Genomic DNA, 72089 nt, shown 5'->3' with positions numbered 1-72089 from the left:
TCCTATTTATAGAGACGTATGGGCATCGGTCATTTCGAATTTCGAAATAATCGTTGGAGGGAAACGGCTTCCTATCGTTGTCATCCTGACTTGCTCAGAGCTCTCGGCCAATCAGATTTGTGTATCTTCTGTCCTCGGTCAGCTCAGCAGACTGTCTCTCCTTTTATGGTAAAGTCAACTAGACAGCATACCGTGTCGTCTGAACTTTACCCAAAGTAGAAATACTTTGTCTGGAAGTTTTCCTTAGCCAGCTGCTGTCTTGTACGCTTTGTCGAGTCTACTCAGCAGCTTCATCTTGAAGTTGTTCCCGAAGGTCTTCTAGATCCTTCTCTTGCTGAGTTGCGTTTTGTCCAAAGCGACAACGTTTTAACAAACGCGGGCCGAGTTGTACTGAGTTGTTTGACTTGGGCCTTGACTTCCGTATTGGGCTTGGGCCTTTTAATTCTTGTGTCTTATAAACAATTTTAACTCAACATTGAACAAACACATTAGTAGAATAAATCAAAGCATTTAAACTTAGTGTGTTTAGAATATGTATTTCAATTATACTTAAACAATTTTGTCAAATCAAAATTATGTGGAAAGGTGTTTCAACAACCGAAAGATCAGCTAAAGTTTCATTGTCAAGAATTACGGTAACACTTAAGTTACATAAAATTGATTTGAGGGATAAGATAGATTTTTACATCTCATTAAAATTATAAGAGCTTATACGACCTCCTTATACCAGTCCCCTTAGGTACAAGATTTGAGTGATAAGACTCTTAGCTCTCAATTATCTCCCCACCATATCTCTAAAACAAACATGTGATAAATGAACTTTGGATTTTTTTATCCCAATTCCACCCCATTTATCCCTCATAACAAACACCCCTAAGGTTTAGAAGTTGGATCAATTTCTTTGTCATTATTAACGAACTACTCTACACAGTCACAAATCCTATTAACCCCACTTCACATGTGCGTCATGTTATCATTCATCAATAACATATTAAAAACACATATATACACATGGAATTTTGTTTTATTTTTTTTAACATAATTATCTCGTATTCTGCACTAAATAAACAATTGTATATACAATATATTTTTTTGGACTTTTTTTTTCTCCATATGTGTACATGTATTTTTGATATATCACTAATGGTGATAATAAGATTCATGACACACAAGTAAAGTGAAAATAACGAGATTCATGATTCGGTAGATTATAATTGTAGTTAAGGATAAAATTGATCAAACTTGCAAACATTAGAGGTATAATTGTATAATTTATGAGTTAGAAGTAAAATTACTCTTGACTACCAACATTGAGGGTATTTTTACACTTTATCCTAAAAATCTATAAAACATGTGTTTATTAGCATGGAATAGTAGAACAATGAAAAGTGAAAATTTCAATATATATTCTTTGAATTTGTACTTTAAAGAAAAAAAATTATGACATGATATATCATACGAATAATATCAGGATGCATGCGTTCTTATCTCAAGCCAATAGGAATATCCGGAGCAAGAAAGACAGTCAAATCAAACTAAATAAGAATAAATATCTTTAAAGACACGTGGCCAAATGTGATACACTCCGAATCCTCTTCATATCAGGACTTCTAATTCACACATTGGATTAAAGAATCTCAAATCTGGTATATTGTTAACTACCTAAAATACGTCCACATATCCTCTAAGGAATCTAGGATGAATATCATCATCGGCTACCGGCTTTACCACTGGCTCTTTATATATGAAATGCAACTTCATAGTCAATGTACATACGCCCATCTGTTGTAATTTACTTTCAATTGCCTACTGCTCCCATCCAAAATGATGTTGACTTATGCATAAGAGTGAGGTCTTCAAATAACAACCTCACATTGATCCTTTTTCTGTCTTAGATGAGGCATCAAAAGAAGTTCTCACCGGTGCGGAGAACTATCACACAGGTTCAGTCGTATCAAAATGGTGTGGCGAGAGTGGATAGAACAAACAAGAGATCGTGACTCATTAAGAAAACTTAACAGACATGTCATCATCGTGATGTACCTAGAAACTTGTAACACTAGTCGATGCTAGTGGTAATTCACTGGGCCTCCTCCCAATCTCCTTTGACCTTGATAAACGTATCGAGAAGTTCTTGAGATCCCTTTATCCTCCTAGCATGGAATCTATGGACCCTATCACTAAACAAATCATCTACAATGTTAACACCATGTAATAGGCCACTAAGAAGAACACAACATTAATGGTCGAATTACAAGAAAAGTTAGACGATGTTGAGGAAGCCATTAGCCTGTAAAAAAGATGAGACTGCATTGCATGTGTTACTAGGCAACACATTGGTTGAGATAGTCCTCAGAGGAGGAATGTGTTTCTAAAATACCGACAATAAGACATACGAAGGAGGGCTAGAGAGAGGAAGCAAAGACCAAAACAATCACTCATGTTCGCTCTCTTCCTCCTATAGTGAGAGTAGTTGGAAAATTGTATTTTAGCATATTATAATAACATATCAGAAGCAAAAAAACTCAGAAAACCAAACATATGATCCATGCGTTTAATTAAATTGAAAGGAAAGATAGGATTACCAACCTTAATAAAAGTGCAGATTTGAGTCTATAAGTCAGAGATATGATTAGATCTAGTGCTTCCTTCAGGACAAACAAACACTCTTTACTGGTAACCACACGAATGAAACTGACGTACAAGTAGCATGTTAGTATTACGCCGAATGTCAATAAGAGCCCCCAAATTCGAATTGCATACTAGGATTTCTGAATTTTGTTGTATTAAGAAAGATGTGATTGTCTGTCCTAGTTGCCCACTTAATGTGTGTATTTATAGGCCACATTAATTAGGGTTGAATATCGGTTTGGTTCAGTTACTAATGGAACTGAACGGTCGGTTAACCAAACTAATATTTGTGTTATTTTAAAAACCGAATCTTACCAAATAATTAAAATAACCAAATTCGACCGAAAGGAAAATTTTCGGTTTCGTTACCAACCAAATAATCGAAATTTTTATATTTTTAATTTAACTGTTTAAAATGTTATAAATTATGAAATTTGAGCTTTATTGAATTGGAATTTGCAATTTTAAAACCAAATAATCAAATACCTCACATATTATAAATTAATTTAATAATATTTAAAACTAAAATCTTGAGCTTTCTTTTACAAATTGAAGTATGAAGAATATATAATATAAGTAAAGATATTTTTTTATTTAAATATAAATTCGGTTTGGTTTTTGATTAAACAATTTTTTTAAATAACTGAACTAATAACTGAATATCAAAGGAAAAATTAACAACCGAACCGAACCAGATTATTAAAATAACCGTACAAACAAAAAAATTTGGTTCGGTAATTGGTTTTGGAATTTTTGCTCACCCTTAAAATTAATCATATTTAAATATTAAATATTTAATAATTATTATTTCAAAAAATTCAAATTGAAATAGTTAATTATAATTAAATATAAAATATTTAATTATTATTACTTCGAAATTCAAATATGAATAGAGTTTGTTTAAATTCAAACGATATTCATCGAATCTGATCACAATTTAAATATTATGAATATGAACTTTTTCCGCACATTTTAATTCATTCTTTATGTGTGGCTATATAAGTTTATATAATATTAACAGTAAGACAAATACTATTTTGTCCTACACGTCATAAGCGGTCTCTAGCAAGACATTATGACTATCCAATTTATATAAAGGAGATAATCCAATATAATATATTTGATAGTTTATATCATAATTCCTTTATCTAATGATATCTAGATTGAACATAAGGCAAGATCATTGTCATCTTTATCTTATTCAATTATATAATTTCTCGATCTCTAAGTAAACTGTAAAACAAATTAATTGACATCCTTATCAATTTATTTGAGTAGTGCTATGCATTTCTAATCTCACTTATCAAGGGTCTCATTGATATTACTCTTATCTCGAGAGGGACAAATCTCATATCCGTCACTCATCTTCCTCTGCATGAAATGTACTATGTCTACTCACAACCTTTATAATTGTCATGTTAAGAACAATATTTGATTGTGTAAAAATATATTACTCTTTACATAGAAATTTGTGGCGACCTCAGGTCTAAGGATTCAATGGAACTACTATAAGTGAGATTACTTATGACATTAACCTATGTAATGATATTATAGCGGGTCAGTCCATAGTACTATGTTCCGCAACATAAGCTTGTGAGTTTGATTTGTATCTTCATACACAATATGTTCATCTCATGGATATTATTATAAAGCTAACATACAAACACTTATAATAATTTATAATATTTATTAGATTAAACCAACCAATATGACACAATCCATTATTAGCACATGACACAATTTCTAATAGTAGCCCATTGGCATTAAGGCCAATCATTAGTGGTGGAAATTATCAGATTCGTGTCGTGTTAATTTCGAGTTGTGTCAAAATGAGTCAATCTTAACCCACCCAAATTTTTTTTATGTCATAATCGTGTTAACCTAATCAGGTTAGTATCGGTTGTCTGTCATATTTTTGGATCATATATAATTTTACTATGTACATACATTAATGGTGACTTTTTAAAATATAAGAGGATATGATACTATTTTTAAATATTTTATGTCATTTTTGGATTATTATGTTCACACTAACTATCCTAAAGTTCGATAATATCATGTGTGTGTGTGTGTGGGGGGGGGGGGGGGGGGGGGGGGGGATTGGAGTCATATTTTCAAGTAATAATTATAATTTTATTACCTTTATTAATAAAGGTGATATGTAAAAATATGAGAAAATATAATAATTTGATTTTTTTGTGTCATTTTCGGGTTAGCACGTCAACCTTAATCTAACTAAAAAATTTGCGTGTCAATTTCACGTTTACCCAAAAATGACACATTACCTACTAAGTTAAACCTAGACACTAAAATTACGCATCGATTTAGTGTCGTGTAATCGGATCCTAGTGTCGCAAGCCCTAACAGGCTTAAACTATCACCAATGGTCTAGATGCGTGAAAGTCGCCCTGATGTCCAAGAACAAGTTCGGCTTCGTTGATGGAAGCATTACCGCACCTGGCGCAGATGATACCATGTAAAACCAGTGGGAGCGTTGCAACAACATGGTCATATCATGGATTCACCATGCTCTATCCCCTTCAATAGCCAGGAGCATCATGTGGATAGCCAAAGCAAACCTGGTTTGGGAAGATCTAAAGGAAAGGTATTCTCAAATAGATTCCTTGAGAATACTAGAGCTAAGAAGAGAGATCCATAGCTACAAACAAGGAACCGGTAGTGTTACAGAGTATCACACAAATCTCAAAATCTTCTATGATGAACCGATGAACCTACATCCCATTCCAAAGTGTACTTACAGGTGTACCTGTAGCTGTGATGCATTCAAAAGGATAAGAGATTTACAAGATGCAGACCAAGTCATGAACTTTTTACAGGGTCTAAACGAGAATTACTCAACTATATGCTCACAAATGTTATTGATGGAGCCTTTTCCCTCTCTCAATAAGGTGTTTAGTCTCACACTACAATATGAGAGATATTTGGGGTTCTCAACAAGCAGGAACATTGATAGGCAGGAAGGAACACCTTTTGTAGGATTCACAAACACACAGAACAAGGGAAATACCAGCAACAATAATGCAAAAGGGCAGACTCGGAGGACAAACAACAAAAATTAATCACTGTGCACTTACTGTGGCAATATAGGACATACAGAAGACATACGTTACAAGAAGTATGGGTGTCCCCCAAGCTATGGCAACCGAGGCAAGAACAACAACAACATGCAATATAGGGCCAGGGCAAACAACACACAAAGCAAGGATAGAGGGGAGATAGATTCGGGAGATGAGGAAGTCACTCACACAAATGGAGAAAGTTTTACTCTTACCAGAGACCAATACCAGAGGCTGATCTCACTCTTGCCTCAAGACCAGCAATCAAAACCTTCATCTTCTGGAAACAGAGTCAATACTTTCATTAAGAACGACACCTCTGGTAAAATTCTAAGCTTCTCTTTACATAAACCTGCAAAACCATATTAGATAATCGACTCAGGGACCACAGACCATATAATATGTGATACAAGATACTATAATACCTATTCTAAGATAGAGAATTGCAGTGTTAGTTTACCAAATGGTGAAATAGTGAAGGTGGAATACATGGGAACAGTGGTTCTAAGTCCCCACCTTGCTTTGCATAGGGTTTTATGCATACATAAGTTTGAATATAATTTGATCTCCACCAGTAAGTTGTTAAGCTCGAGCCAGATTTGCATTTTAATAACTAGGTCACACTGTATCCTACAGGACACTACAAGATGGGAGAAGATTGGCTCGGCTAGAGAGCATGAAGGGCTATACTATTTGAAGTTTCCATTACATGCTTTAGAAAGTAAGATGCCTGTTTTTGCCCTTTCAATAAAAGCCAATGTTTGGCACTCTAGGTCTGGTCATCCCTCATATGAGAGATTAAAGGGTCTGGGTTTGCCTTGTAATGACTATCATTTACTTAATGGAATGCTCTGTGATATTTGTTTAAGAGCTAAACAAAAGAAATTACCTTTTTCACAAAGTGATAACATTGCAAAGCATATCTTTGATATAATACATATCGACATTTGGGGCCCCATCCATGAATCATACTCAGACAAACACTATTTCCTAACCATCCTAGATGACCACAACAGATACACATGGATTTCCCTAATGTATAGTAAAGCAGACACCAGACCCATGCTGCAACAATTTTGCAAATATGTTAGCAAGCAATTTGATAAAAATGTGAAGGTCATTAGATCAGACAATGGGCCAGAGTTCTTGATGAGACAACTTTATGCAAGTGAGGGGATTTTACACTAGACATCTTGTCCTGAAACCCCTCAACAAAACGGTAGAGTAGAACGAAAACATTTGGACATCATGAACACTACTAGGGCCCTAATGTTCCAATGTGCTCTGCCAAAAGTTTATTGGCCTAAAGTAGTCACACATGCCGTATTCCTAATAAATAGGTTACCATCCACATTTATTAGGAAGCAAACTCCGTATGAAAGGCTGTATGGGAAGGCTTATGATGCAACCCAATTGAGGGTTTTTGGGTGCTTAGCATACGCATCTACCCTAAACAGAACTAGAAACAAATTCACTGACAGAGCAGTGCAATGTGTTTTCGTGGGGGTACAAAACTAGTGTAAAGGGTTTTAAACTACTCAATTTGAGCACTAATGTGATTTTTGTCTCCAGGAATGTGAAGTTCTTTGAAGATTCTTTTCCATTCAGTACAACACCGCAGACACCAGATATGGCACAATGCAGTGAGGAAGAGTTGGAGACCTTACATAAAGTGATGGCAGAAGATACAGATGAAGTTGAGGAGCAGCAAGAGAATGTTGATGAAGACACACAACTGATCGCACCAACAGGGGACGTGGATCAGGAACCACTCAATGAAGAAATGCTGGAAGAAGTACCTGTCATAGACAATGTTCAACCGATGCAACCTGTCAGGAGATCCACAAGACCCAAAAACACACCCACATACTTGAGAGATTATCACATAGCACTTCTACAAGGATCAACACTACCAAAACCGGAAATATCCCCACATACTCTTGACAGACACCTATCCTACTCACATCTTTCACAAACCAAAAGAATTTTCTCCATCAATATAACATGCCACATAGAACCTACAACCTTCAAACAAGCACAACAGGACCCAAACTGGCAACAAGCTATGAATGAGGAGCTGTTGGCTTTAGAATCCAACCAGACATGGGAATTGACAAGTTTACCTGCAGGAAAAAGGCCCATAGGATGCAAATGGGTGTTTAAACTCAAGTATAAAACAGATGGGAGTGTAGCTCGCTTCAAAGCGAGGTTGGTGGCCAAAGGATTCACGCAGCAAGAGGGGGTGGATTTCACCTCTACTTTGTTGGTCCCTGATAATTAGTTCCAAGGGGGGGGGGTTAGGAACTAATATAACTTTTTGCGTTTTAATTAAGCTGACTGGAAGTTATTTTGAGAGTTTATTAACTCAGCTTTTGGTCAGCTTGGTGAGATATGTGTTGAAACACCTTTCCACATAATTTTGATTTGACAAAATTGTTTAAGTATAATTGAAATACATATTCTAAACACACTAAGTTTAAATGCTTTGATTTATTATACTAATGTGTTTGTTCAATGTTGAGTTAAAACTGTTTATAAGACACAAGAATCAAAAGGCCCAAGCCCAATACAAGTGTTAAAGCCCAAGTCAAACAACTCAGTACAACTCGGCCCGCGTTTGTCACAACGTTGCCGTTTTGGACAAAACGCAACTCAGCAAGAGAAGGATCTAGAAGACCTTCGGGAACAACTTCAAGATGAAGCTGCTGAGTAGTATCGACAAAGCGTACAAGACAGCAGCTGACTAATGAAAACTTCCAGACAAAGTATTTCTACTTTGGGTAAAGTTCAGACGACACAGTATGCTGTCCAGTTGACTTTACCATAAAAGGAGAGATAGTCTGCTGAGCTGACCGAGGACAGAAGATACACAATTCTGATTGGCCGAGAGCTCTGAGCAAGTCAGGATGACAACGACAAGTAGCCGTTTCCCTCCAACGGTTATTTCGAAATTCGAAATGACCGATGCCCAGACGTCTCTATAAATAGTGCCATCAGAAGCTTCATTCAACACAGAACTTGATCAAGCCATTACGCTGAACAAATTTCTACACAAGTTCTGCAAGCAAAGAAGCAAAGCAAATCTTACACTACAATTCTTATATCTGTGTAAAAGTCTAGAGTGATTATTTCAATCGTCTAAAGTGTCTTAGCAAATCTTTGTATAGGACAAAACACTTATCATTTCTAGAGATTAGAAAGGAGAGGCTGAGTACTCGGTTATAGTACTCAACGAGAGATTAGGACTGAGTAGAGGTATAGAGGAAGGTACTCTTGTTATACTCAGTTGCTAAGATTGTAAAAGGTTTGAGGCTCTACCTTTAAAGAGCTCAGTAGAGGATTCGAAATCTCGGAACGTGTTCCAGGGACAGGACGTAGGCTTAAAAGAAGCCGAACCTGGATAAATCTGCTGAGTAAAGTATTTCTTACCTTTAACTCCTTATTTATATTGCTTGCTTAAAATAACCAAAAACTGACCAAGTAAAGAGGTCAAGTTTGAGTTGTGCGCGTTAAACGTCTGAGCTCAGGAATAGACTCTAAGTGCTATCTCCTGACTCAAGCTAAGAAACTGACCTAGTCACCAGTTGACTAAGCCAGTATCTTGCTGTTTACTCAGCGCCGCTGTTAAAACCTTTTTCCTTAGAAAAATAAGTCTGCCCTAATTGCAAAAAGTTTAAATAGTTCCTAACCCCCATTGGAACTATACTTACAACCTTACAAGGGACCAACAATATGTTTCAAGACAGCTTTAGTCAAATGTTGACTAAAGTTGTTTTCTTGTGAGTTAAGACTTGACACTCTTGGAGGTCAGCTTCTAACTCAGCACCACTTATTTACTCAAGGTCAGCTTAGACAATTTATATACTGAGTAAATATAGCAAACAACACATACAATATAAGAGAGAGTTCAGAGATTACTCAATATCACTTATCCTGGTTCGGCCTCTCTGCCTACGTCCAGTCCCCAGAGTCCTCCGGGCTTTTTGAATCCAATACTGAGCTCTTTAACGGTAGAGCACAAACCAATTACAAGGCAGTTGAATATGCAAGAGTACCTTCCTCTATTCGTCTACTCAACTCCTACTAAGTGCTACAACCCAGCACCTAGATTTCTCTACCACTGAATGCTTACAACCAGGCACTCAGCTTAACACTCTCAATATTCCTATTGATCACGAACTTGTTCTTTTTAAACTAAAGAACACTTTAGATGATTACACAATAATCAATCTAGCATTTACACAGAGAATAGAAAAATTGGTGCAAGATCTTTTTGTATTTGAGTGCTTTCAAGATTTTCTCTCTTTGTATTTTTCTCTTGATACTTCAGTGATAATCCAAAGTTCTTCATTGTCCTTTTATAGAAGGAGATTGTAGATTTGGATCGTTTGAATTGTTGTTACCGTTAACACCAAAACGGCTCTTTTGGGGAACAATTTCTGGTCAGCTTCGGACTGCTCCGCCATTCCCTTTCTCTGTTTTCTTCAAGCGCCAGGTTTGTCTTCTTGCGTTTGGCTTGTCTTTTTGTGCCAGTTGTCTTTTACCAATAATCCATTGACCCATGTCTCTTGGAATTGGTCTTTTGTGTGTCTTTGAGGTTCCAATTATTGGTGCAGAAGATTGGCAGACTTTGTCCTTTAGTGAACGGATCCTTCATGCTGTCCTGACTGTCACTCAGCTTTATTTGTTATCTTTGGATGTTCAACTTCTGAGCTGAGTTCCTTCTTGGTCAGCTGATGCGGTTTCTCGCGAAACCTCACTAAGGGATAAGTGTACCACGTCGTTATCAAGTAATAAATTTCTGGTTTAAGTCCAGGTTATCGTCCACAGGATTTATTTCTGCAAGTATCAAGCTACTCGATCTCGGATGTTATCTAGGCTTAGGGGGTTTTGAGTTTTGTTTTGTTAAATTAATCTACTCCTAGGTTGAATTGTGCTAATCCTAGCTAAATTATCTAATTCTAACTAAGTTATCTAATTCTAGCTAAGTTATTCTAAGCCTAACTAAATTACTCTACCCCTAATTGATCTTTCATTAATGAAACTATTCGAAGGAACATGGAATGATCGATAATAATTAAGATAGATTATCAAGTCTATTGAGTAAAACCTAATCCAAGTCACTTGTATTCAAGGCGATTAACCCTACTTACCCTTCTGAGGTTCCTAGCGCGTGATTTCCTAAGGCCGAAACTAGGTCTAAGGCTCAGTAAATTGGCGCTTAATCAACTAAGAGGTCGTCAATCTCCTAGGCTCTGACTAGGTCAGATTCAGCTCGCAATATGTGCCTACTAGATTTTGGGTCTTTTGAATGAGTTAAACCAATTGAATAAAGCGTAAGACAAGAATTAGACAATAAACATAGAACAAAACAAGAGCTAAATTATTATTAAAGGCGAGATGATTGTCACAAGATACAATAAGACAAGTTCGGCAACTGTATCAAAGAGTACAAACATAGAAAGATGAAAGAAGATACAAAAATCCCTTTCAGGGAACCTGTTTACTCTGTCGCCGGCGACTTGATCTTAAGGACGGACCTTGATAATTCCTCGGTAGAAAGCTTTGAAGGAGCTTCAATGGAGTTTGAGGAAGATGGAGAAGATGGAGAGGAATTACAAGGGGAAAGCTTAAATAATTTACCAAAAACGAAAGATTCCTAATTTACAATTGGAAATTCCTATTTATAGACGCGTCTCGGGCCTCGTTTTGACCTAATTTCGTGTCCTTGTTGGTGTAGGAAGACGTGGGGCCGAACGTGGCTTTATGGGGGCGGAATTGGTCTTTTTGACCAATTACCGCAGGTCTGCTCGCCGAGCAGGAAAGGCTGCTCGCCGAGCAGAATTGCGACGAGCAGCCCCTGCTCGCCGAGCAGAAATGGCTCGGGGGGCCCTGCTCGCCGAGCGTTTTCGCCCGAAGCGCGCTCGATCCGTGTCGGATGACTTCCAAACCCTTTTTCGTCCAAACTTACACCTGCACACGCATAAAAACTCCAGAAAACATTAGTCCAAAAGCCGAATTGATCCGTCAATCGCTTATTTTGAGCAAACGCTTCGTTTGGTGCGACTTTTGACGGACCAATTAGCTTCAAAAGATAACAGAATTCTAATATGCGTGTTATTTCGGCCGTATTTGCCTAAATTGATCACAAAACGAGCCTAAACGACGAAAAGTAAATAGAATGCTTCCAATTTCTAACCAACTCACACAAAAGCATTTAAATGCAAGAATTGCTCGCTTATTAGCCAAATAAACCTAAAAACCGTCCTAAAACCGTACCCAAAGATAGGGGTTTTTGACCCCTATCAAACCTCCTCGCACTTAAAACTTTACTTGTCCCCAAGTAAACTAAAAAAACTAAACCCGCCATCACAAGCAAGCTAGAAAACTTCCCAGTTTGACTAGGTGCTTTGACACAATTTCGAGCATCTGTAATTACATGCATTCGGAAATACAAAGTATAGACACGATATCCAAAAGCCGCATTTCAATTACAATAGGTCATAGTTTTAAGTAAAAGGACACATGTTCAATTGAACGAGCTTGAGGGGATCGCTAAGTAAAACACCTCACCATAGGTAGTTCACTCATTCACACAACTTTGGTGGCTAAAGTGTTTACTCTCGGCTTATATTCTTGCTTAGGATTACGTTGATTTTGAACGTTCATCCGAGTTCCTCTACTATGCTATATGACTCCGATGATATAAAAAACAGCCTCTAATTGGGGTTGTAATGTGGTTAGAGGGTTAAAGGTACAACAAAGGTTAAGTGTTCTAGTGCTACAACAACAAAGTTTAAATGGCTTTAGCAAATATGAAGTGATTGAGCTTTTTATTCGTCCCTTATTATTTTCTTTTTGGGATGTTTTCTTTGAGACGTTTTTGATTTTTCTAAGAACTAGGGAATGGAGTTCTTCCCTTTTGTTCGTCTCTTTTCTTTTCTTTTTATTTTTCTGTTTTTCTTCTTCTTTTTTTTTTTCTTTTGGGATAGTGATGCTCATTCACTTCTTAGCCTTTTGGCTTGCTACTATAATGCCATAAACAACGATAAAGCGCTAGAGAAAAACAAAGGCTCAATTTGAGCTTTGCAAAAACAAAGGTTAAGTAGCGAACTAAGTTGTGGTTCGCAAAAACGGGTTAGAACGAAAGAAAAATCTACAAACTACAAAAATGTCGGCTCAAAGGGGCTTCCTAGAGTGGATGAAAAAGAAAAACAAGGTAAAGAAAAGGTTAATTCTAATGAGGCTGATTCATCGTTTATCATCTCAAATCATTGCATGTAGGTTCAACACAGTATTAGGTGCAAAATCTGTAATCTTCCACAAGTCAAAGCATTCACACAAAAATGTCAAGAAAAAGAGCTTTTTGATGTTCGCTCTTAGGCTCAAATTCAGCTCACAATTCTTTGGGTTTCAATTTGTGTTTACTAGTTTTCCCCAAACTCAAGTTTAATATCACATGCCTTCAATTCTTAAGTTATCTACCTAAGTAATGATTTTAGCATTTCTTCAAAAGTAGGGTCTAAATGCAAACTGTAGCTCATGCTTTTACAGATACAAGAGTTGTGTCCTACGCCTAAACTAGTTGTCATGCAATTTTAGATTCGGTTTTCAGTCCTTAAATACAAATAACGAAGTTTAGATTCGAAGGAGGTTCACGGTTTTAGGTCCTAAACATGCAAAAACATAATAAAACGCCAAAACGCAAACCTAAACTAGACACGACGCAGCAAAAATTTAAAAATTTATACAATTTTTGTAAGTTTGTCTACCCCTCCTCCTCACACTTAAAATATGCAATAAGTTCCAACATTGCATTATAGATCAAGAAATACGGGTGTAAAAAGTTAGGGTGGAGAAGACAACTTACTGATCGGCCGCCCATTCCGTGCTTGTCTGTAGGCGCAGAACTTGTACGTCCGAATCGTTCTTGCCAAGATAAAGCTTTAGGCGGTGCCCATTTACCTTTTGGGTGGCTCCATCCCTTCCTTTGATTTCAACCATTCCGGAGGGGTGTGCGTTGATGACCGAGAATGGTCCGTGCCATCTACTTTTGAGTTTGCCCGGAAAAAATCTCAGTCGGGAGTTGTATAGGAGTACTTGGTCACCTACTTCGAAGGTTTTATTTTGTACTTTCCTATCATGCACCCTCTTGGTTCGTTCTTTGTACAGCTTGGCATTTTCGTAAGAGTTGTACCGGAGCTCATCCAGTTTGTGCAGCTGAGTTAGTCGTAGTTCACCTGAAAGTTTTGGGTCAAAATTCAAATATTTCAGCGCCCAATAAGCCTTATGCTCTAGTTCAACCGGTAAATGACAAGATTTTCCGAAAACTAAACGATAGGGGGACATTCCTATTGGAGTTTTGAAAGCTGTCCGATAGGCCCAAAGAGCATCATCCAGCTTAAGGCTCCAGTCTTTTCTAGCATTCCCTACTGTTTTTTCAAGAATACGTTTTAACTCCCTATTTGACACTTCTACCTGGCCACTCGTCTGAGGGTGGTAAGGTGTTGCAACCCTATGAGCTACGCCATACTTTTGGAGCAACATGTCAAACTGTTTGTTGCAGAAATGGGATCCCCCATCACTGATTATGGCCCGGGGGGTCCCGAATCTGGTAAAAATATTCTTTCTCAGAAATCTCATCACTACTCGAGCATCGTTTGTGGGTAGAGCTTCTGCTTCTACCCATTTGGAAACATAGTCAACCGCTACAAGAATGTATTGGTTGTTGTGTGACATGGGAAAAGGTCCCATGAAGTCTATGCCCCAAACATCAAATAGCTCACACACGAGTATACCTTGTTGAAGCATCTCATTTCTCCTAGAGATATTTCCTACTCTTTGACATGCATCACAATATTTAATGTAGCTATTAACATCTTTATGCATTTGTGGCCACCAAAACCCACTTTGGAGGATTTTTGCCACTGTCCTATCTGGCCCGAAGTGGCCACCTGGTTCCCTAGAATGACACATATTAATCACTGAGTCTACCTCCTCTTCAGGTATGCATCTCCTAATTATGCCATCAGTGCAGAATCGAAATAAATATGGTTCTTCCCAAAAATATTGTTTGTTTTCAAACATGAACTTACGTTTCTTGCTTGCATCTAAATCAGGGGGAGGAATGTTACCGACTTTGTAATTTGCGATGTCTGCAAACCAGGGGAGAGATCGTACCGAATACAATGTTTCGTCTGGAAATACCTCTTTGATTGTCTCGTGTTCTGAGGTTTGTTGATCTGACTCTAACCTGGATAGGTTGTCTGCTATTACGTTTTCCACCCCTTTCTTGTCTCTGATCTCGATGTCGAATTCTTGGAGTAGTAAGATCCAACGGATCAGCCTAGGTTTTGCATCCTGTTTGCTCATCAGATATCTCAGGGCTGCATGGTCAGTAAAAACAATTACCTTAGATAACACCAAGTATGATCTAAACTTATCAAAGGCAAACACTACGGCTAGCAATTCCTTTTCAGTTATTGAATAATTCTGTTGTGCATCATTTAAGGTTTTGCTAGCATAGAAGATTGGGCGAAACAGTTTATCCACCCTCTGCCCAAGACAGGCACCTACGGCCAGATCACTGGCATCGCACATCAACTCAAAGGGAAGGGACCAATCTGGGCTTACCATAATGGGTGCTTCAATTAGTTTCTTTTTCAGTAATTTAAATGCAAGCATACATTCTTCATTGAAATTAAAATCAGCATCTTTTAGCAATAATTGGGTGAGGGGTTTAGTGATTTTTGAAAAGTCTTTTATAAATCGTCTATAAAACCCCGCGTGTCCTAAAAAGCTCCTAACTAATTTTACATTAGTAGGAGGTGGCAGTTTTTCAATCACCTCAATTTTTGCCGGATCGACCTCGATCCCCTTCCCTGACACCTTGTGTCCTAATACTATACAGTTTTGGACCATGAACTGGCACTTTTCCCAATTGAGTGCCAAATTCTTGTCTTCACAACGTTCTAAGACTCGGTCCAAGTTTTCAAGGCATTGGTCGAAGGTAGGTCCTACAACATTAAAATCATCCATGAAAATTTCTAGGAACTCCTCGACCATGTCAGAAAACATAGCCATCATACAACGTTGGAACGTGGCAGGGGCATTACATAATCCGAAAGGCATCCGTCTATATGCAAAAGTCCCATAGGGGCAAGTGAATGTTGTTTTCTCTTGATCCAAAGGGTCCACAGGGATTTGCATATAGCCAGATAGCCCATCTAAAGTGCAGAAAAATTCGTGCCCTGCCAATCGTTCCAACATTTGATCAATAAATGGTAAGGGAAAGTGGTCTTTACGGGTGGCCTCGTTTAATTTCCTATAATCTATGCATACACGCCAACCCGTAACCTTTCTAGTTGGGATTAATTCTCCTTTTTCATTTTCCATTACCGTTGTTCCCCCTTTTTTGGGCACACATTGAATCGGGCTTACCCATTGACTATCAGAAACTGGAAAGATGATACCTGCGTTGAGGAGTTTTATAACCTCGACCTTTACCACCTCTTTCATGTTAGGGTTGAGCCGTCGTTGAGGTTGGGCAGATGGCTTGATCTCCTCCTCAAGAAAAATTCTATGTGTGCAGATTTTGGGGTCGATACCTTTGATGTCGTGGATTGACCATCCAAAGGCTCCTTTATGTTCCATCAGCACCTCCACCAATTTTTCTTCCTGTTCCACTGTCAACAAAGAAGAAACAATAACGGGTAAATCTGTGGGAGGTTGAAGAAAAACATATTTCAGGTTGTTGGGCAAGGGTTTAAGCTCCAATTTTAGAGGTTCCTCCAATGAGGTTTTAGGTTTAGGTTTGATCTCACGATCAAGGTCCTCTTTTCTACCCTTAACCCAATAACATTTTTCAGGTGGGAGATCTTCAAATGGCTCACTTGAGTTCTCACATGTCTCACCACCTAGACCGAGTTCTAAAGAGGCATTTCTTATATCGAGATCAACTTCCTCAACACATTCATCTATAAGTGCATCCACAAAGTTATAACTTTTGGAGCGTTCTTGAGGAAATTTCATAGATTCATAAACGTTAAATGTTACCTCTTCGTCCTGCACCCTTAGGACCAATTTACCTCTATGGACGTCTATTAGTGTCCTACCGGTTGCAAGAAACGGTCTCCCGAGGAGAATGGGGACGGAGTCATCTTCTTCCATGTCGAGGACCACAAAATCGACCGGGAAGATCAGTTTGTCCACCTTTACAAGCACATCTTCAACTATGCCTCTAGGCCGTGCAATTGACCGATCCGCTAGTTGCAGTGTCATGTTTGTTGGTTTAGGTTCTCCGAGCCCCAATTTCCTGAAAATTGATAGAGGCATAAGATTAATACTTGCTCCTAAATCACACAATGCCCTATCTATGTGCATGTTGCCTATCCTACACGGGATGGTAAAGCTCCCTTGATCTTTAAGCTTGGGGGGTAATTTATGGGTGATTATGGCCGAGCATTGTTCTGTTAAAGCCACTATCTCATTTTCCCCAAACTTTTTCTTTTTCGACAACATGTCTTTAAGAAATTTTGCATAGTTCGGCATCTCCTCTAGTGCTTCCATTAATGGAATGTTTATTTCTAATCTACTAAGGATTTCCGAGAACCGGGCAAATTTCTTATCTAGGTTGGCCTTTTTCTGCTTCTGAGGGAATGGCAGTTTTGGTGTATAAGGCCTAACCACTTTTTCTACAGCTTTTTCAGAGGCTGAAGTTTCAGATGCGGGACCGGGGTTGCTTACCACTTCCGGTTCCCTACTTACATGAGGTGACAGAGGTATTTGCGATGGAGATGCCATGAGTGTGTCCACTTCCTTGCCGCTCCTTAGGGCGATGGTTTGAGCCGCCTCTTCTTGCAAGAGGAACGCCTCGTGGCCTTCCCTTTCTTCTTGTCTGATTGTGGCGAGTTGGTCACTCAGGGTCCTGTATGCCTCCTCGTTGGCTGCCAGTCGGACGGATATCTCTTTTAGGAGAGTGATTATTCCTTCTGAGTACCTTGTTTGCCTGCCATAAAAATCAGAGTTAGAATAAGGACATGGAAGGGCATCCATAGGAGCCACGTAGGGCGCCGATGGATATCGTGTATGCTCCTGATCGTAGTAGTTGTAAGTTGAGGGTTCAGAATTATACCTTTGATGATTACCCAAATAACTTACATTCTCACCTCTAGGTACATAATAGTTGATGTGGCATACCCTACCGGGGTGATTCTGGCCGCATCTCTCGCAGAATGGTATCCTTGGTTGGTTATTTTGGTTGTATGAAGCCATCAGGAAGTCCATTTTTGTGTTGAGATCGTTCATGGACGGGTTTGATTCTCTGTTGTCCACAATTGCTGGAAGAACGATCCAATTTAAGTAACAGTATATCAACAAGTATATATATATATATACAACTATGAATGATATTAACAAGGGAAGTATTCACAAAGAATGCCTAAACTAACAAGTCGACCTTTGGTTCGATATTGCAGAAGAAATAAATCCCCGGCAACGGCGCTAAAAACTTGATGCGGTTTCTCGCGAAACCTCACTAAGGGATAAGTGTACCCCGTCGTTATCAAGTAATAAATTTCTGGTTTAAGTCCAGGTTATCGTCCACAGGATTTATTTCTGCAAGTATCAAGCTACTCGATCTCGGATGTTATCTAGGCTTAGGGGGTTTTGAGTTTGGTTTTGTTAAATTAATCTACTCCTAGGTTGAATTGTGCTAATCCTAGCTAAATTATCTAATTCTAACTAAGTTATCTAATTCTAGCTAAGTTATTCTAAGCCTAACTAAATTACCCTACCCCTAATTGATCTTTCATTAATGAAACTATTCGAAGGAACATGGAATGATCGATAATAATTAAGATAGATTATCAAGTCTATTGAGTAAAACCTAATCCAAGTCACTTGTATTCAAGGCGATTAACCCTACTTACCCTCATGAGGTTCCTAGCGCGTGATTCCCTAAGGCCGAAACTAGGTCTAAGGCTCAGTAAATTGGCGCTTAATCAACTAAGAGGTCGTCAATCTCCTAGGCTCTGACTAGGTCAGATTCAGCTCGCAATATGTGCCTACTAGATTTTGGGGCTTTTGAATGAGTTAAACCAATTGAATAAAGCGTAAGACAAGAATTAGACAATAAACATAGAACAAAACAAGAGCTAAATTATTATTAAAGGCGAGATGATTGTCACAAGATACAATAAGATAAGTTCGGCAACTGTATCAAAGAGTACAAACATAGAAAGATGAAAGAAGATACAAAAATCCCTTTCAGGGAACCTGTTTACTCTGCAGCCGGCGACTTGATCTTAAGGACGGACCTTGATAATTCCTCGGTAGAAAGCTTTAAAGGAGCTTCAATGGAGTTTGAGGAAGATGGAGAAGAATTACAAGGGGAAAGCTTAAATAATTTACCAAAAACGAAAGATTCCTAATTTACAATTGGAAATTCCTATTTATAGACGTGTCTCGGGCCTCGTTTTGACCTAATTTCGTGTCCTTGTTGGTGTAGGAAGACGTGGGGCCGAACGTGGCTTTGTGGGGGCGGAATTGGTCTTTTTGACCAATTCCCGCAGGTCTGCTCGCCGAGCAGGAAAGGCTGCTCGCCGAGCAGAATTGCGACGAGCAGCCCCTGCTCGCCGAGCAGGCGCCTGGTGGCCTGCTCGGCGAGCAGAAATGGCCCGGGGGGCCCTGCTCGTCGAGCCTTTTCGCCCGAAGCGCGCTCGATCCGTGCCGGATGACTTCCAAACCCTTTTTCGTCCGAACTTACACCTGCACACGCATAAAAACTCCAGAAAACATTAGTCCAAAAGCCGAATTGATCCGTCAATCGCTTATTTTGAGCAAACGCTTCGTTTGGTGCGACTTTTGATGGACCAATTAGCTTCAAAAGATAACGGAATTCTAATATGCGTGTTATTTCGGCCGTATTTGCCTAAATTGATCACAAAACGAGCCTAAACGACGAAAAGTAAATAGAATGCTTCCAATTTCTAACTAACTCACACAAAAGCATTTAAATGCGAGAATTGCTCGCTTATTAGACAAATAAACCTAAAAACCGTCCTAAAACCGTACCCAAAGATAGGGGTTTTTGACCCCTATCATCAGCTCCGTTCTGTTTAACCGCTTCTGAAGAAATCTTTAACTTTAGTCAGCTTCGTTTTGCTTCTGAGTTCTACTTCACTCCGCTTACATTGAGTTTCCGTTTTGCTCAGCTTTGCTTGTGCTGTCTTTTGTCCTGTCTTTACTTTATATATATATTCTTGCACTCAATATTGAACAAACACATTAGTACAATTAAATCAAAGCATTTAAATTTAATTGCCTCTTAATCATGGATGATTTTGTCAAATCAAAATCTTGTGGAAATGTGTTTCAACATACTTTTGCTCATGTAGCAAAATTCACTACAATCAGGACCTTACTTGCAATTGCCACAACGAAGGCGTAGGATATACAACAATTAGATATCAACAACGCATACTTACACGGCGAATTGGAGGAAGAAGTTTACATGTTGCCGCCACCAAGATTGCAGGGGACCTCACCCAATCAAGTCTGCAGGTTGAGGAAATCACTGTATGGACTTCGTCAGGCAGGAAGACAATGGAATGCTAAGCTCACTTATGAAATCAAGGCCATGGGATATACACAATCGCCAGTAGATCCATCCCTTTTTATAAAGCAGCAGGGGAGCTCTATCATTGTGATCCTCATCTATGTAGATGATTTGGTACTAGAAGGGAACAACAAGCAACAAATTGACATAGCCAAAAGGTGATTGGATCAAAAATTTAGTATTAAGGATCTTGGCCAGCTGCATTACTTCCTAGGATTTGAGTTCACTCGAAGCACAAGAGGCATACACATGTCCCAATAAAAATACACTCTTGAGCTTTTGCAGGACACTCATTTCCTTCAAAGCAAACCTGTATCATCACCTGCCTTACCCAACTTCAAACACATTACCCAGGCCTACCCTTTATCAGACATCACCGCCTACAAACAATTGATAGGCAAATTATTGTACCTCACACACACCAGACCCGAGCTCTCTTATATTGTGAATCAACTATCCCAACACCTCAACAAACCCACTTCAGATGATCAACAGAGGGCACACTGTGTATTGTGTTATCTCAAAGGAACAATTGGGCAAGTACTCTTCTTCTCGGCTCAAAATCAACTTCGTCTTCAAGCTTTCTCGGATTCAGACTGGGCCACATACCCTGAAACTCGCAAATCCATCACTGGTTACGTGGTTTTCTTGGGGACAGCCGTCATCTCATGGCGATTAAAGAAATAAAGTACAGTCTCAAGGTCCTCCTCTGAGGTCGAGTACCGTGCCATGGCATCTACATCGTGTGAACTCCATTGGCTCACGAATTTGCTTCGAGACCTCACTGTCACAATTGAATGTGCTTCCCTGCTCTTCTGCGACAATGTCTCGGCCCTTCACATTGCTCAGAATCCCGTTTTTCACGAACGCACCAAACACATTGACATTGATTGTTATGTGATCCGTGAACGGGTTTAATCAGGATTGATACGACTCATGCCCATTTCTTCAGCCTTACAACTAGCTGATTTGTTCACCAAGGTTCAGGACTCTCCTCATTTGAAGTTTTTAAGGGAGGGTGAAGAATTATACAAATTATAATGATGCAGGGACAAAATTGGAAAGCCAAACCCTGCAGTCAAAATCCCTGATTTCTCCCCCCTTATCATCTTTCTCCTTACAACGGCCACCTCCTCAAAATTCCTTCTAGAAGAAGGACCACATCATCTCCTCATACACCTGCCTTACACCTAATCAGCTCACAATCCAGCTTTCTCACCAAGCAATCATCGCCGTCATTCCTTCGACACATCTCTTTTGCTATAACCGTTTTTGTCTTATTATCTGTAGGTATCCAACTTGTGGCTATTTAATCTTGTAATCGTTTTCCTTTGCTTTCAATAAGAATTCAAATGAAATAATACCTGGTTCTATTCATTTTAATACTTAGCAGCGAGGGGAAACAACTAAATTGATTTTTTTTGTATCGAATTGCTTTTTTAATTAGCATCAAATACACAATACAAAAAGCATAAAATAAACGTGTAATGGCATGTTCTAAATCTAACTTGATCCTCTTAAGCTAATATAAAGATCAAAAGTCATTTTAGGTGCATCTGCATCTTAATTCATATAGTTATATTGAGTAGCGATAAACTTAATAAATGGAGGTGCTTAAATCAAATTTTCATTACAAGAGTGGATCCTATCTTTCTTTTTATGGATTTTATACCAACTTTAGTCTGCATTTATAGAATTTTATTCATCTGCATCTTTTTCTTTAATAGAATAGAATGATACTACTATAGTATGCTTTTCTAAGAAAACCCTACATTAATTATATAAAACATTTTTGAAAACATCAATCACATGTTCAATATTATTTTTATTTATTTATAAATTTTATATAATGTATTTGTGGCGTGAGGAATGAGTATATGAGAATTCCACCAAAATTGATCATGTCAAAATATGGACCGTTGTTATTTTTTTTGTATCATCGTCTGTGCTGACACTTGTAAACGTGGCCGATTGCTGACCTCAACAACCCAACTATATACTTATACTACTAGCTATAAATAATATGGATAACGTTTTAATAAATACCAGGATAGTTTATATTTGTAGGAAGGGATCCATGTTAGTATTATTTATTTTGCCTTTTATTTGTTTTTATTTTCAGATAATTGTCGTCATAAAAAAGAGAATAGTTTTTTTTTTGAAGAAAAAAAAGGAGAGAGAATTTGATGTTACGTCTCTCAAATCAATTAATTATATTGTTGTCACATCTTAAATAAAACTTGGCCATTCATTTTTTAATTATATTTGAAATCAACATATTATAGAAAATTTGTGATTTGACCCACATCAAATGAAACAATTAATTATGCGTCGATAGTTTTAGTTAGATGTTGTGCAATTAATAAATGCTTTAATTCGTCTACAAAAAAAGCTTTAATCGAATATAGTTTAATTTCACTAAATAGAAATTAGATAAAAGTGGATTAAATTAGTGATATTTTTTTAAAGGAGATTTATTGATATCTTAATTCAATTTATTAAGTCATTCAAAGTCTCTAATAATTGGAAATCTTAGAATTAAAATCAAAGCTAAAAAAATATCATATTGTAAAGCATGGAAGAAAACAAAGAGCTGCAAAAGAAACATTATATAAAACAAAAAGTTTCCAACAATTAATGTCCAAGACAGTAATTTCATCAACTGGGACGCTAGGATACGCTGCTGAATCAGGATTACAGAAAAGACATGACACGTCGTTACAATCAATGCCTCTGTCTTCTTACCTAATATATGACTTGGGCCCTCTGGGCCTTCTTAAAATGGGCCCCAAAGCCCAAAACATCATCTAAAGAATCCAAGCTGTAGTTTTTGGGCCTAACAAAATAAAATTAAAAAAATAGCTGTAGCTGTATCTGTATCTGTATCTATCTATTTTGGAAGTTGAGTTTTTGAATGCAGAAGGCATACAAGAGTGCGAAAAAGGCAGAGAAAGCAACCAAAATTGCAGCAGTTGGCCACATGAAATCCAGATCATACCCAAAATGGTTTTCTACATACCATTTAATGGTAGGATCTGGTTCAACCCCAGGCACTTTGATTGTGTCTTCGATATCACCATACTGGGTCACAATTAGTCCATAAACTGTCCATGCTGTTGGGCAAATGTAGTAGTACCATATCCACCACTTTGGTATTCTCTGCAATTTCACAATTATTTATCAGTCAATACTTCCTAGTTCTTACTTTACAGGATTTCGGTTAAATAGGCATGAATACTTACAGGTTTAGGGATGAAGAAGCCGGAGAAGAGGGCGAAGAGGGCAAAAAATGCAGAAGCAAAGATGGAAGCTGCTTGGTGATTTGGTGTGATTGAAACAGTCATCATTCCGTAGTATGTGAAGTAGAGGAAGGAGAAGAAGCTAATAAAGAAGAACCAGAAGAATTTTGCTGCTGTCCATTCAAAGCTCACCATTGAATATACTATCAGAGAATAGTATGTTGTTTGGATGAATAGATATGGTATTTCTACGATCACCTGCATCGTTTTAACAATTTTGTCAATCTTTAACTATTTTATTTGGATTTGGTGTTGGATTTGTTTATATTTTGTTACCTGTGCTAATGCATATGGCAAAGCTGAATACATCCCTGCTGCTCTTTCTCTGTAAAAGACGCTTCTTTCAACTGCTACAATTGGTTGCACAGTTAAGCAATTGTTGATACCAACGAACAGAACTGCTATGTACATGGCTCCAATGATCATGGTTAGATCAGTTGAGTCATCTCTGTTTAGATAATCAGACTCAAATGATTAGACATTGAGGTTTTATAAAAGACCAATTTAACTCTTATAGCTTTGCAAGTAAATAAAAAAAAAAAAGGGCGGCCCGGTCGCATTACGCGTCCCCGCTGAGCGAGGGTCCGGGGAGGGGTCCCACCACAAGGGTGTATTGGGGGCAAGCCTTCCCTTGCCAATTTAATTGGCAAGAGGCCGCTCCTAAGACTCGAACCCGTGACCTCAGGTCACACGGCAACAAAATTGATGAAAATTACTTATGAATCAAAATTGAGCTAGAGTTTTTACTATGATGAGCATTGTGCCATTCTAAGCTATAAGAGCTGAATTGCTCTCTTGAAACTTTAGGGGGAAAACTAAGAAAAGGAGAAAAGGAAATGGTAATGGAAAGAAGGAAAGTTCATAGTGGTTTGCATATCTGACCTTTTAGTTCCAACCTGCCAGAAAAATGAGCCTAGTACAACTGCTGCCACTAAGGTGAAAAAAACCCGAACCAGATTATAATCAGGACTTCTCCAATAAGTCCACCACTGTTTCCATAGGCAGAGTTTGTATTGCCCCCATGTAGATTGTGAATACTGCCTACTGAAGTAGAGATCTGTGGCATCTGCTGCCGGCGTACTTAAGTCTTCCACCAGAGCCTTTGTTTGTCTGTAAAACAGCAGGCATTTTTCAGTGAAAACCTGAAAATTTTCCTGACAAGTTGAATCTGATGTTATAAGTATGTTCCAGACTAGTTACTTACTGGCATATGGATGATGCTTTATAGTGCTCAGCAAAGTCAATACCAAGACGAACTTCAGTTGCTGCCGAGCTTGCTTCCAGCATCCATGCTGCTGGATTTTGTTTGTCTCTAATTCTAGGCACTCCTGGAATTGCCTGAAGTCAATTATAAGCGATTTTGTCAGCTAATTTTGTTTAATTAACTGTAGGTTTCCATGAAAATGTTTATGTGGGTACCTCAAAATATTCAATGATGTTGTGAGAATGCTGGCCTAATGGTCCTGAGTATATCACTCGTCCTCCTGTCTTCATTAACAGAAGTTCATCAAATGCTTCGAATATGTCGATGCTTGGCTGGTGAATAGTACAGACAACTGTTCTTCCCGTGTCTACAGTGTTTCTCACAGTCCTCATAACAATGGCTGCAGCTCTTGCATCCAGACCAGATGTCGGTTCATCCATGAATATAACAGAAGGGTTTGCTACTAATTCAACTGCTATTGTTAATCTCTTTCTTTGTTCTGTTGACAATCCTGTTACTCCTGGTAGCCCAACTATGGCATTTTTCAGATTAGTCAACTCAACTAGTTCCATCACTTCATTTACGAAAACCTGCAAGCAAGAACCAAGAATCAAACTTTTTCAGGAACTAAACATTAACATATCTGAATTGCATTGAGAATGAGTTTGGATTCCTACGTTCTTATCCTTGTCGCTAATTTCTTTAGAAAGTCTAAGAAAAGCTGAATAGATTAAAGACTCTTCAACAGTTACTTGAGGAGAATGAATGTCAGTCTGCTCACAATATCCCGAAATTCTTGCAAATGTTTGTTGATTCTTTGGGAATCCAGAAATTCTAATATCCCCTTCGATGTAGCCTCCAGTTTTCCTGCCTGCTAGAACATCCATTAACGTTGTCTTGCCAGCTCCACTCACTCCCATTAAGGCTGTTAAAATGCCTGGCCTGAATGCTCCTGTCACTTCTCGAAGCAATTGCAGCCTGTCCTCTTTCACTCCTAGACGCTTCATTTCCTACAAGTTTTCCCCAATTTGGAAGTTGTCAGTTGCTATCCAAATAATTTTGTGAAACATTATACATGGAAGGAGAAATATTGAGTCTTACTGCTGGCGTATCTACATAATAATTTATGCTATCGAAGGACATTGACAAAGGTGTGAATGGAAGAATCATCCCTCTCTTGGGAGCAACGCATTGGCTGCTAACTTCTATCATTTGGATCTCTCCTGCAATATTACAATAAGTTGAAAGAGACTTAAATCTAATCTATCCAGTAGATGTGGAATATGGAGATGTATAATCAATCATTAATCAGAATTCTTACCCTTGTTGTTTAGGTTCTTTGATATCTTCACTTTGAGTTTTTCATTCGTGTCCAATGCTTCCCTTTCAGACTGCTGGTTAGCTACATCTTCAGATATGATTGCTTGTGGCTTTCCAAGAGCTGTAATATTAGAAATTGGAAGTGGTCAGAAGATGAAAGAATGACTGCTGTCACTCGAAATAATTCGATCAAACAGGATGCGCGAAAGAAGCTTACGCTTTAGATACATAAGTGCAAAAGTGAAGAGAACATTGAAGAGAATGGTGAACCCAAGGAGCGCTGCAGCTCCAATCCAGTACCAGTCTTTGTTGTCATCTACATCAAAGTTATTCAGCACTGCTACACCCAACTTTGTGACATTATCTGATGCCTGCAATAGCAAATATTCTTCTAGTTTTGATATTTGTCTTGTTTTTCTTATCTTGTCGCAAAATAGCAGAATAAGTTGAAAACGATGACATACCAGTCGATTCATCCACCTTGGAGCAAGCAATTCATTGACTGTCAGGGCGTTGAATCCGTAAGAAAGAGGTGAAATCCAGTGTGCCCATGACCACCACACAGGTATTCTTCCTGTTACATATGAACATGACTTTTATGGTTCTGCAAAATCATTTGAACATGACTATGTTCTGTTCTTAAAGAAAACAAACCTTTCGGGAGAATAAATCCTCCAAGGAGGAATAAAAGGAGGAGAGAAATCGCTCCTCCGGTATGTGCAATGATCATAGCCCTGCATACTCCAGCCATGAGCCTAAATAATCCGGCAGCCATTTGTTGAATTAAGAATATTACTAGCCAGTGCTTGAAAAACCTGACAAGGTTCATAACAAAAAATCATAAAACTGAACTTACCGGTAATTGGTAAGGTTTATGTTAAGTTATGATGGATGATGTATTAACTAACATGTCAATCTCACCTGTTTGGTCCGGGTGAAAATCCAGTAGAGAGGTATGTCACTAAAGTCCAAACAGCAGACTCCCAAATGGAAATCGGTATCCTGAGTAAGAAATTCGGAAGCGTAAAAGCCCACGCCGGATAAAATAGGAGATCTCTCTGCTTGTAAAACACAGGAAGCCTCATTATAGCTATAGAGAGTTCAGCAAAACCATTGAACATGTTCACAATCATGGCAAATATCATTGCACCAACGTACAATGATCCATCATCGAACGAGACTCCAATTTTTGTCTTCGAAAACACAGTTGATCCAATGACAGCAACGATAAAAATCTGAACAGCTTTACCGATATATACAGGTGCTGTTCTTTTCATTAAAAGCCATTCTCTATCTATGGAGGTTTTGAGGAGTTGCAGTTTTGGAATTGTACATTTTTCAGACACTAGAGCTGATTTATGACTGGCAGTTTTGTGAAACAGAACTGCCAGCTCATTTTCAAGCTGAATTCCAACAGGGGAAGCCTTAAACCGGCGTGCAAATTCAAAAACAGATACGTATCGATAAGGCTTGCTCTCATTAGCCCAGTATTGCTTTTGATCTTTCTTTGATGTAACCTACAACAAAATGTCCATATCATAAGATTAGATTCAATAACAGTATCATATGCACTTTGGTATCATCTTTCAGGACAAAGTTTTGTGTTACCTCTTGCAAGAAATCAGCAGTGCCTTTCCTGTCAGGGCATTTGAAACCACAGTTTTCGAAGAATTCAAGTACGAGCTCTCGAGGGCCCTGGTACACAATCTCACCTTCTGATAAAAGAATGATATCATCAAAGAGTTCGAATGTCTCGGGATCTGGTTGGAGGAGGGACATCAACACAGTAGCATCTGTAAGGTGAACAATCTGCTGCATACATTTAACAATTTGGTATGTTGTGGAGCTGTCTAGACCAGTTGATATCTCATCCATAAATAAAACTTTTGCAGGTCCAACAATCAGTTCCCCTGCCATATGAGAACCATTTGTAAGAAAAACATGCTAAAAATACATGAAATGTTCATCTATTTTGTTTGTGTAAGATCATATTAACCTGTTGTTACTCTCTTCTTTTGTCCACCAGAAATTCCTCTTCTCATTTCATCCCCAACAATGGTATCCTTACACACATCAAGCCCCAAGAGCTGTTACACCCAATAAATACAATTATAATTACTTCATCCCCCAATTATTAATCAACCAAATCTTCTAATTTCTCTAGATGAACTTACTTTCAGAGTGTAATCAGTAATCATACTGCTCTTAGAATCTTCAACTGCAGTTGCCTGGACACAAGAAGAAAAGATAGGTAATTTATATATCCTACAATTTTTCATTTAGTTTTAGTTTAATTACTTTAATGTCTGTACCTTCATATAAAGATCAGTATCTGCATCAGGAACAAGACCAGCATTGTTCTCCCTTCTATCAAGCTCAGCTACCAGGTCTGAGATTAAAACATTAATTAACTAAATTAGTTGTTGAAATTACCTAAAAGGGTCTAAAATTAGTACTTAGACATGATTAATTATTACCAGATCTTTGACCAACTCCTTGGAACCTTGCTGAATAATCAAGGGTTTCTTTAACTGTTAGTTCTCCAAGGTGAACATCATTTTGGCTAACATATGCTGATGTCTTCCTAGGTTCAAATTCATCAAGCCCGAAACCATTGTATCTTACTTGTCCTTGTACCTAAATTTCAATTTCAATATGTATATTTGTGAAGTTAGTGTTGTACTCATTCAGTGACACAATTATAATAATTAACTGACCTTTAAAGTTGAATCCAACTTTCCAGCCAATGCAAGCAAAAGGGTTGTTTTCCCAGAAGAAGGGGGTCCCAACAATAAGGTCATTCTGCAACAATATTCACAATTATATATAATTACAAACTGCAAAATACAATTTTAAGCTCATGAACTTATGTTTATGCTATTGTATAAGGGGACGGATATTCGAGGAAGAAGACGGAGGAGCCAATTTCTGTCCCCCCTCTGCTTGCGGACAAAATCAAAGTTGAGAGGATCACAAATATGTGAAATCACAAACATTTTCCGCCCCCATTCAGCGTTGTTTACATTTACAACCCTAAGGTATGGCATATAGATAGATACCTTGATGGTTTTACAATTCCTGAAACATCCTTAAGGATATTATAATTCATTGTCTTAGACATTTTGATTCCACACAAGCCAAGAGCTGATTCCAAAATGTTTCTTGAAGTGTTTAGAAGCGTTGGAAGAGCTCTGGTTCCAACATAGCAATCTGCTTCTACTCGTAGCTCCTCAAATCTAACTTCAACTTTAGGCAGTTGTATTCCAACCCTATATCGGAAAATGAAATCGAACTCAGGTAGAATCACTTTCTTAGAAAAAGATCACGTAAAATTAAAACATACCTTTCAATACGATGTCTCAATTTTGTCAGGAACTTGTCATTATCTTGTTCAGGAACCTTAAAATTGCTCTCAAGAAACTGGTTGGTGTCATTAGTATCTAATTTTGTAACATCAACAATCTTGGTCTTTTGGTCTCCATTGGGTGCTAAAGACTTGAACAAACTTGTCCTTAACCGGTTGTACGTTGGTAATCTTTGTATTGCAGCCCATGTTAGACCTTCTTCGTCTTCTTTTCGCGATGGAACAGGGCCTGGAAAGCTTTCTTCCGCGGCAGCTTCCATGGCTGGATGTTGCATGCACTACGTACGTTCTTTGTTTAGCTGTGAATCAGTAATTGTTTAGAGAGAAGAAGAGAGGTAACTATTGTTTGCTACTTTGCTATAGGATGAGTATGATCGAAAGTAGAGCTTCAGTAAAACTAGAATTCTAAGAGTTCTAAAGAACAAAATATTACTCTGTAAAATTAATAACGTTGGTAACATGAATCATTATTAATTTATAGAGTGATTTTAAATTACTAATTTAAATAAAGTTTGTCTAAAATCAATGAACAAATAATTTTTTTTATCTAAAATCATGTATCTAGGTTATAAAATTAAAGGGTTAAGGTGCAAAAATACCCCTAACGTTTTGGTTCTGGAGTAATTTTACCCCTAACGTCTAAAATGGTGCAATTTTACCCTTAACGTTTGTAGCCAAGAGCAATTTTACCCTTAACGTTGATAAATTGGATCAATTTCAGAAATAATTCATCAAATTGTCTTCTCGGTCATGAATCTTATCATCTACAATTCACATATGCGTCATTTTATCAGTAACAAATCATAAACATATGCTGGGATGTGAAAAAAAATAAAAAAAATATATATTGTCTTTTGTATGAATTAGATAAAAAAATTCAAAAAATTCACCGAATTTGTAAATATTAATCTCGAATTCTATTATTAAATTACAAAAAACATGAAATTCTTTTTTTAGGATGAATTGATATGCAATTGGTGCAAAATAATGAATAAAAACATCTGTGTTTTATAATAGTGCCTGAAATTTACCCAAATTACCAACGTTAGGGGTAAAATTGCTCTTGGCTACAAACGTTAGGGGTAAAATTGCATCATTTTAGACGTTAGGGGTAAAATTGCTCATGATCCAAAACGTTAGGGGTATTTTTGCACCTTAACCCAAAATTAAATGTACATTATATCAGTTAATTGAATTTAAAAATGTTAAAAATATTCAATGTATCACCATTAATGAATTACTAAATGAGTTTTTATGGAATGTCCTTTCAAATGACACCAAATTGGAATGTTAAAGAAAACTATATTTAGACGTGCTTCCCCCAAAAAACACTTATATAAAACATGCATCATTCAATATTTACAAGTCAAAATTAAAAATTAATTTGCATATACCAAGTGGTAATTTTTTCCAAACGTATCATTATTATTTCGATAAAAATACTAAAATAAGGAGAATTAATTTTGATGGGGGGGCATATCTTCATTTCTTCAACAAAAACGTATTTACAAACCATCAATATATACCCTAAAACAGAACTTTGACTTTTTGGAAGCTTTTCTTAGTCTAGTTTCTAGAAGATTACATGGTTATTCTAGAAGATTACATGCTTATTTTATAGTTGGATTCATTCCAAACAAACTACTAGTAGTTTATTTTAATTTTGGGTATACATTAGGTATGATTGAGTATCTTTTTTTTCCCCAATTACCTATAAATTTAAAAATAGTACAAGTAGAGATAAAAGTTCTTTGTTTTTTTTTCTCTTCACATTGGATCATATTTTAAGAAAATGAATGATAAATTATACTATGACAACAGACCATCCACATATAAAAAATAATGCAATTTCTTAAATGTTGTTATTGTTATACATTGGGGGGTAGAGTTAGTTCACAGGGTGTTGAAAAAAGACAGGACTAGAAGGGGTGTTTGATTACTCATTTTTTTTTATCCTATTTGACTTTTTACTTTGAAACCGTGAGTTTTAAGTATTTGGTATAACTTATACTCTCTATTCCATAATAGATATCTTTTAAGGTTAATGCACAAAAATTAAAAAATGTAATTAATTTTAACTAAAAGACTTTGTTACCCTTGTATTAATTGCATCCACTAATTAATTCGTATATATTCCCAAAAAAAAATACAGCTTAAATAGGGATATATTTAGTAAAAATCAATTTATGTGCATGAATTGAATCAAAACGTCGTGTATTATGGAACAAATTTTTTTTACCTAGAAATGCATCTATTGTGAGACGGAAGGTGTATGAAACTTGAAATGTCGCCGATAGACCGCTCAATATCTCTGCTACTTCTAGAGTCTAGCCTAGAGGTGTCAAAATGAATCATAACTCATTTAACGACTCGTTTAACTCGTAATTAAACGAATTAGGGTTGATCCATTTATGTGTTGAGTCATAAACGAGTCGACCCACCTAACTCATATAATAAATGGGTTGGGTCATGAGTTAATTGAGTTGACTCAATTAACTCATTTAATAATTTGTGAAAAAATGATAAATTATGAAAAAACGGAAAATCAAGAAAAATGGAAAAAAACTAAAAAATAAAAAGCTGAAAATTACTTAGAAACTTGTATTTAAGGGTTAATTTTAAAAAAATGAAAAGAGTGAATAACAAGAAAAAGTGACAAAATACAAAAAATAAAAAACGTGAGAAAAACACAAAAATGTGAAAAAACGAAAAACGAAAAACGAAAAAAAAAACATGAAACCTCGAAAACGCGAAAAAAACACAAAAACATGATAAACACGAAAAATAAAAAAACGTGAATAACATGAAAAATACAAAACATGAACCATCCCTTATGTTATTGGTTACATCTTTGTTCACTCCATTTTTACTTTTTTTTATCTAGATTTTAATTATATTTAGTTAATCGGGTTAAATGAATTAAATATATTGATTTTTAATTTTCATTGCATTTAAATCAAAAGTTGCTTAGATTTAATTAATTGGGTTAAATGAGTCAATTCGTATAACTTGTTTAATAAATGAGTTGTGTCATATCCACCCATTTATTAAATGGGCCATCCAACTCATTTATTAAATGAATTGAATCGAGTTGTATCAATTCATATATTAAATGAATTGAGTCAATCCATTTATCCATTTTGACAACCCTAGTCTAGCCACACATGACAATGAGCCAGAAAAGGAAAATTCGTTCTATCACAATTATTATTATTTTTCATTTTTTTAGGTGTAAAATACAGGAAATAAATTTAGGTCCCGTTTGGTTAGATGTAATGACATTTTTAATGGAACCATTATATTAAAGACCCATTACCATGTTTGGTTGCATGTTACAATTTTATTGTAATGGAATGAGAAAACCTTAAGGTCCCGTTTGGTACGCCGTAATGGATCTTGTAATGAAATGCCCATTATGATGAACACTCATTACCATGTTTGGATAAGCCATATTATTTTTGTTGTAATGTAATCATAAATACATCATTCAATTTTTCTTTACAAATTGATGTAATGATCATTACATAAAGAATATGCATGAATCCTATTACGACAAACTCTAGTATTTTTATTTTTAATACTTATCATACACAATTCTTATTAAATGATAAAACAAAAAACAAGAAAAACATGAAAAATGGGAAAAAAACACGAAAAAATGAAAAACCTGAAAAAACGCAAAAAATGCAAAAACACACACAAAAAAAAGCAGTGCTTGCAATATTCTTGTGTTTTTCTCATTTTTCACACTTTTATTTTTTATTTTTTGTTGATTTTAATTATGTAAATAAAATTTTATGATTATATTTAACTAAACAAATGCAAGTATTTTAATGGTTATTATATTTCATTAAAAAATTTTAATTTATCAACTAAATATGGCAATGGAATCGCTGTTCCATTCCGTTGCATTACAAGTTTGGTTACATTACAACTTTGATTACATTACATTGCATTGCGTCATACCAAATGTGCCCTAAAATTTTGTTGAACAAATCTTTTTTGTAATCCCCATTACATAGAAATATGACATGAATTCTTCTTTGTCATCTAACCTCTCATTTCTTAAATCTCACATCTCAATCTTACCTCTCATTCTTGTCAAAAACACAAAAAGTAGAAAAAAGAAAACGAGAAAAAAGAACAAAGAAACGAAAAAATGCGAAAAATGAAAAAGAAAACGAAAAACCGGAAAAAGGAAAAAAGAGAAAAACGGTGAAAAATGTTGAAAATGGAAATTAAAAGAAACAAGAAAAATGCAAAAAAAAAAATATGAAAAAGCGAAAAACTATATACTAATTTATTGATTTCGGTTAATCTAATTTTGTATTTGATTTCTATTCGATTTTTCACATTTTTCGTGCTTTTCATGTTTTTCGTTGATTTTAATTATGTAAATAAAATTGTATGATTATATTTAATTAGGAAAATATAAGTATTGTAATGGTAATTACATTCCATAATTTTCTTTTTAATTGTCAACCAAACATGGTAATAGAATCACAATTCCATTCTATTACATTACAACTTTGATTCCATTTTGATTTTATTACATTACATTACGGCATACCAAACGGGCCCTTAGAGATTAAGAGGGTGTTTGTTTTAGCTTTTCGGAGGAGCATTTAGCGTTTCACTCCAAACCGCAGGAAATATAGCGTTTGCTTAGGTTTATATTACCGCAGCGTTTAGCATTTTCTCTGGAAACTGCAGCGTTTTGGAGCGTTTCACGAAAAGCTCCTATTTGGAGCTTTTCATAAACAGCTGTTTGTAGTTGGTTGTTATTGACAGAATTATCCTTCTTATTTCCACAAAATATATTTATTCCTTAACATTATTTATATTTCTACAACATAATTACTGGAAGAATAAAGTTTTGTTGCGTTCAATAAATTTTTTATTTTTTTATATAGATTATTTTTATTAATTACTGTAACATATTTTTTATTTTATAATAGGATAAAGTGCAAAAATACCCTCAACATTTATAGTTAGAAGAAAATTTTACCTTTAACGTCTAAAATGGTGCAATTATATCCCTAATTTTGGCAGCCAAAAGCAAATTTATCCATAACATTGACAAGTTGGGTTAATTTGAAAAATAATTTATCAAACTGTCTTTTTAGTAATGAATATTGTTATCTACACTTTACATGTGCACCATTTTATCATCGTTAGTAACAGATCACAAACATATGATTAGATATGATTTTTTTTAAGAAAATAAAAAAATATATTGTCTTTTGTACAAGTTGCACAGAAATATTGCAAATATTTTATTGAATTTATAAATATTAACTTTTAATTTTATTATTAAATCACAAAAAAAATATAAAATCTCTTTTTTAGAACTACTGGTATGTGCAATTGGTGTAGAATAGGAAATAAAATATCTATATTTTCAAGTAATATATGAAATCGACCCAACTTGCCAATGTTAGGAGTAAAATTGCACCATTGTAGACATTAAAGAGTAAAATTATTCCTAGTTGTAAACGTTATGGGCATTTTTTCATATTTTTCGTTCTATAATTTCATTGTTTATTAATTTAAAACATGTCCATTTTATATATTTTAAATCCGAACAGCAACAGTTCAATATAATTTTACCAAACACTAGTAATTAAACAGCTAATAACAAACAACTAACCGCAACAGCTAACAGGTTACTGCAAAAAGCTAACAGCAACCGCAACAGCTATTAGCTAACAACTGAACCAAACAGACTCTAAGATTCAAAGTACTATATAAGTTATTTTTACTCATAAAGTTCCATATAATCAATATTTTAAAAATAAAAATCTGAAATATAACTTACGATGTAAATATAAGGTTGTATAATGTAAATATTAATCATAGACTTTTTTTTAAAACTCTTTTATTGTAACTTTAGGTGCTCTAGTTGGGCTGTACATCTCAAACAATTATCATGTATAGGTAGAAAAGAGGGTTTCTTTTTCTTTTCTTTTTCTATTTATTTTTTAATTTCTGACCATAGCTTAAAATAATTTTATTAAGTTGCTGCTGGAAAATACGAGTGAGAATGATCAATTTCTACTCATGGCAAGAGCAGGATTTATGAATCTAATAATGTATTATTTTCAATTAAAAGTCCTTTTATTAACTTTCCCAAACATAATAAATCTAGGAGGATCATCTATACATTTATACCCATCAATCCATATATCAAATTCCTCTATCTAGTTTGGAAATTGAGAAATTTTATGCAAAAAGCAAACATAAATGCAAAAAAGACAGTGAATGCAACCAATACTCCTGCTACTGCTCCCATAAAATCTGGATCATATCCATAATGATGCATTATGTACCACTTTATACTAGGATCTGGCTCAAGTCCTGGAGCTCTAATTGTGTCGTCTATGTCTCGATACTGCGAAACTATTAGTCCGTACACCGTCCATGCTACCGGACATATCCAATAGTACCACACCCACCATTTCGGAATTTTCTGCAAACAAGTCATACATTTAATCATAGGAATGTTTGACAAGTTAGTTAAGTAATGAAAGTACTAATCACATACCGGTCTTGGGATAAAGAATCCGGAGAAAAGATTGAAGAGAGCGTAAAATGCTGCTGCGAAAATCGCTGCTACTTGCAGGTTTGGTGAAAGGGAAGCTGTCATCATTCCATAGTATGTGAAGTAAAGGAATGAGAAGAATGAGATATAATAGAACCAGAAGAATTTTGCTGCTGTCCATTCAAATCCCACCATTGCATACACTATAAGTGTATAATATGTTGTCTGAACTAGTACATATGGTAATTCACAAATAACCTGCAAGCCATGTAGTTTATTTAAAGGGCGAATCAGAGCGACAAGGGACTGAATCTAAATGGCAGGGATCTGTGACTGACCTGTGCAAGGGCATATGGCAATGCAGAGTACATTCCAGCTGCCCTTTCGCGATAAAACACGCTTCTCTCAATTGTTACTAATGGTTGAACTGTTGAGCAGTTATTGACACCGATGAAGAACACCGCAGCGTACATTGCTCCAATGATCACAGTCAGATCATTTGCAGTTTCCCTGGAGAATTGTGAACTATGAATCAAGGCTATAAACGAGTTTTATCGAAACAGAATGTAGAGTGTTATGTCTAGATACATACCTTCTAGTGCCAATCTTCCAAAATATAGTCCCGACGATAAGTGCAGCAATCAAGGTGAAGAAAAATCGAACGAGATTATAATCCGGACTTCTCCAGTAAGTCCACCATTGCTTCCACAGGCAAGATTTGAACTGTCCCCATGTAGATTGTGAGTATTTTGAGGTAAAATAGAGGTCACTTGCTCCTGGTGGAGGCATGCTTAGTTCCTTCACCAAAGCTTTGTTTCTCCTATTCAGAAAGATTATACATATTAAAATGGTATTGTATTGCATAGATATGATTAGCTATTTTGTTGACATACTCATATAAAGATGATGATTTGTAGTATTCTGCGAAGTCGATTCCGAGCTGGGATTCTGCTGCTACTGAGCTCACTTCTAGCATCCATGTTGCTGGATTGTACTTCTCTTTGATTTTAGCTACTCCGGAAATTGCCTGGATTTGTTGCAAACAAAAATTAGATCAGAAAATGCATAAGTTCTTTCCATTTTGTAGTAGAAGAAAAGGTTTCGGTTACTTCGAAGTATTCGATGATCTTGTGGGAGTTTCGACCGAGTGGTCCTAAGTAGATTACTTGTCCTCCTCTCTTCATAAGTAGCAACTCATCAAATGCTTCAAAGATGTCAATGCTAGGCTGATGGATTGTGCATACAACTGTTCGTCCGGTATCGACAGTGTTTCTTACAGTCCTCATGACAATTGCTGCTGCTCTTGCATCTAGTCCTGATGTTGGTTCATCCATGAAAATGATTGAAGGATTCGCAACGAGCTCTACCGCTATTGTTAACCTTTTTCGCTGCTCCGTTGACAATCCTGTAACCCCCGGAAGCCCAACTATTCCATCTTTGATATTGTCTAGCTCTACCAATTGCATCACTTCATCAACAAAGCTCTGAATACACAAAATTCAACAGCTTTTATATTGATTCATTAATTGACTCTTATCTTGTTAATGTAAGTGATTAAGTGATAAGGTTACCATCTTTTCTTCTTTGCTAACTTCAATCGGGAGGCGAAGGAACGCCGAGTACATTAAGGATTCTTTGACAGTGACTTGAGGAGAGTGGATATCCGTCTGCTCACAGTATCCTGAAATTCTTGCAAAGGTTTCTTGCTTCTTCGGGAATCCGGAGATTCTGATATCGCCTTCGATGTATCCACCCGTCTTTCTTCCTGCCAAAACATCCATCAGCGTTGTCTTTCCCGCGCCACTGACTCCCATCAATGCTGTAAGGACTCCAGGCCTAAATGTGCCTGTTACTCCTCTAAGTAGTTGCAGCCTGGATTCTGCAACTCCTTGATTCTTCATTTCCTGTTATCATTACAAAAGAAAAATTGTTCTTGTAATCTTGCACAAATTGAATTTAAAATTGCTAAGAAAACATTGATCCTTACAGTAGGCATGTCCACGTAATAATCAACATTGTCAAATGACATAGCTAGAGGAGTGAAAGGCAAAACCATTCCTTTTTTGACTGCAACACTACCATTTCTACTTAGTTCATTCGAGTCAGACTGACCGCTCGTTCTCTGAGCATTCTTTTGAGGTTCATCCATTGAGACCGAGTTATTGCCTTCCATTTCCTTTGCTGTTTCCTCAGATATGATTGCTTGTTTCTTTCCAGGAGCTATTATATAAAGCAACAACAACATTTTCAGCTACAAAACAATATAAACAGAATACATATTCGAAAGGGGGCTGAAAGGACTCACGGCTCAAGTACATAAGAGCGAAAGTGAAGAGGATATTGAAGAGAATTATAAAACCGATAAGAGCAACGACACCGATCCAATACCAATTCTCATCAGGGAAGATATCAAAGTTCTTGAGTATTGCTACACCAAGTCTAGTAACATTATCTGAAGCCTGTAACACAATCCGAATTCAGCAACTAATTTAACCGATAATGGCCTTTTAAAATGTAAGATTATTGTTTAGAGAACATACCAATTTGTCCATCCACCTTGGAGAGAACATTTCATTCACAGTAATAGCATTATGACCATATGTTATAGGCGAAAGCCAGTAAGCCCATCCCCATCCTCTCGGGATTTCACCTGTCATACATGTAGCAAACCTTTTACTAATGCAAAATTAGTACTAATTCATCCAAATGGCATTGAAGTTTTATGTTCCGGAACGAACCTTTAGGCAGGATGAAACCTCCAAGCATGAAAATAAGGAGGAGAATTAGAGCACCTCCGGTATTCGCGATGATCATCGTCCTTGCTAATCCAGCAATAAGCTTAAAAATCCCAGCTGCCATTTGCTGAATCAGAAACACAACCACCAATTGCTTGAAAAACCTGAAAACATGTCATGCAATAGGTGATACTCATTTCCTACTAGAACAATATAAGGTTAAATGTAACATCCCACTTAGCTCATGCAATCAATTCCCCAAAATGAATTTTGTATATCAATAATTTGGTCTTTCAAGACATTTTTGGCCACATAAGACATGTCATTTATACCTATAAACAGGGGTGAAGGTACATGGGTCATGGAGGGTCCGTCGACCTCAAAATAAGAAAAAATGAACATTACAAGCGAAACTGTTTGTCGCTAAATGTAAATGTTCCATCGGTAATATCACTCAGAATCTGCAACGGATTTAGTATCCCTGACGGAACGCGAGGTGGAATCATCCGTCACTGATGCTTAGTTAAAAAAAACTGTCAACACATTATTTTTTTTTTTTAAAAAAATTTGCGCACATTGCGCTTACATTAAAGAAGAAAGAAAAATCCCCACCAGACTCCCCAGATGTGATTCGAACCCATGACCTCTCAAGGCATAGGTAAGCTCTCAACACATTATTATTTATACTAATTTGAGGGTAAATTACACATCCTAAACTTTGCTCTACTTACAATCCCTAAACTTGGTATTTTATTAACATAATGACCACTTTTATTGTTGATTTAGTCGAAATGACTGATAACGATATCAAAATGGAAAAATACAAGAATTAAAATTGTTAACAACCGCACTTAAAGTGGAACCATCGTTTTCTATTTTTCGATCTTCATTTTTAGAACTTTCTCACTAAACAACCGTTTTCTCACTGCTAACCAAGTAACGCTAAAAAGTTCAAGAATTAAAGTAGTTAAAAATGTCATTTCCATGGGCTATACAATATAGGGTTATATCATATTGGAGTGATCATCTTGCTCAACAGTAAAATGACCCATAATGTTAATAAAGTGCTATAAAATGTAATTTATCCACTAATTTGACCAAAAATGTCTAATTAGTAACTAAATGAATAGCTAAAGTTCATTGAGAGGCAAATTGATAGCTCCAAGTAAGTTAAAGGATAGCATTACATACCTGCTAGCTTGAGGTTCAAATCCAATAGTGAAATAAGCAATAACAACCCAAACAATGGACTCCAAGATAGAAATAGGAACACTCAGAAGATAAGTTGGAAGAGTGAAAGTCCAAACAGGGTGAAAAAGAAGGTCTCTTTGCTTGTAAAACACAGGAAGCCTTGAAATCATAAGTGAAAGCTCAGCATAACCATTGAACATGTTATGTATCACAGTGAAAGTAAGAGCACCAATATAAAGTTCACCATCATCTTCATTCCTTGTATGCATTTTAGTCTTCAAAAACACAGTGGATGCTATGAATGCAACTATTATAAGTTGGACTGTTTTCGATATGTAAACGAAAGCATTTCGCTTGATGAGTAGCCATTCTTTGTCCCAGCAAGTTTTGAGTAAGTCCATTGTTGGAACTGAGTATTTTGTGAATACAAGAGATGCTTTGTGGCTTCTGGATTTGTCATATGGGATTGAGAGATGGTATTTCAGTTGCATACCCACATGGAATTTGTTGAATTTTTGTACGAATTCAGGTACTGATATGTATCTGTATGGTATGTTTCTGTTTGCCCAGTATTGGGCTTGATCTTTCCTTGAAGTTACCTGTTCAAAGTTTAGAAATTTAATTAGGAATTGCATTACATTGTAACACTATTTTTCACAATGTTCACTAATTAACTCTGAGTTTTATATTTTAATTCAGTTCTAAGTTCAGATGATGTTCCATTCATTGGATAGTTGGTATTTTCATATTTGCAGATTCAATCCGTAGATCATTTTATAAAATATTGATATCAATTTATAAAGTTCAGATTCTAAATCTCATCAAATTGAAATTTCAAGGTTTGAAAGTCAAAATTTGACTAAATATAAGGACAAAAACATCATTAGTCCCTGAAATGGTTTAAAGTGATATAATTAACCTTTGAAGTGCTATATGAGATTTGGACAGTCGAAGCACCATTTAAAGAAAGTTCAGGAGCTAATAGTCAGTTTAAACAAGTTGAAGAGTTAACAAGTTACTTTAACCAGATTCAAGGAATAAATAGACTACTGTAATCAAGGAGTTAGTTAGAAACTCCAAAATTCATGAGGTCAATGAGATTGTTTTTATCAAGTATAGAGAGTTCATGATGGATTAAGGTTTTTTTTGGCCCGAATAGATCGCAACCCTGAACTTGACCAGCAAAATCGATTGGGATCAGGCCCTAAACTTTAAGAGTGTCTTGTTAATCCTCTGATCTTGCTTATAATGATCTATTAGTCCACTGAACTTGTTTAGAGTGATACCGGTTCTCCACAAGGTCAAGGAAATATTTCAAGTAAGTTTAAAATGCTAATCAGACAGCTTTAAAACTCAATAAATTATGAGTTTTTTTGGTCAAAGTTCAGAATCCACAAGATGTATAAATTTTATTTTTAGTTTAATCACTTGATGAGTGGAATTTGAAATGAGAATTGGGCCACTTTTTTTTAATCATTATTGGGCCACTTAATTAAATGGGCTGTAAAAGAGGCTTGAGACCTGGTTGGGCAATGTTATGGTGCAACACAAGTCATGAGAGTAAAATAGAAGTGAAAGATGAGGGTACCTCTTGGAGGAAATCAGCGGTGCCCTTTCTTTCAGGGCAGCGGAACCCACAGCTTTCAAAGAATTCAAGGACGTGGTCTCGTGGACCCTGATAGACGATCTGGCCTTCTGATAATAGGATTATATCATCAAAAAGATCAAACGTCTCAGGAGCTGGCTGCAGCAGGGACATCAATACAGTTCCCTCTGTAAGGTGTACAATCTGCTGCAGGCACTTCACTATTTGAAATGTTGTGGAGCTATCTAGACCCGTCGATATCTCATCCATAAATAGTGTTTTCGTGGGCCCAACTATCATCTCCCCTGTTTTTTCAAGATTAAATTGACACCATAAGAACAACATGGCAGAAATAAAAACTCATATAATTTCATTTTAATGCTGACGACTATAATATAATGCTTTTAACTTCTAAATCAAGAAATTCTTCAATAGTTTTAGAATAGTTAAAATAAATTTCATTTTAATGGTGATGACTATCCCATTCCCGCCTCATTAAAAAAAAAATGAACATAAATTTATTACGGTTTTATTGTTTTATCTAAAGTAATTAATGTTAAGTAAATTTATTTCATTAAGTACAGTATTTATTAAAAATAAACATAAATAAATAAATCATTCACAACAAAAGAACAAAATATATTAGATATTTTAGATATGTATAAAATATATTACTAATATTTAAAAGATAAATGTGTAATTCTTGTTCTGGTGTTTTGTTTTTTCCTTCTTTTCGCTACAAAAAAAAAACATAAATGTGTAATTAATATTTTAAAAGGAAAAGTACAACGATAAATCTTGTAATATGACTGATTGCAAAGACAATTCTCGTGGTTTAAAAGTTTATAAGCATGCCTTTTGAAGTTTAAAAACTCAATCATTCTTTCAAAAATTATTATCGTGACTATTTATTTAAAAAATGAGTGACTTGAAGCAATTAAAAATACTAACTTAACAAATTACTCCAAATATAGGATCTGAATTTGCAAATTATCTAAACCACACATATTATTAGATGAAAAATCAACTCACATATCATTTAACTACAAGTTTTATAAAACACAAAATCCATGTTTGTAAACTTTTAATTGCGAGAATTATTCTTACAAATTTATTAAATCACAAGGTTTAATTTTATATTTTTCTATGTGTTATATTAAGAATTAATTTTTACATATTAGAATATATTACTTATTATATTGTATTAATATTATATATTTATGGACGTCATGGCTAACCACAATGGTAATGGATTGGAAATAGCTCATCCTCGACCAATTTCCTAGAACGAAGAAAGTTTTTCTTCCCAACTATAAAAATGAATATTGAGTATTCTCCGAACTTAATAAAACAAGCATGTATATTACGGGCCTCATTGACAAATCTACCCATAGGTACTATTAAAAATCCAACTCAAACAGAATAAATTTTGTTTTCGTGTGAACGTTCGGAAAGCAGAAGACATACGTTATTGGAAATAGAAATTTTGATTTGTTTGATTAAGCAATTTCGTCGTTTAGTTTGTTGTTGATATGTGTTTCAATTCAAAGGAACACACACCTATTTTATTTTGACTATTAAAATTCAGCTCATTAAGCAGCAATTTTCAGTTGTGATGATGGTGATAGATAGAAGTAGAGAAAGTCAACCTGTTGTGACCCTCTTTTTTTGACCACCAGATATCCCTCTCAGCATTTCATCCCCTACTATTGTATCCTTGCATAAATCCAGCCCCAATATCTGTTTCATTTTTTCAAAATTAACCCTAAATAAATATAATTAACTAATTAATCATTCCCACAAATAAACATTTTCCAACTTACCTTGAGAGTATAATCTGTAAACAGACTGCTTTCAACTCCTTTTATTGCAGTTGCCTGCATTTTTCAAATTACACAAGAAATAAATCATATACATATAAAATGTTTAATTTAAATTTATTTTTTAATATTTACGTACCTTCATGAATAGGTCTACCTCAGGGTCTGGATGTAACCCAGCATATTTTTCTCTTCTTGCAAGTTCAGCAAGGAGTTCTATATATATATCACCAGTATAATTTAATTAATTCATCAATTATTTCGTGAAAAAAATAAAGAACATCTCCTTAATTTTTTTGATTTTAATTAAGATTTTTATTTTTTGATTGATTAGAAATTTAATTTATATGAAGAAATGATAAATACCGTATCTGGATCCAACCCCTTGACATCTGGCAGAGAAATCCAAAGTTTCTTTGACGGTCATAACACCAACATGAACATCATTTTGGCTAATATATGCTGATGTCTTTCTAGGTACAAATTCTTTTAGTTTATACCCATTGTATGTTATTTCTCCGCTAACCTTAAATAAATAATAAAATTCATAAAAATATGAAAAGTATATTTAAAATAAAATGGATAATATAATTGAGTAGTGACCTTAAGATTTGGGTCCAACTTTCCAGCGAGGGCTAACAATAAGGTTGTTTTGCCTGAGGATGGTGGGCCTAATAATAGTGTCATTCTGTACCAAAAATCAATTTCAGAATATACACTTATTTACTTAAGATGAAATTAACCAATTAATACCAGCCCACTAATATAAATTGATTGCAGGTAAATTTACGCAGAATTTCATATTAAAAAAAATTATTTACAACTATTTCATACTAATTTAAATAATATCAAACTAAGAAAATATTATTTTTCATATATTTTAAGAACTATATTTTATAAATTAAGGGTCTAAGATATATTTTTAAAGGTTTAAAAGTTATGAATTGAGATAAAAAAATTATAAATTATGGTATAAAATCATATTTTATTTGTGATATATAGAAAATAATGACATATTGAGAATTAAATTTCGTAATATGATTTAATTATAATTTTATAATCAAATATAATTTTCATGTAAAAAGCCCAGATTATAGTGCATGCTTACAGAACTTACTCAACTCTAAATAAAGCAATACTCTTCCAAAAAAAAAATAAAGCAATAAAATCAAATTATTTTCTTTTTGATTTGTAAAGAATTTAATGGAATAAAACTAAAATTAGTACAAATATTCAAACTTAAAAATCTGATATTTTATATAAAAAAGATCATTACTATTTTAATATAGGATTTTTAGTTATATTTAATTCATCTCAACTACTCATTACAAAGTTAATAAGTGAATTTTAATTATTCAATAAATGAATAATTATTTTTTAGAATTTAATGGTTAAATTTCAACAATTAATTTTGTAATTAATGATTAAGATGATTAAATGACTAACTTGAGAGAGTTTTAATTTGAAAAGTTCTTAATCCTTATATACGATTTATTGCTATCTTATTTCTTTTAAGATAATTTTCAAACTCCTATCAAAGAAAGAATGAAGGAGAGAAAAAAGAACTATTGTAGGGTAAATTATTAGAAGCACTCAATTTTTCATATCAAATAATCAAATTATTAAAAGGACAACAGAGGCGTCAATTATTAGATTAGTGTTCATATCAATAGTCAAGTTAATGTTAAATTCATCCACCTAATTCAAATGAAAAAGTTTTACATCATAATTATGTCAATTTAATCCCATTCTTTTAAAATCTCCAAATTAATTACATGTTACTTTTGTGTCAATCTAAAAATAATTCATTACTTATCAAGTTAAATTCAAATATTATAATTCTTTAAAAAAAAACTCAAACACTATAATTATGTGTTGATTTCGTGATATATAATCTGTCGTATGTAAATTGTTACACCTAGACTCCTACCGATAATATGTAAAGGAATGATAGGTGATATTAGAGTTTAAAGATAACGTTTTAATCTTTTTAATGAATCAAGACTAAAATTTGATCTCACAAACTCAACATGCATTTCGGGTAGATCAAGGGCGGATCTAAAGGGAAGACGGGTTGAAAAACTCCGAGGTGTATGAGGTTTTAACTTTTTATGTAAAAAAAATAAAAAAATATATCAATTTAGCACACATAAATCTACACTGCCACAAACATGTAATGTGTGAATCCATGGTAATAGTATATTAGATTAATGGAATATTGTGGAGCAAACACAATACACAATTACCTTGATGGTTTAATAATCCCAGATGCATCTTTTAGAATAGTGAGTTTAGTTTTCCTGGCGAAACTAATCCCAACCATTCCCAGACCCGATTCTGCTATGTTCTTCGCTGAATTCAGCAGTGAAGGCAGAGCTCTGCTTCCAATATAGCAATTAGCTTCCACCGTTAAATGCTCAAATCTAACCTCAACCGTCGGAAGTTTTATTCCTACCCTGTATTACAATATTATCAAATCATCACAAACAGAATATTCCAAATCATTACAAAACAAATAACTGAATTACCTGTCGATCCTTTGTCTGAACTTTCTCAAAAACTTCTCATTATCTTCCTCAGCAACCTTAAAAACACTACTGATGAACTTTTGCTTATCATCAACTTCAAGCTTTCTTACATCAACTTCTCTATGTGCTGTCTTGTAATTATTTCCATCATTATTATCTGCAAAAGATAGTAAGATACTTGTTCTCAATCTGTCATAAGTTGGTAATTTTTCAATGGCAGCCCATTTAAGAGCTTCTTCATCTTCATCTACAGCACTATTTCTGCCTCCTGAAAAAACACCTTCCAATCTTCTCCAGCTACCTCTGCTTGAAACTCTTCCACTCTCTATTCCCTCCATGTTCTTCATTAATTAACTAATTAATTACTTAATTAGTTAAGAAGTTCATAAGAAGAGGGTTTAAATAATCAGTGAGAATGAAACAAAACAAAATTGGTGGTAGCTGAGAAAAAAGGAGAATTTTTTTATTTGGAATTTTGCTATGAATTGAGTGTAGTTAGCTTAATTAGAAGTGCTAAATTTATAGAAATAATGGTGGTACCAAATTGACTTTGTAAATTGTAAGTGAGATCAGGCTCACACTATATTCTAATAAGATTGCTAGGTGTTGCTACGTGTTTATTTTCTTCAATGCCACTTGTAATTATGCATTTATTGCTTTTAACTAAATCTACCAAAACATAAATTTACTTTGAGATTTTTTTTTTGCCTTTATTTTTGTTAAGCACAACACACCATGTTACCCATATTAATATAGCCTATGGTTAGTATATTTCTAAGTTGCAAACCTAACTTCAACCCTACATGTCATCACTTATAAAAGATTCTTAAATTTCACAAAATAGATATAAAAGTTGAAAATAAAAATAAAAAATAAAAATTCTACAAATATAAAACTATAATGGAAAAGTAAAAAAAAAAATATCCTTCTAATTACACCTATAGTACCCAATATTTGCTTTGAATCACATTTTGATACTAACTTTTAATTTTGCACTTAAAAGTATCTCATTTACTGGTGACTTGACATTGTGGTCCTAATAACTGATAAATGTCCAATCAAACGTTCCAATTAAATGCGGGATCCGTGAAACATGAAATGTCTAAAACACCCCATGTATTTTCCTTCTCAATCCCTAATCCCAATAAACTGTGTTATCTCTCACTCTGATACGGATTAATACCGAAAATAAGGGTTTTGATCTTAAACCACACAAAGAATTTATTCTCTAGTTAAACTAGAAAGAGTTCTTCCCAAGATTTACGGACTAAAGGTATGAAACCTTAACAAACTTCAGTATGAAGATATTAGTTTTGATTTGATAAAAGTAAAGGAATTACAAAGAAAGAGATGAATGTATAGTATCTCAAGACCTAATTGACAAATTATAGAAAAAGGTAAATGCATATAATAAAGGATAGAAACTTAAGGGATAAAATAGGATTGTCTAAAAAGTAGTATTCATGGCACTGTGAACAGTACCATGCAGGCGGCGTGTCAGGTTTGTCCCCTTAGGCAGCAAGTAAACCACGTCAAGTACAGATCGAGTAATTCCGTCTCCTTGGGTGGCAAGTAACCGAAGATGCGTAATGCCAGATAAGGACAACAATTTAGACATAGGGAGTCGAAGCAAGGGTACCGAAGAGACTCCTCCAGATTGATCGAAACAACTTCAAAGAGGAGGAACCGAATAACTAATCTTGCTGAGTTGTTACTTCTCTGTTCGGACTTGGATATTCTGAAAGGGTGTCCTCATCACACTCACTCTCTTAGACCATCAACACAATATCAAATTGATGTTGGGAAGGAGATTCGATGATGGTTGGCCAACCATCATCAAACCGTATTCTCATTTTGATGAATACGGTTTTTCTTCATCAAATTTGATGTTGCATCAAAATTTTTGATGCAATCAAATAATATTTTATTATTATTTTCTTAATTTTTTATATATAAATATAGTTATTGTATACTTTGTTATATAACATTATTATTTAAAGGAAATCTTGTGTTTGGAGAGAGGAAATAGGTTAAAGCAAAAATATCGTAGCAGCATCAAAAACAAAGAGAGAAAATGAAGAAAGTACACTTTGATGTAGCAAAAATGATGAAATGAGTTGGAGATGGTCTTATATATGTCATTTATATCTCTCTCCTCCGTTTAATCTCCCGTCTTCTCATCTCCCTTCCATTTTTTAAATCAACCATTATAAGAGTATAATGGTAGCCGTAAACTTTGGGTGGCATTTAGATATAAATGACACTTAAAAATTACAACCCACCAGAGCATTTGATATTTCAATATTTGATAGGTAAAAAAAATATTAATTAAACAAATTGGATTGAAAATGAAATTTTCCACGTATTTTTTTGCTTATATACGAAGTAAATAAAGAGTGGTGGGTCGTGACAGAAAAACAAATATTTTGCTTTATGAGGTGCTAAACACGCCTCATCTAATGCCTCTGTCTATGAAGCACGTAAACATTGATTGATCAACGTTTCTACGTTTCCACAAGATGTGGGAAACGGAAACGTTCGGAAACGGAAACGAACCGTTTCCGGGCACGTTTCTGTAAATAGTGAAAATTAGAAACGCGTTTCCAAATCTAAACTCTGTAAACCGATTTGAATTCCAGATTTCAGAAACGCAGGTATCGTCTTCTTCGTTTTCTTCTTCGTCTTCTGCGTACCGTCTTCTTCGTTTTCTTCTGCGGTTTCTTCTTGGCGTGGATCTCTTTTGCTCAACATGTGTAGTACTATTTTTTTAATATATATTTGTGATCTTGAGTGGGATGGAGACTTCTGGAAGGTTTTATTTGTTCAATTGGCATGGATCTCTTTTACTCAACATGTGTTGTCACGTCCGTGTCTAAATTTCTAGAATTTATACATTGATAGTAATATATATTATAATTATTGGGTGTATGATTTTTATTTGGTACTATAGGAAAAGTTTGGGGTTAATTCAATATTTTTAGGTTAAATTAAAAGTTTAGGATAATTTTTAAAAGATTGTATAAAGATGGAGGATCAAACTGGATATTCGCCAGATTTGTATATATATATGCGAAGAGATGGGAGATTAGGATGATTTTTCTTTTTATTTCTTTTTCTTTTCTGCTTCTTTCATTTTTCATCTCCTTCGTCGTTCTTCGACCGTTTCTCCACTGTTTCTTTGATTTACGGAGATTCGACCGTCCGAATCACTCGAAATTGAAACCATAGCATCCTTATACATAGTTTTAAATCCTAACTGAAGAGTTTTTGAGTTTCGGAAGTATTTGGAGAGAAACGTCATAGACAGAGTTTAGAGGCGAATTGAACAGGTGTTTTTTCTTCAATTAGTAGCCAAGGTAAGTAACTATCAACTATATTTTGAGTTTTATGTATATATATATATATATATATATATATATATATATATAATCAAAGAATTTTCAGAAATTGATATTTTAAGGTTATGCAGGAATTTTGTAAACTTGGAATTTTTCACGATTTTGCTTTTTATTGTGAAATTATGGTTCAAATGAAGCCATTGACTATGCTTCTATGTGAATTTCAGATTTTACTTCATTATGTTGATTTAAGGCTTCATTTGGTTGATTTACATATGCATTTTTAAGGCTTAATTTGGTTGATTATGAACAAGTGAAGTATATACATATATATATATATGTTTTTGGTTTCAATGTATATCTATATTGAATAAAATGAAATTGATGGTTTCTTACGAATTGTTTTTGCATTGAGAAATCTGTTGCGGTTATTGTTGTTATTATTTAGGATTGAAGTCCAAATATGATTTTTATGAGTTGTGATATTTTGAAAAATAAAATGGTTTTGTCCATCTAGGATTGCCCGGGGTAGGAGTTGTATTTGTAAGACCATAGCTAATGGCGGTATGGCCAGAGTGCACGGCTGGTAGTCCTAACGTTAGGTAAGGAACGAGATATGAATGAGATATCTCGATTATTGATATGATTGATGTTATGATAAGTTAGACGGGTAGAATTCGAGGATGGATACACACAAGGGCGGAGCCAGAGGGGGCGGGGAGGGTCAGCCGACCCTCCGACTCCGCCGGAAAACCCCAGAGAGCGGTTTTCCTCCCTGGCTCCGCCAGGAGCCGCCATGGCTGGAGCCCCTCCAGCCATGGCGGCTGCTTCGTTCGCAGAAAGTATCTTCTGCCTTTTGTTATGTTTTTATACCCAGAAACGAAAATAGATGAGTGGAGAACCATTGTTTCGTATAACTTAAAGATAAAGAGTATATTGTTAGAAAAATGATTGGAGAAGAAAGGAGCATGGAAGAAGGAGGAAGCAATAAAGGAACATGGAAGGAGGAGGAGGAAGCAATAAGTGAAGCGTCCCTTCATGTACTCCATAGCTTATTGGTTAGAATATAAGTGATGATAATGATTTGTTTTGGGAATATTTTTTTAGGGTAAATTTCAAAAAAAACCCTTGTGGTTTCACTTTTTTGCCAAAAAAGGACTGTGGTTTTTTTCGTTTCAAATACAGGACTGTGGTTTATTCCGTTACACTATTTACGGATTTGGTGAAGATGCCGTTAATTTGCTGACGTGGCTAAAGGGCAATTATGGGTTTTTAAAAAAATTAGGGTAAATTTAAAAAAAAACCCTGTGGTTTCATTTTTTTTGCAGAAAAAGGACTATGGTTTTTTTTCTTTTCAAATACAGGACTGTGATTTATTCTTTACACTATTTACGGATTTGGTAAAGATGTCGTTTATTTGCTAACGTGGCTGAAGAGTAAATATGGATTTTTAAAAAAATTGATCAATAAAATTTTTATAACTATTTTGGGTCTATAATATTTACCGATGAATTTTTTATAACTATTTTGTGGCTACAATATTGACTATAAAATCTCGCATGAGCGCAATCTCACATGGTTGTTCAAGGCCTTTTATAGTCAATTTTTTTAAAAAACTCATATTTGCCCTTCAGCCACGTCTGCAAATAAACGACATCTTCACCAAATCCGTAAATAGTGTAATGGAATAAATCACAGTCCTGTATTTGAAAAGAAAAAAAACCACAATCCTTTTTCTGCAAAAAAGTGAAACCACAGGGTTTTTTTAAAAAAAAATTATCCCAATTTTTTTAAAAACCCATAATTGCCCTTCAGCCACGTCAGCAAATTAACGGCATCTTCACCAAATCCGTAAATAGTGTAACGGAATAAACCACAGTCCTGTATTTGAAACGAAAAAAACCACAATCCTTTTTTGGCAAAAAAGTGAAACCATATGGGTTTTTTTTGAAATTTACCCATTTTTTTATTAATTATGCTATAGCTATTTTAGTTGGAACTTGCGGCATATTTATCTTTTACAAGAAAAATACAATCTCCAAGACTTGCTAATATTAAGTGTTAATTGCTAATATTATTTACTTTTTAAGTCTCTAGCTTTTAATTCGTTGGAAAATAAAAGTATCTAATATATTAGTTAGACAAAATTATTTTTCAAATGACCAAATTTATCTTTAGGAGTAAAATTACTTTTAGTTTCTAATTTTAGGGGTAAAATTGCACAATTTTAGATATTAGAGATAAAATTGCTCATAACCCAAAATATTAGAGGTATTTTTGTACTTTAACCCAAAAATTTAACTTATCTACATAATATAATTAAATTGTATCAAATTAAATAAATTATTCATATTTTAAGGATTATAGTTTATAAATTAATAGTCTATAATATATACGTATTTTTTAAGGTTTATAATTTATGAAGTGAGGTATAGAATTCTTTAATAAGGGTATAAAAGCATAATTTATTTGTAATATACAGACAATAGTGATATATTGAAAATTAATTTTGATACTATGCTTTAATTGTAATTTTATAATTAATTACGATTTTCAAGTAAAATTCCAAAAATTAAATCTTTGATATATTATCTAATAATTCAAATTATAATAAAAAAAATACAGTGAAAAAGGTGTTTTTGTGAAACTAACAACAATCAAAATCTTAAGAAGTCATCCAAATTTTTTTTTCCTACGAACACTAGAGCCCCTCCCATCATTCGGTGCTGGCTCCGCCACTGGATACACATATACAAATTTTATTTTATGACCTTAAGTTTTGAGTATATTTTATAAGGTTTTGAACTCAAGAATGGATACAAGATTATATATTTTTATGTTTTTGGTTTACTACTTTGACTATATTATTAACTTAAGTTTATATGTAGCTATGTTAAGTAAAGTTGGTTTTTATAGCTGATAGTTTCTTACTGAGATTTTTGTCTCACGTTTTTAAATGTTTTAATGTTTTTAGGTGAGAAAGTACAAGTATAGAGAAGATTACCGACCAATTAGGCGAGGATTGGAAGTTGTTACTTATTGTTAGAATTATTATTAGAACCTTAGTATTTCAATTGTAATATAATGGAGTTAGTAAATATGTTGAGGTTCTTGAATGACTAATGTAGTAAGGATATTGATTTATTCAGAATATATATCTAAGAGGAATACTTGAAAAGTTTGAAATTTATGATATTTGGATAATTTGGAGACTCCTAAGTATTGATTGTGATCTTTCTATTTCACGTCCGATGCCGATTGAGGTCGTCTAGGGTCGGGTGTGACATGTGTAGTGCTATTATTTTTTTAATATATATTTGTTACATAGTGGGACTACTCTAATTCTCTAATTTGATATTGATATATTGAGATATATTTTTATGTTTTTATTATACTTTTTAATATTTATAAATATGCCTCTATATTTTAATATTTATAAATATACTCCTATATTTTTAATATTTACACGTTTCCCCCACGTTTCTGTTTCCTATGTTTTTTAAAAATCACGTTTCCCATTTCCCGTTTCCGTGCATCATAGGCCTCTGTATATCATACTCCCCTTTTTGCATTAATATTTGGTTTTCATTGGTAACAATTACTGTTTGTTACACATGTAACAAACTAAAATTAGATACAAATATTCTAATGGTTGTTTACTACCCTTTGAATAAAAGTACCAAACAAACTGCATCACTAGGGATGCTCTCAAAATATAACTCTAAAGGAAAAATATTTAGAGAGATGAGATTCCAAAATGATTGAGAAGAAGAACTGAAGGAGATTGGAAACTCGAGGTTAACTCAAATCTTCAACAAAAAAAATCGAAAAAAAAGAAGCGAAGCTGAAGAACTGAGGAATCATAATCGACCTTTGCAACAAATTGATTTTGGAATATGTTTATGCTCTCTACATTTCTTCTTCATGTGTGTTTTATCTATTGTCTAATAAGTTAGACATTAGATACTCTATATCAATTAAAGACATGTAATGATTAACTATTGGAATTGAAATAAAATTTGTATTCTTTTTTACTGAGATGGGTTGTCACGTTATCAAATCAACATGCTATGTTATCAAATTAACATGACACATTATAAAAAAAATCAACATTTTTATTATGCCATATGAGCTAAGTCAATAAGTCAATGTGTCATGTTATCGAAGTCAACATGACACGTCATTGAAAACTAACACCATTAGTCAATTTTTTTCCTAACCGTGTAAAATATATACCTTTAAAAAAAGGGTCCTGATATTTACAGCCCTAAGGGCTGTAAATAAAAACCCATAAATTACTATTATTAGTGTTAATTTGGGTTTTCTAGATAATCTTATAATAATATTTATTGATACTTTATTAAATATTCATAAAAACTAGTAAATTAATTATATTTCCAATACAAATAAATGCTTTAGAATTAAGATTTTTATTTGATTTTATTGAAAACATATGAAGAATTAATGCTTATATACAACCCTTAGGGTTGCATATATCATTTGCCTTAAAAAAAATACATTCTTCTACTTGCAACTAGATTAAACTATAAAAAAAGTTATAGCATATTTGTTTAACTTAAGTGAGATCAATAAAGAGTAAATGTAACATTATGGTCTAATTACGGGGCGTTTGGTATTCTATTGGGATAGAGATAAAGATAAAGGTTGAGATAGGGATAAGGATAAATGGTTGTGATACGGATAAAAATATGATAGTCGAGAATTATTATTCAATGTTTGGTACGTGGGATATGGATGGGGATAAAATAATACATTTTACTATTTTAACCTTATTTAAACTATATAACATTAATTTGAGGGATAAAATGGACTTTCCATCCTATTAAAATCGCAGGAGTTTATCCCATCTCCTTATACCACCCCCCTCGTGGGTATAGGATTTGAGGGATAAGAAGATTATCCCTCATCCGTCTCACTCTTCTATCTCCCAAACAAACACGGGATAACTTATCTCGTGTTTTTTATCCCTATCTCACCTCTTATATCCCTTCTAACAAACACCGAGGTTTAATATTACATAGATATTGTCTGTTTTGGTTTAACCTTTTATCTCAAGGTATAAAAATACATCTACATGTTTTGTGAAAATATCTCAATAACTCTATCTCTTTTGAGTTTCGATCTAGTTCATTTCTGTTCCATCGCTATTTTTTAAAGTTGTTCCCTTCTCAAGTCTTCCATCCTGGTACCGAATTGATACAGTAAATCTATTTTTCAGAAAAATGGTAAACTCAAACAGTGAAATTAATATTAAATATCACAGAGTTCATAAGTTCCTTATAGAATTAAAGCAAAAGCAGATATCAGTATAAGGAGTGTTCTTTGGAAATGGCACATGATAAATTGGCATTAAATAGTTAGATTTGTCGTCTATAAAAGCCGTATTTATTGCGACAAATGTCTCAGTTTCTGTAGCAGGAAGAGTGCATGCAATGCAAGTCTCACTTTTCCATGTCAATCACAATTTTCAATATTAAATGGAGGCTTAATACATCACTAGTCTTACAACCATGCGATGCACGGTATATATAATATTTTTAAATATATTAGATATAATTTAATTAATATGAAAAATATATTACGATAAAACTATTAACTATAATAATTCAAAATTTTATCATATACAGCTAAAAAAATATACAAATATTTACACATTCAGTATTAATTGGAACATATTTTAATGTGGTTAAAAAACAAATAAATCTTATTCTCATAAAACCCGTTATTGTAACTCCTAGCATAGTAAAACAATAACAGAATTTTTTTTAAAAGGTAATGGCATTCTATTTAAGTACATCAAATGCAACCCAATCTAAAGGTAGCAACTACACCTCAAACCATAAATATCATTGTAATTGCTGTTTGGTAATATTTGATGCTCCTACGTAGTCTTTATCAACACCTCCAACTAAACCTTCTAAAGAACTAATCTCCATGGCATGCGAGTTTGTTGTCTTGGAAAACTGTGCATTTTATGTCCATTGATCACATCATCATCATTCAATTGTTGATGGTATATCCTCAAAAATTTATCAACAAAAGGAAAATTCATCACAACTGTTAATAACAAAGAAATTACATCATAAAAATTTCAATTTAGCACTATCTTGAATCAGACGCATCAAAGGTGCAGAACTTTCATAGGATCCACCAATGAATACCCTTAATAATATGGAAGAGCTACTATAAGCAAACATCTTGATTGGTTTTCTATAACTACGTTTTATACCCATAATATGCTATTTGAATTTGAAACTCTGTCCATTAATTCACCAGGAATATCTATGTATCATCTAGAAGAAAAAGAGAGATAAATAAACAATTGAACAAACAAACTCAAGCTAATAGTAAATCATATGAACATAGAATACTTGAAGAGGTGATAAAACCATTAATTAGAGTGGCGTAAGAACTTCTAATTCTTTCGACATCAAATACCAGAGCACCTCCCATAGTTTGAAACTGAATCATATTCAAATATAGTTCCATGTATATATGTCATCTGTATTTTTGAAACGACCATTTGTCATAGGAAAAGACCATTGATGGTATCTCTAAGGTATGGAATGTCCTTGAGATAGGATTAATGCACTTGCTACCACTTTTTGCTCAGGGCTTCTCCTTCTTAGATTTTTTATTTTGATCATGGAGACATCTTGACGAAATAGAATAAGATCATATTCCTGCAAGATGCAAACATCAATCATTATGACCTCATAATTGCAATTGATATGCTAGTCAAATAACTAACAAAAACAAAACTATGGTTCCTGAAATTCTCAGACAAACAGATCTAATGGCCAACTAAACAATGAACGGAACTTTAAATCATTTTAAACACACATGACATAATGACCTGAAAGGAAAAGTGCCCCATGAAGTAATGGAATCTGAAGCTTTCAAAACCAAGCAAAACAAACTTGTAAGTGAGGAACTTAAAAAATAGATAGAAGGAATTAAAAGATGAGGACTTACAGTATTAATAGGAGAAAAAGTGGTGAAGAGAAAGAGATAGAAGGAAATCGAAATGGAACATACTTATCCTAGCAGTATCACCAATAAAAACGTATTTGATAATGGAGGATTATCATCTAGCATGCTTATCCTAAAATTAAAATTCTATAATTCCAATAAAAATCAAATATTAACATTGTTAAAGGAATTTTTAATTTTAACAAATTTAACACTAAAGGATATATGCAATAAGCTAACATCAACAAATTTAATCAACTCTAGTGATGAAATATTAAATCAAAAGGAAAGATCTGTGAAAGAGCAAAATGGTAACACTAAATTATCAGAAACCTTAAACTCTAGGAAGATTCCAAGAAACCCTAAACTGATAAATCAACTTGAATCTCTATTATTAGACATTAAAATCAATTATTACCTGAAAGAGAAAGGTGAGCCACATAAAGTAATCTGATTTAGAAAAATTACAACAAAAACGGATTAAAAAGATGAGGAGTTAGAGTCCTAATTAGAGAAGAAGTCTGAAGAGAAAGAGAGAAAGAAGGAAATCGAAACAGAGCGTGCTTATCAACGAATTAATAAAATCACATTATCACCAGCATGTTTATCTCGGAATGCTTATCCTCAAATTAAAATTCTATAATTCCAATAAAAATCAAATATTAACATGAATTAATAATACTAATAAACAGATTGGCGGAATGAATTATTGATAAATCTGAGCTAAATATTTAGTTGGGCAATAAATTCTAGGCTAAATAGACTGCTTCAGTTTAATCCAAAATTTATTACCTTGAATTATTATTGATAAATTTGAACTAAAAAATAATATTTATCAATTACATATGTTGCTTTTGTAATTTATTGATATTTATACGCTTAAAATTATTGATAAATCTAAGTTATATTTATGAACATTTTTTAGTAGAAAAAACAAAGAAGAAAATGAGCTTGAATTAAAAAATTACTTCAGTTTAACTCAAAAATTATTGTTTATCAAAAATTAGATAAACATTTTAAATTGGAAGTATTTTTTTTATTATTGTGAGCTTGATCTTTTCGAAGATGGTGGAAGTTTATTGTTGGGATTGTTAGGATTTTATCTTTTAGTATTTGAATTTTTATAATAGTAAGAAGTAGATTTTCGGTCCAATTTTTTTTAAAAAGAAAATAAAAAATTAGAAGAAAAAGATAAATAAAAAAACATTATTTTTAATCAGTAAAAATTGAGGAAGCGACACCTCAGTTCCATCGTTACTGTTTTAATATATATAATAATATAGATAGATTTGTCCCCTGAACTTGTTCAAAAAGTTTGATTGCCCCCAGAATTTTCAAAGTGTTCCGATAGCCCCTGAACTTACATAAAATATTCAGTTAGCCTTCTGAACTTGCATAAAATGTAATCAATTAATCACTCAGTCGCAAAAAAAGTAAGTTAAATGCAAAGATGTATTCTCCAAGTCTTAAAAAAAATAAAACGACCAAAATCGAGATATACGGTTCTAATATTAGAGAAGACAAGTTTTACAATTGAGCAAGTAATAATTTCCTTTTTAATCTATTTTTGAATTATGTAATAACATTCTAAGATGCGTGGAATACATCTTTCACATTTAACTTACTTTTTTACGACCGAATGATCAATTGATTATATTTTACGCAAGTTTAGGGGGCTAACTGAACATTTTATGCAAGTTCAGAAGGCTATCAGAACACTTTGAAAATCTAGGGAACCAATCAAATTTTTTGAACAAGTTCAGGAGACAAATGATGTATTAAGCCTTAAATGGACTATTTGAGGAGTAGTGTTTCATTACACTGCCTCCATTACACAAGCACTTTTTTTAAAGAATTTTTTTAAGGACAAAATTAGAGGTTTGAGCTATAAAAGAGCCTTGTTGGATGCAAAAAGTTAATTTAAAAATTAGTTTAGGATAAATTACACCCATGGTCACTAAACTATACTCATTTTTATATTGTGGCCACTGAATTATACCGGTGGCCACTATCACCGTTGACCAAAACTTTTTACTTTTGACTCACCTTTTTTATCAGTTCTCTCCCCTCTTATTTTTCTAAAATTTTATATTCTTATTTTACCCTTAATTTCTTTCTTTCTCTTCTTCATCTCTCTTCTCTTCATCTTTCTCTCTCTTTCATATACCACCGTTTCAATCCCGGTTGCAGCTCCGTCTATTACCAAATACGAAAAAATCAAAAATTGGGGTAAAAGCAAAACCTCGAAGAAGATGAGAAATGAGATGAAAAAAAGTGGTAAAGCACCTCCTAAAGCTAGAAGGAAAAGCCAGAAAATTAAAAGGGGAAGATTAAAATTAAAGGGTATTAAGTAAGTAGAATAATTTGAACAAAAAGTACTGTAATTAGATGAGATAAAACCCAGAAAAAGACAATCAGAAAAACAACCATCAGCAAAAAAGTAACAGAAAAAAATAAAATCCCACTAACTAAAACAAAAAAGAAGCTCACCAACCATTAATAATCAAAGAAATCAAATTGATCAGTAAATAACAAGATAGGAAAAAGGAAAGCATGTTGGGCTTTGGAGACTAATAGATAGATCCAATTTAAGCGATTGGTCCAACTTCAGCTATTCAACTTTAGCTAAATTTTTTTTAGGGTTTTTTGGGCGATTAAAGTTTGTTGAGGAGTATAAATATAGCCTATTTCTTTGTAATCCGTCATCTCAAAATTATATAATGAAATATCCTGATTTGGTAGTGCTGTTGGGCTTGGCCCAATTATAATTTTATGAAATAAGCACACCCATGTGTCTTTAAGTTTTTTCAAGTGAAAAACATCCCACATTGCTTTCAAAGCACTTGGTGGAGATGTTTATAAAGAAGGTCCTCACATGCTTGGGGTGTGCCCCAAGGGGTACCCACTTTTGTGAAAGGGTGAGGACCTATCTCCTTGGTTGACCACCATACATGCGCGCCGTCCAACCGACTGGGTTAGGTTGGTGTGGTGTGCTGTAAAATGTATATTTTTTTATTGAAAAAATTATCAATTTTTTATTTAATTATTTACATTCTGATTTAGTCTTTGTGAACGTTATTCATAAAGTCTATTTTCCTGAACGTGTCTTCTGTAAAACCCAGTCTCCTCCACCTTCCTGTTTTTCCTCCTTCATCTTCTCCATGAAATCAGAGCTCAACAGATCTTTTTTTCCTGTATAAATAGATGAGACTGGCATACAGAAAATACACAATTGAATTCATTCTTTCTTTTTCCGATTCCAAAAACTGAGCAAGTTACAGAGTGTATACAGAAACGATTTTTGTACGGTACAATACAAAATCGTATTTAAGAGGGCTGTTTTATCCTGGAGGCGACCAGAGTTCATACTGTTTGCTAATTCCCGGCAGTTCCGCGAACGTCTTAAAGAAAGCGACATTGTCCGCGACTCTGCCCATTTAATTTTGTTCGGTCTGTTCCAGTTTTCTAAGTTCGAGTTCCAACACTTTTAAGACGTTTCAATTACTGCTGATGGCTACCGAACAATCAAATGGGATTACTGAGATCAACAAACCATTCCGGTTTGAAGGAGCTCACTTCCGAAGATGGAGACAGAAGATGTTGTTCTACCTCACAACAAAGAAGGTAGCTTCTGTTCTGACTTCTGAAAAACCAATTGTTCCTGAAGATGGTGATGAGGCAGATGTTCGTGCTGGTGTTCGTGCTGCTGAAAGATGGATAGAAAATGATTTTCTGTGCAAAAATTATATACTCAATGGGTTGACAGACGATCTGTATGATTACTATACTGTTGAAGAAAAAACAGCAAAAGAAATTTGGGAAGCTCTGCAGAGGAAGTATGACACTAAGGAGGCCGGATCGAAAAAGTACGCTGTAAGCCGCTACCTCAAATTCCAGATGACTGATGACAAGTCAGTGGAAATTCAATCTCATGAATTACAGAAGATAGCACATGAAATTATTTCAGAAGGTATGCCTTTAAATGATCAATTTCAAGTAGCTATCATTATTGACAAATTGCCTCCTTCGTGGAAAGATTTTAAAAATGTTTTGAGGCACAAAACAAAAGAATTTTCGATGGAATCTGATTACACGCCTCTGAATTGAGGAGGAAGCTCGAAAACAAGATTTAAAAGAAGAAGTGCTTATTGTTTCTAATAGCACTAAAAGGTCCACTGCGGTTCTGAAACCCACTCAAAAGAATTTTAAGAATCAGAACCGCAAACCAATCCAAAATCGCAACACCCGAGTTAATTTGAATTGGAACCTTCAAAGGAACCAAAATAGGCCACAACAACAACCACCTAGAAATGATGCTGCTTTCCTATGCTTTAATTGTGGAAAACCAGGTCATATGGCACGTAAGTGCAGGAACAGGCCAAACACTACTCCTAGTGTTAACCTGACTGAAGAGCAACATAATTTTGTTGCTATGATTTCTGAGATCAACCTCATAGGTGGATCAGATGGGTGGTGGGTAGACACTGGTGCTTCTCGCCATGTTTGCTATGATAGAAGTATGTTCAAAACATACACTGCTGTGACCGAAGATAAGAAAGTGTTATTGGGTGATTCCCATACCACTATTGTTGCTGGAATTGGTAATGTGGAATTGAACTTCACATCTGGAAAAACCTTAACTTTGAAGGATGTGATGCATACTCCAGAAATGCGGAAAAATTTGGTTTCGGACTATCTTCTCAACAAGGATAGTTTCACTCAGACTATAGGAGCAGATTTATTTACTTTGACTAAGAATAATGTGTTTGTAGGAAAAGGTTATGCTACTGAAGGCATGTTTAAGTTGAATGTTGAGATTAATAAAGTGAATGCTTTTGTTTACTCTTTGTGTACTTTTAATGTTTGGCATGCTCGTTTTTGTCATGTTAATAAACGTATCATTAAAAATATGAGTAACTTAGGATTAATTCCAAAATTGAATTTGAATGAGTTTCTTAAATGTGATTATTGTAGCCATGCAAAAATCACAAAAACACCTCATAAATCTGTTGTTAGGGATTCTGAACCTCTAGATTTAATTCACTCTGATATATGTGAATTAGATGGAAAGTTGACTAGAAATGACAAACGGTATTTTATAACCTTTATTGATGATTGTTCTGACTTTACTTTTGTTTATTTGTTGAAAAATAAAAGTGAAGCGTTTGACATGTTTAAACTGTTCATAGTTGAAATAGAAAATCAATACAATAGGAAAGTCAAGAGACTTCGTAGCGATAGAGGCACAGAATATGGTTCTAGCCTGTTTATTGATTTCTATAAAACACATGGCATTATACATGAAACCACATCACCTTATTCACCAGAAATGAACGGAAAGGCTGAAAGGAAAAATAGGACACTTACTGAATCTGTAGTAGCTATTATGCTTAGTTCAGGTGCCGCCTCACATTGGTGGGGAGAAATCCTTTTGACTGTTTGCTATGTGCTAAATAGGGTCCCAAAATCAAGAAGCAAAATCTCTCCTTATGAGATCTTGAAAAATAAAACACCTAGTCTATCATATTTTAGAACTTGGGGTTGTTTGGCTTATGTTAGGATTCCTGACCCAAAGAGAGTCAAACTTGCTAGTAGGGCTTATGAATGTGTGTTTATTGGATATGCTGTGAATAGCAAAGCATATAGGTTCTATGATTTGAATGCAAAAGTCATTTTGGAGTCAAATGATGCTGACTTTTATGAAGATAGATTTCCTTTTAAATTGAGAAATAGTGGGGGTGCATCATCTAGTAGCATACCTGCTATTAGACCTATAGTGCAAAAAGAGATTGAGGAATCTGAACCTAGGAGAAGTAAGAGACCTAGAGAATCTAAAGACTTTGGGTCTGACTTTTATGCTTTCACAGTAGAAGAGGATCCACTTACTATACAAGAAGCCTTAACCTCATTAGATGCTGATTTATGGCAAGAAGCCATTAATGATGAAATGGACTCACTTGAGTCAAACCAAACTTGGCACTTAGTAGACTTACCACCAGGTTGTAAACCAATAGGTTGTAAACCAATAGGTTGTAAATGGATCCTTAAGAAGAAACTGAAACCTGATGGTTCAGTATATAAGTTTAAGGCTCACCTTGTAGCTAAAGGCTTTAGACAAAGAGAAAATGTTGATTTCTTTGATACTTATTCACCTGTCACTAGGATTACGTCTATACGTGTTTTGATTGCTATTGCTTCTATGCACAATCTAGTGGTGCACCAAATGGATGTGAAAACTGCGTTTTTGAATAGTGAACTAGAAGAAGAGGTTTATATGGATCAACCTGAGGGCTTTGTAGTCTTTGGTCAAGCCCATAAGGTATGTAAATTAGATAAGTCTTTATATGGGCTAAAACAAGCACCTAAGCAATGACATGCGAAATTTGATAACTTGATTATTTCAAATGGCTTTAAGGTGAATGAAAGTGATAAGTGTATCTACTACAAATATGAAAATGGTCTCTGCACCATTATATGCTTATATGTTGATGACTTGCTTATTTTTGGATCTAATATTCATGTTGTGAATGATGTTAAGTCAATGTTGTCTGAACACTTTGATATGAAAGATCTAGGAGAAGCGAACGTCATTCTTGGCATAAAGATAACTAGGTCTGAAACTGGAATTTCCTTAGATCAATCTCACTACATTGAGAAGATTCTAAAGAAATATAACTACTTTGATTGTAAACCTGCATGTACACCTTACGACCTGAGTATAAAACTATTTAAGAACACTAGAGACAGTGTAAGACAATCAGAGTATGCTAGCATAATTGGCAGTCTTCGTTATGCCACTGATTGTACTAGACCCGACATCGCGTATGTCGTAGGATTGCTATGCAGATTTACTAGTAGACCTAGTGTGGAGCATTGGAATGCTATAGAAAGGGTCATGAGATACCTTAAAAGAACCATGAAACTTGGATTACATTATCAAAGGTTTCCAGCAGTCCTTGAAGGATATAGTGATGCTGACTGGAATACCTTATCAGATGATTCCAAGGCTACTAGTGGCTATATTTTCAATATAGCTGGTGGTGCTGTTTCATGGAAGTCTAAGAAACAGACTATCCTAGCTCAATCAACCATGGAATCAGAACTGATTGCACTAGCTGTGGCTAGTGAAGAAGCAGGTTGGTTAAGAAGTCTGTTAGCTGAAATTCCCCTATGGGAAAAACCGATTCCAGCTGTATTGATCCACTGCGATAATACCGCGACTATTGTTAAGATTCAGAATCGTTATTACAACGATAAGAAACGACAGATACGTCGTAAGCACAGCACTGTGAGAGAGCTACTCACTAAAGGAGCTGTTAGAGTGGATCACATACGCTCAGAAGAGAATTTAGCCGATCCTTTGACAAAAGGATTAGCTAGAGAGAAAGTCCATAATATGGCAAAGAGTATGGGACTTATGCCCCTACAGTGATGAGTTACACACAATGGTAACCCAACCTATAGACTGGAGATCCCAAGAAATAGGTTCAATGGGTAATAACAAGTTGTGTTGTAATATGTGTCAGATCATACAATTTGAACCATGAATATCCTGAAGCGACTTGAGGTTGAGATAATAGAAACTCTTAATGAAGTCTATACTCCATTTGGAGTGAAGTACATAGCTACAGGAGTACTTTTGATAGACTCACCTATATGAATGTGGAAGTGAGGCCGCTTCCTATGAGTTTAGGGCAAAACTCTAGAGCATTCATTAAACCGGGATAGACGTGCATGGACATAAACGCACGGGCTACTAGAACTACACTCTGAAAAGGTTATGGCGTGATATAGATCAGAGATAGAGTTCAAGACTACGAGTCACTCTAGTAAAATCTGAACTATACTCACTACGCAAAGGTTCAAATCGAAAGATACCTCTGTTTATGTCTGACCTTATGTAACTGCTCAGTAAAACGATTTCAAAAATTCTAGTGGGGGATTGTTGGGCTTGGCCCAATTATAATTTTATGAAATAAGCCCACCCATGTGTCTTTAAGTTTTTTCAAGTGAAAAACATCCCACATTGCTTTCAAAGCACTTAGTGGAGATGTTTATAAAGAAGGTCCTCACATGCTTGGGGTGTGCCCCAAGGGGTACCCACTTTTGTGAAAGGGTGAGGACCTATCTCCTTGGTTGACCACCACACACGCGCGCGCGCCGTCCGTCCGACCGGGCCGGGCCGGGTTGGGTTAGTGTGGTGTAAAATGTATATTTTTTTATTGAAAAAATTAATAATATTTTTATTATTATTTTTATTAATATTTTTATTTAATTATTTACATTCTGATTTAGTCTTTGTGAACGTTATTCATAACGTCTATTTTCCTGAACGTGTCTTCTGTAAAACCCAGTCTCCTCCACCTTCCTGTTTTTCCTCCTTCATTTTCTCCATGAAATCAGAGCTCAACAGATCTTTTTTTCCTGTATAAATAAATGAGACTGGCATACAGAAAATACACAATTGAATTCATTCTTTCTTTTTCCGATTCCAAAAACTGAGCAAGTTACAGAGTGTATACAGAAACGATTTTTGTACGGTGCAATACAAAATCGTATTTAAGAGGGCTGTTTTATCCTGGAGGCGACCGAAGTTCATACTGTTTGCTAATTCCCGGCAGTTCCGCGAACGTCTTAAAGAAAGCGACATTGTCCGCGACTCTGCCCATTTAATTTTGTTCGGTCTGTTCCAGTTTTCTAAGTTCGAGTTCCAACAGTGCCCTCATTCAAATTGAGTGGCGAACTGGATAAACAATCCTTGTGTGTTTGTTTGTGTTTCGTTTATCGTAATTGCATTAGTTCCTAACAAAGCATACCCAGACAAAGCAAAATCAAATAAATAGGGGAGGTATTGTTCTTTTCTAGATATTCACCGATTGAAAATTGATAGTCGTGAACTTGTACCAAGCTACCGATTCTAGCCTCCGACGATTCAATTTCAACAGGAATGAAGTTTCTATCATCTCGCCATTTGGTTTTTCTGGTTTTTTTTATCGTCTTCCACCCAAACGACGTGATGTTGGAGATTTCTGATTTCAGAAACTTGCATGTAAAAATGGGTAAAATGGGTTTGATGATCTGGTAGAGGGGTTGAAGATGAAGGTTTGGAAATGAAGGGTAAAATGAGAATTTTAGGGTTTAGAATGGTGAGAACCGGTTAAAAAGGGAGTCAAAGGTTGAAAAAAGCTGGTCAACGGTGACAGTGGTCACCGGTGTAACAAAAGTGTAAAGTTCAATGGCCATACCAGGAAGAATTGAGGTTCAGTGGCCACAATGTGAAAATGGGTATAGTTCAGTGGCCATGGGTGTAATTTACCCAATTAGGTTATTGTTCCATCTCTTTTAAATAATATTTTTACCTCTATTTACTACCCTCTAACCCCAAATAAAGACTTTATCATATTCTTATTTATCATTTTACATAAACAACTATTAACAATCAGCTAAATTTTACCAACAAGTTTACACAATCAGCTAGTTAAATCAGCTAGTCAAATCAGCTAACTAAAAAAGTAATCAGCTATCAGCTAATAACTATTTGCCAAACATGACCAATAAAAGAATTTTTTTTGTTCACTGTCATTTTGATTTAATCTATATAAATAAATTGATTTTTATCAAATATACCTCTATTTAAATTTACTTTACATAAATAATTGATTAATTAAATTACACAATTTTTTATTACTAATTCACTTTCCAACAATTTCTAGGAGACTGTTCAATATCCAAGACAAGACATATTACAATTATAATAAACAGAAGTAATTATTGTGAATCACTCTCTACCATACAAATAACACGTACAATCCAATTTGCTGCCAAACTTTTTGCATAAATACATTAGAAAAAAGCTAATTAATAAGGCTAAAAGATTAACTTTAGTGGATCACTAAAGCAATCCGTTTGGCTACTTGCTGTTTACTGTTCATGTTTGCTGGTTGCTATTTCTATTTGCTGTTTGCATTTGGAAAAAGTAGCTTTTCCAAAAAGCAGAGATTCTCTGCTTTTGTAAAAACTACTTTTCAACTGGAAAAGACAAACATGAGGTGTCTAACCAAACACTTAAAACTTTGCATTTTAAAGTAAAAATGCAAATAGAAGGCGAAAAGTAGGTAACCAAACACCCCTTAATTCATGTGCAATGCTCATAAACGACATGTATATTGGATCAGAGAGAATAACATCTAGAGTGTTTATGATTTCACAATGACTTTAGCAATTTTCAAAATGTCGATATATAGTATGGTAAATACTTGAAAATTTCAAACCATTTGCCACTTTTTGATAACCTTTTTGAAGGTTGCTTAATTTTTTTTTTATACAAAAAATGATTTAGTTGCTTATTATTGATATATTTTTATAAGAATATTTATAATTAAAATAAATTATATATAAAATAGTAAATTTAGGGTCAGAGTGTCAACTTTTGAAGTTGTAGACTATTGGAGCATTTTTTTTTTTACAAAAGTTGATAAAAGTGAGGTAAATGAGTAAAAAAATAAAATATTAGTATATTTTAGTATTATGTATTAAGTTTTGACAATTTTTATAGCACCATTTATTGAAAATGCTCTTAATGGAAACTTTTAGCAGTTAAGAGTAAAATTTTCATAAATGTAACGGTCGTCCAATCAGGGTCGGTTCTCATAATTCATGGACCTAGGCAGAATAATAAATAAGGGTCCTTTAATAAAAATATTTTACATAAAAATATTTAAAATATATTTCAGTACATGATAAACAAAAAAGTATTTCATTAATTCTTTATTTATCTACATATTAAATCTATTTGGTAAAAAAATTAAATCAATTACCACATCACATGTCAAAAATTGTGTTATTTGGCCAAAAAAAAATTACAAATCGATTAATTTTTCATCCAAGTTAAATGTCACTTATGGAAAATACTTTAAAGGAAAAATGTTACTATGATAAAATTTTACATACCACAAAGTCCAAATATGAGTTTAATTATTAAATTAATATTCTATATTCAAAATATCAATTGGACCCCTTTTAAGTTTAAAATATTAATTATTTGATCCTTTAATACCTAAATAATTTTTAGGGTTTTTTTACATGAATATCACAATTGGTTACAAAATTACAATTAAATCATATCATCAAAATTATTTTTCAATATATTATTATTTTTCATATATAAGAAATAAAGTATGATTTTATACTCAAATTAAAAAATTTAGACTCCAATTCATAAATTCTAAACCTTATTTATATTATAGAGCTTTAATTTATAAGTCATAATCCTTAAAATATATTAAAAATAATAATTTTATTAGTTTGACCTAATTTAAAGTATTATTTGATATAATTGTAAATAAGTTCTATATTAATTTCTTAATGTATATTGTTAGCGATATTTTTGAAATATGCTAATTTCAACCTTGTCACGTGTGGTTAGGGTGCGGGCGTGCCAGAGAAATTATTTCTCAATTATTAAAGTGGTTAAGTTTATGGATTTGCGCGCCAAAACTTGAATTCTAAACGAAACGATTGGCGAGGGACGCAAGGATTGAAAAAGTCCCTCTTGGGTCTCTAGCGCCGTTATAGAAACTTTGCTAGATAAATTGTTTTATTTAAGCTAATGCGAATAAATTGAAGACGTGAAAAATAAAGAAATTGAAAGATGCGAAATTGACACAAGATTTGGTGAAAATTGGTATTTTATTGATGAATAAATGTTTGAAACATGAAATTGGAAATGAATTAAATTACAATTGAGAAATCTCTATATTAAACATATAGGTAGTCAATTGAATTGGAACAAACAAATCAATACAAAGAATTGAAATGCGATAAAATAAATTGAAATTCAACAACAAACTCGGAGCCACAATAGCTATCTCGGATTGAAGTTGAATTTTGGTTTAGGTGCGAGGTCCTCGGAGAGCTGCAACTGGTCGGGCCCGTACGGTATGTGCTTTGTGCAATGACTAAACGTTGGTGGGCAAATGGGGCAGATTTAAACCTTGACTTTGGGGAGCTTGGTTGGAGTGCTTAAGAACACGGAATTGGACAAGTAAATAGTGTAAATTGAACTTCGGGAGGTGAGGAACAACTTTCTATAAGGGATCGAAGGCTAAAACGGATTCTAAATGGACGGAATCTGGCTTTGAAAACAACTAGTCGAATCTGGGAAATTCTGGGCAGAATAGCTAAAAGAATTTGGGGTACAAAGATCAGCTTGTAAACGGCGTTTTTGGACACGAAATTGAGCGAGTGAAAAGGCTAGATCGAAATTCAGGACGTTAGGAACAACTTTGTCGAAGGGATCGAAGGCAAAAAATAACGTTAAATGTACAGAATTGGGCTTTGAAAAAGGATGGACGAATCTGGAAAATTATTTTAGAAAGGAAATTCTAATTGAAAACTTGAGCAGAGTAACGACTTTGAAACACTAATTTGATTTGAGAAACTTGAAAAAAGGCTTTGGAAACTTGAATTGAAGCTAAAGGAAGCTAAATGAGGGATTAAAACTAAGAAAAACGAAGAACGAAAGGAAGAACTTTGAAGAACTTGAAGAACTAGAAGCTAAGAACTAAAAACTAAAAAGAGAGCATTGAGAGTAACCTTTAGAGAGGGGTTTGTATGTGTGTTGAGTGTGATTTTTAATGAAGGGGAGGGGGTCTATTTATAGTATTTTGGAGTGGCACTTTGGTAATTATTCAGTGGCATTTTGGTAATTATCCAACAACTAACTCAACTACCTCCATGCCACATCACCCCACTACCTCAACTTCCACTAACTACCATCAACTTCCATTGACTACTTCCAACTGCTGTCGAGAGAGAGGTTACGCCCCGTGTATGTCCGACTACGCCCTGCGTGGTGTCGCTTCTGAACCTGTGCGTTTTGTTGATGATATTTACGCGTGACGTTTCTGATGTTAAGTCCTGCGCAGAGAAGGGCGCTGTGCGTATGAGAATGGACGCCCCGCGTGTTGGAGCTTCTGATCTTGAAACGCCTTGTTGCCAAGTTTTACGCGTGGCGTCTCTGAGGCTACGTCCCGCGTATTGGAGCTTCTGAAGCAGACCTTCTCTGGTTGCTTGATCTACGCCCCGCGTATTGGAAGACACACCCTGCGTAGTGCCGGACTTTCTCATCGGTTGGCGGTTAGTTTACAAGTGTATTTTTCATTATTTTCTAGACAAAAATAGAAACTATACCCTAAATTAAACATAAGCTTTCTATATACATAAAAATAAAATTTATTTTATTTTGGGCCAACATATATATATATATATATTTATTGCAAAAAGCATCATTAAGTCATTAATCTTTCATTTTTCGGTTCACTAAGCCATTGATCTTTTATTTGGATTCATTAAGCCATTGATCATTTATTTTTGGTCTCATTAAACCATTGATGAAAAAAAAAGTAATTTTGAACATAAAATTTGGTTAACATACTGTTATTCAGTGCACTTAAATTCAAAATTTGTATTTTGTCACTGTCTGAAAGCGGGTTTGGATGTGTAATGTGGCTATAGGAAAACTGTAAAAACCTTAATTCAAACTGTAACAAATATATTTTTTTAATAATTTCAAATACAGATTAAGTTAATAAAGTATTTTTAACAGAATTAGATGTTCATAATTTATTAATTTGGTCATAAAGGGCTTAATGAGACAAAAAATAAATGATCAGTGACTTATTGTATCCAATAAAAGATCAAGGGTTTAATGAACTAAAAATTGAAAGATCAAAGGGCCTAATGATGCTTTTTGTTTTTTTAAAAAGACAAATATCTGTATATAATATAAAACAGTAACGAGGTGTGATAAAAAAATATAATATAATATATAATATATTAATTTTAATTATATTATTATATTTATCTATAAAAAGATTATTTTATCCGTACTATATCTAAGAGTTCTACAGAATTTAAATTAATCCCTAAAATCTCTCTAATCCTCTGCATATCTATACATAATATAAAATAGTAACGATAGAGCTGAGGTGTCACTTTCTTTTTTTTATTTTTTTTTTGAAAAGCCACTTCCTCTTTTTTTAGTGATAAAAAATATAATATAATATGTCATATATTAATTTTAATTATATTATTATATTTATCTATAAAAAAATTATTTTATCCGTACTATATCTAAGAGTTCTACAGAATTTAAATTAATCCCTAAAATCTCTCTAATTTTCTGCATATCTATATATAATATAAAATAGTAAAGATGGAGCTGAGACGTCACTTCCTCCTTTTTTACTGATAAAAAATATAATATAACATATAATATATTAATTTTAATTATATTAGTATATTTATCTATAAAAAGATTATTTTATCCGTACTATCTCTAAAAGTTATACAGAATTTAAATTAATCTCTAAAATCTCTGCATATTTATATATAATATAAAACAATAACAATGGAGCTGGGGTGTCACTTCCTCATTTTTTACTGATAAAAAATATAATATATAATATAATATAATATATTAATTTTAATTATATTATTATATTTATCTATAAAAATATTATTTTATCTGTACTATATCTACAAGTTCTACATGATTTAAATTAATCTCAAAAATCTCTCTAATTCTCTGCATATTTATCTATATATAATATAAAATAGTAACTATGGAGCTGATGTGTCACTTCCTCATTTCTTACTAATGAAGATTATAATATAATAAATAATATATTATATTATATTTTAATTATATTATTATATTTATCTATAAAAAGATTATTTAAAGTAAATATGAAAATAAAATAATAATATTTAATTTATATAGCACCTTTATATCATTAATTGTAATTATTAGATTTTATTTTTGTTAATATTTATATGTTAAGATGATTACGTGCATCGTACGGGCCAAAAACTAGTTTGAATATATTCTTTTTGGGAAAAAAATTGATGACAGAGGGGGTCAAACCCAGAACCCTTTTAATGGGGATTATGATCTTAACCACTAGACTACTGATTAGTTTTAGTTTAAATTTTTCCAGCATAAATACATATACATGTAATAAAAAAATATGGCCCCCTTACAGCCATGGGCCCTAGGCCAGTGCACTCCTGGACTAGGCCCAGGGTCGGCCCTCATCCAATGCCTATGTAGATATTATTGTGCGTTTTACTCTGAGTCTCGCAACTTTAAAACAAGTCTATACGTATTAGAAAAATGTTATATTTTCGATGATTTATATCATTTGGAAATTTTTTGGTTTACTTAGCTTCATTCTCTCTATACTTTTCCTTTTTATTCAATATATTTGGGTCTCACTTTGATTTGGCGTGGAGGAGGTGGATGTCAACCTGGTTGGTATGTCCTTCTGCTGTCCCGTTGCTTTCCTAGCCTTTATTAAAAAAAAAAGTGGAGGATGAAGAAATTCTTGAAAAGGGGCGACATTCTTTTTTTTTTTTGAACCTGAAATAGAATAATCATATAAATGTAGATTGACATCCTCAACAATAACGTTTGACAACCATTCTGGCACTACAGTTGACATAAAATTGCTAGCATTGGAATAGGCCTGCCTAGCTACCAAATGTGCAGCCCTATTCGCTAAACGAGAAACAAAAGACAATGTAAATGTAGAATTGGATCGCAAAATGACTCGACAATTATGAATAATCGATCCAAATTCCGAGATATATTTCTTGCAGGAATGAATTGTATCAACAACCAATTTAGCATCAGATTCAAACTCCACATGCAAATAATTCATAAAAGCTAACCAGATCAGACTCGTGCGTATTGCAAGAGCCTCAATCACTCTTGGTTCTCTTGTACCTGGAATGAAGCTGCTACTGCAGAATAAGAACGCACCCGCAACATCTCTGATCACCACG

At 34.3% G+C, this 72089-nt stretch overlaps 2 protein-coding genes and 1 long non-coding RNA gene across 12 annotated transcripts; 1 reads left to right on the top strand and 2 right to left on the bottom strand.

Moving 5' to 3' along the window:
• Positions 1-22958: 22958 nt before the first annotated feature.
• LOC136222476 (ABC transporter G family member 29-like) lies at positions 22959-29807 on the bottom strand. Its single transcript, XM_066010254.1, has 21 exons — positions 29492-29807; positions 29208-29417; positions 28866-28950; positions 28626-28785; positions 28461-28537; positions 28323-28376; positions 28145-28235; positions 27757-28058; positions 27070-27665; positions 26803-26963; positions 26613-26722; positions 26366-26519; positions 26150-26269; positions 25930-26051; positions 25506-25838; positions 25044-25418; positions 24829-24962; positions 24507-24734; positions 23901-24072; positions 23568-23822; positions 22959-23484 (listed from the first exon to the last, which is right to left on the bottom strand). The coding sequence occupies exons 1-21, from the start codon at positions 29785-29787 to the stop codon at positions 23212-23214; spliced, it is 4308 nt and encodes a 1435-aa protein (XP_065866326.1). The 5' UTR covers positions 29788-29807; the 3' UTR covers positions 22959-23211.
• LOC136222477 (uncharacterized) lies at positions 23343-29990 on the top strand. Of its 10 annotated transcripts, XR_010685653.1 has the most exons (11): positions 23343-23477; positions 23570-23806; positions 26219-27948; positions 28041-28078; positions 28175-28399; positions 28490-28535; positions 28629-28695; positions 28892-28944; positions 29038-29186; positions 29317-29445; positions 29697-29990. It is a non-coding gene; the product is annotated as an uncharacterized lncRNA (long non-coding RNA). The 10 variants fall into 10 exon arrangements; XR_010685650.1 differs by having other exon boundaries at positions 28892-29186; XR_010685649.1 differs by having other exon boundaries at positions 28629-28764; positions 28892-29186.
• A 5617-nt stretch (positions 29991-35607) lies between these two features.
• On the bottom strand, positions 35608-46415 carry LOC136222425 (ABC transporter G family member 29-like). Its single transcript, XM_066010168.1, has 20 exons — positions 45913-46415; positions 45631-45840; positions 43988-44072; positions 43751-43910; positions 43524-43600; positions 43388-43441; positions 43214-43304; positions 41568-41869; positions 39980-40578; positions 38792-38952; positions 38594-38703; positions 38359-38512; positions 38041-38273; positions 37625-37957; positions 37163-37537; positions 36947-37080; positions 36646-36873; positions 36392-36563; positions 36057-36311; positions 35608-35981 (listed from the first exon to the last, which is right to left on the bottom strand). The coding sequence occupies exons 1-20, from the start codon at positions 46257-46259 to the stop codon at positions 35709-35711; spliced, it is 4353 nt and encodes a 1450-aa protein (XP_065866240.1). The 5' UTR covers positions 46260-46415; the 3' UTR covers positions 35608-35708.
• Positions 46416-72089: the final 25674 nt, after the last annotated feature.

The sequence above is a fragment of the Euphorbia lathyris genome, chromosome 3 (genome assembly GCF_963576675.1).
Source record: "Euphorbia lathyris chromosome 3, ddEupLath1.1, whole genome shotgun sequence".
Taxonomy (NCBI): Eukaryota; Viridiplantae; Streptophyta; class Magnoliopsida; order Malpighiales; family Euphorbiaceae; genus Euphorbia; species Euphorbia lathyris.
Note: the sequence above shows the minus strand (reverse complement) of the source record. Positions and strands in the feature narration are given on the sequence as shown.

What these genes read in the sequence shown, in the direction of transcription:
- LOC136222476 (XM_066010254.1), bottom strand. Translation starts at nt 29,787, where the DNA reads ATGCAACATCCAGCCATGGAAGCTGCCGCGGAAGAAAGCTTTCCAGGC. An exon ending in AGTTGGATTCAACTTTAAAG is followed by an intron (nt 28,786 to 28,865) that starts GTCAGTTAATTA and finishes ATTGAAATTTAG; the next exon opens with GTACAAGGACAAGTAAGATA. An exon ending in AAAGCATCATCCATATGCCA is followed by an intron (nt 24,735 to 24,828) that starts GTAAGTAACTAG and finishes GCTGTTTTACAG; the next exon opens with ACAAACAAAGGCTCTGGTGG.
- LOC136222425 (XM_066010168.1), bottom strand. Translation starts at nt 46,259, where the DNA reads ATGAAGAACATGGAGGGAATAGAGAGTGGAAGAGTTTCAAGCAGAGGT. An exon ending in TTACAGATTATACTCTCAAG is followed by an intron (nt 43,305 to 43,387) that starts GTAAGTTGGAAA and finishes AAAATGAAACAG; the next exon opens with ATATTGGGGCTGGATTTATG. An exon ending in TGGAAGATTGGCACTAGAAG is followed by an intron (nt 36,564 to 36,645) that starts GTATGTATCTAG and finishes ACAATTCTCCAG; the next exon opens with GGAAACTGCAAATGATCTGA.